The 72,089-nt window shown below is 46.0% G+C and overlaps 1 protein-coding gene across 1 annotated transcript; it reads right to left on the minus strand.

The window, feature by feature from the left end:
• Positions 1 to 7,903: 7,903 nt before the first annotated feature.
• LOC146351331 (uncharacterized) lies at positions 7,904 to 11,048 on the minus strand. Its single transcript, XM_084845686.1, is given in 3 exon segments — positions 7,904 to 8,593; positions 8,595 to 9,953; positions 10,293 to 11,048. Coding segments are annotated over 3 exon segments (2,805 nt in total).
• Between the last annotated feature and the right edge of the window lie 61,041 nt (positions 11,049 to 72,089).

The following is a 72,089-nucleotide window of genomic DNA, read 5'->3' on the forward strand; positions in this document are numbered from 1 at the left end:
GCCCTCATGAGGCATCTCCATCAGGAGCAATGCAAGTGGTATCGCCTCCCTTGATCCCGGGGACCCAGACACGGCTGCCCTGAATATGGGTGAGATGACTGCACCTCACCACAGTTGTTCAGACGGGTGACCCTTAGGGCTGTGGGGTTGCTGCCTTAGCTTACCTAACTGGGGGCGGTTGTCCCTCCCAATGTCATCTCCCTACATGACGCTCGGGCTGCCTGCAGCTCCGTCAGTCACACCCCAGTAACCCCAGCAGCTTAATGCATCATCTTACAGGGTTTTTTCCTGGATTAATTAGGATCCCTCGCCTGCCCCCGCCCGTTTTGGACATCCACGTAAGGGGCATATCAGATCCCTACGCTAATCTAGCGAGTTGTATTGTCACCAGGGCTACTCCTTCTCGTAATGTCTTTCACCCGAGGAGGGGTGTGAATGGCTTGTTGAGGCCTCTCACAGGAGGGCCACCATTGCCCTTCTCTGCGTAAGGACCTGTTTGACCAGGACCTTTCACTCCAATTTTGACTCCTTCCCAGCTGGGGTCGGCAACAGATCTGGCAGTGGCCACATTCACCAGGTGGTCTCCCGCACTGGCCCTCGGCCTATGGCGGGTCCGCTGCTTCAGCACTGCTATCTGTGCTGGGAGTAAAGCCCCAATGGGCACATGCTCCCAGGACACGTGCAGTTTTCATCGTGAAGGCTCCCTTGTAGCAGTCAGCACTCAGGCACCTCTTGTCCAATGCTCGGGGAGGGGAGGGTCCCCTTGGAAAAGCCGAGGCAGTAGGAAGCTGTGGATGGCCAATGCCTAGTAAGGTTGGCGCTGATACTCTGGCTTTAAGACACTACCCAACTGGGGGAACGCGTCTTAACTTGGAACACAGTTTATGCTAGGTTCTAGGACCCCCTAGCATTTTTTCTTTAGGTCAACATAGACCATCCCTACCTCGTAAGCAACATTTCTCCTCGCTAGGTGTTGACAGGTTCAGGAGAGGTTAACAATGCAGTACTGGCAGAAGGGTTTTAGCCCCTCCCCTTTTTTTCCACACCCCGTTAGCTATTCTAGGGATCTCCCTTCTCGAAATGGTGCCCAGGAAATCCTCTAGGGAGTTTATCCTGATTCGTAACCTCTCTTTCCTGAGGGCCAGTCAATTATCTCGAGATCCCTGATCATCTCTGCTCAGTGTGTCACACCTCTTCGATGAGGCAGCTGTCTTTGTCTGGGATCCTGGCCACGGGTCCCTGATGGGCATGTGCTACATGGAGTCCAAAGATGGTGGTCATTGTTCTGACCTAACACAAGTATTGCTTCCCCTTTTCTGTTACTTCGGTGCCCCTTAGCTCACAAAGGCTGAGGGCCTGTCTCCCACAGCAACATTCGGTGAAGCCAATCCGATACCCTTAGGTGTTATTCTCACCTCCCTCAGGACAATTTTCAGGTCCGTTAGGCACAGCTCCAATTAGTTATACATCAGGCATGGCTTCAACTTAGTAGGGCTTTAATGGCACCTCCTTTCGGAAGCGTGAGCCTCTCCTCAAAGCCGGACTGCGGACTCACATGGTTCTGCCCCTACCCCAAGGGGTTTCAGATTCTTAGGGCAGGTCCAATCGTGCAGTGGCCTGTAGAGTGGAGGCTGCCGCCCCCGCCAAGCACATTGAGGGGTAACCTTATAGCCAAGTCAGTAACCCCCCCCCCTTCGCTATGACAACATGACCACATTATTCATTCTCCGTCCTCCCGAAATTGGAGGGTCATGTCATGTGTCAGTGTGTTCGCGCTCCAGTGTCAGTATTACAACATCTGGTTCTGGGTCCACCATGTGCTGGGTTAGGCAAACCCAATTGTTGATGCCTTGTCATGAAATTAGGTCAACATCTTCCGGGCCTTAGCCCCGTGGGTGCTCCATTCCCAGATCCCATCCTTGCAGTACTATGGGAGATCGGGATACTGAAGCCAGGCATGCCAGCCTGCATTCCATGGCTCTCCGTACAGGAGCCACCTGCGACAGAGCAGGGTGTGTGTGCCGCGCATTAGGCAAAACCTCAGCGATAGGATTCATAGCCCTTATCTATAGATCATTGGCCACAATTTCATGCCTCTGTAAGAACAACAGACTATTTGTGACCATAAGTCGCAAGCTGGCCATTTAGCCTTCCAGCCCAGAAAGGTGGGTTTCACTGACTCCATGTCAGAATTTAGGTTTCGGCGTGCAAGATAGTGTTGGGCACAGATGTTTGCCTGCATTAGTAAATTAACCACCCTCTCTCTCCGGATACCCCTTTTGGGCTCCGGGGGTAATGGCCCTCCATTTGAGCTTTCCAATAAGACGTTTCCCTGTTCCACGTAGCAGCCCTAATGGAATGCAGGGTTGGTCTGGGCTCACAAGGCCGACTTGTCCCGGAGGGCCTTGATTTGCTGCAAGGTACAGGTCTGGCCCAAAGTAATCCATTTACATATTTGGTGATCAAATTGATCGGCATGGCAAGGGCACGGCAGTGGCCCACGGCCAAACGCAAGTCAACGGATTATGCTCTGGCGGCACCTTATGGGTTTTATGGCATGCCACGGGTCTGAGGAGGGGCCTCCTTTTTTTATCACTTCAACCGTTTGCTGTTGACTTAAGGGCAATTGTGTAGTTTCCCTTAATGTGCTTATTCCTGAGACCAGCAGACTCATTGTACACCGGTACGGGTGCTCTTACATGGGCATGTTTTGATGTCTGGAGCTGCATGAAGAGCTTGTATGTCTTCTTCAAAATTCAGCTTCTGTAACCCTGTCACATTAAGATCCAGTGGCTCCATACACGTGGCATATGGTGGGAGTCCCCTCCTCACTCTGTCCCACCAAGTTTGTCAGTCTTCCTCCGCAGGTCCAGGTGCTGCACATTGGAGGGAATGACTTTGGCTGTAAGCCAGGCGAGGACCTGATGGAACAGGCCTTGGTTGAGATGCAGGTGGTCCGGCATACCTGGCTGGAAGTAGCCTATTGCAGCCCTCACTGCTCCCATGGATCAATGGGAAGGAATGGAATGACGTTGCCAGTGGCAGGGCACGTTGGAAAGTGCACAGAGAAATGGCTTATTGCCAGGTGAATGAGGTGATGGATGCACCACCCGCCAGGGAATTCTGTGGACATGGAGCATTACAGGTAGGATGGTGTCTGCCTGTCTCATTTAGTGAATAACATATGTCTGTCTGATCTGCAAAGGGGCCTGCGGGAAGTTCTTCTGCGCAGGTGGGGGGAGTTTCACAAGCTCTAGGCTTGTGACTCCTGTGGCGGCTAGGACGGACAAAACAGAAAAGTAGGGATGGTGTGCATGCAGAGGCACCTTATGGTGACAGGTGATGCCTGAGGGCCCCCCAAACGGGTTGTGCGGCTCGACGGGGGGATAAGGGTTGCCTGGGAGACCAACCCTACTCACTCACCCAGGTGTTTCGCGGCACCGGGTTGGGGGTGACACCGGAAGGTCTACCTCCCCCAGAAGGGGCAGTCCGGAGGGATGGCGAGATCACCGCCACCCCTCAGGCTGGGTATGTTTTTGCCCAAGAAGTGCCAGCTAGCCGCTGACACAGTTAGATGCCCGTCCTAGTTACCCCTTTGCAGCTATTTCAATAAATGTGGCCCAATTTTCAACCCAAGCTTGTTGTCTGCGTCTTCTTTAACCCATCTCCGCTCGAAAGTTGTTCTTGTGGGCTTCTCATTGGAGCACCTAGTTTGTCACTGTGGAATCAGAATGCTGGACTAAGAATGGGAGAACTAGGGATGCTCGAGCTTCCTGAAATTCCCCTAACTTTACTCCAAAGCTCACTTCAGTTCAGTCCCATTCACATTTGTGACCCGTTTTTTGGTTTGTTCAAATGAAGTCGTGCATTTTTCAATTGTGCATTTTGTGAATGTGAACACAAGTTCAGGAATTTGCAATTGCAAGCAGAGATGGGTTAAAGAAGACACAGACAACTAGTTTGGGTTGAAAATCGGGCCACATTTATTGAAAATATCTGCAAAGGGGTAACTAGGAGGGGCATCTAACTGTGTCAGTGGCTAGCTGGCATTTCTTGGGCGAAAACACACCCAGCTTGAGGGGTGGCGGCGATCTCGCCTTCCCTCCGGACTGCCCCTTCTGGCCCCTATGACATCTCACCCCACCTGCCCGCAATGCTGGCACCACGGTTAGGGCACACATTTTCAGAGAACATGCACTCCCATTCGCATTTGGGATTGCAAACAGAGGATTTTTGAGTGATTTGCCAACTGAAATGAAATTCTCATATCTCCTTATGCTGGACTCAACAGGTCTTTGGTTTGACCCAGCATGGCTCTTGTTATTTATTTATTTTTTCATGTTCGTATGCCTCCCTTACATATGTGTTAAGTCAGCTTGCCAGCATTCAGTGACATCCAATGAGGAATTGTATAGGCATGGATTTGTTCTCCCAGCCTTTGCATAGGAGGAACCAGTCTGGATTTGCACACATAGAAAATCTGTCCAATGCATGGAAAGCCCTCTGGTGCAGGCACATCAGTAACTGGATCAGAGCATCATTGTGTAGCAGAAATCAAAGTCAGAGAGACCACGGAGTGAAGGAAAATGAGAGCTTCTTTATTTAACGCGCGGGCTTGAGGCTGGAATCTTTTCCAAAGAGCCAAAAGCCTTGAACTATGGTTACACATTTCTTTTATAGTAATGATGACATACATGCGACCCTTTCTCCCGTCCCCTCTTTCGTGGTTTTGCAGTTAGCACAGTTGTTTACAGTACAGGAAGTGGGCCACAGGATGTTCTATCTTAAGACATGGTTACAGCCTGCAGTAAGCAAAATGTTAAAGGCATGACTAGGTTGTGCAATCAAGCTTGCTGACAAAGGGCAGTTTCTTCATTGCTGATCTGTTGCTAAACTATACTAACGTTGCAGAAATATAAGACCACTCAGTCTGGCCTTAAATATGGCTACTACATTCCCCCCTTAAATGCATAATTTTCCTTACAATTATAGCATTTCTCAGCAACCTAGGTTATTTTATATCTTGCAGTGCTAACAGCGTATAGCGGGCAGCAGTCTTTGAGGTTAAGGCATTCAGCATATTTTTCAGGCAACGTATAAACCAGGGGATACAGAGACATAACAGTATTCCCATTAACACTACAGGCAGAATTAGAACAAATGCCGCCTTGAGCCAATTAAGATTTGGAATCCAAGAGGTCAGCCAGTCAAGCCAATCATTTTTCCCTATTGTGATATTGGCCACAATTTGGTGCAGTCTGTTGATTTGTTTATCTATAGCATTGCTATTGTCAGATAAATTGAAACAACAGAGGTTCTGATGGGTTTCACAACCTAAATGATGAAGGAGGTAGAGGTAATCTATACCAGCCCTGTTTTCTAGCACGGCACCTCTTAGGTCATGGAATTCTTTATTGAGCAAGGACAGAGCTTGTGAGGTGGCGTTTATACTTTTTGCCATGGCACAGGCCAACCGGTTAACCTCTAGACCATTTTCTAAGGCTAGCCCCCCTATCCCAACTAATGATACTGCTAATGCCAGCTTTTCTGAATCGGAGTAAAGTCGCAAATGGCTATTACAATCTTCAGTCAGCTTTAAAGCTCGACGTTGTCGGTGATGGGCTTTCTTTATCGGCCACGGGGGAAGAAAAGGGGCTAGGCGACTGAGGCAACATGGTTGGCTGTCGAACAAGTTGGCTGGAATAAATGACCACGTACGGGAACCACAGGTCCAAAACCATCCATCAGGTAAAAGTACATGTGCAAAATTAAAGGGAATATCCTGAACTGTTTTGCAATTTATGGATGGACCAGGGACAATTTTACATCTTTTTTTACAATTAATCATTCGTGCACACGTAGCATTTGTAGCGGCGACAATAGGGGTGTTTAAATAGAACTCTGCAGGGGGTAGAGTTTTTGAGACAGTACCCCATGAAGGATTATGAGAATAAGACAAATCTGTAGTATAACCCCTAATTTCTATTTTATCAGGTTGTCTACAGACAGGTATTAGACATGTGCTAATGAGCTTACTGGTGGGTAGGTTCTTTGGGAGGCAGAAGTGGGTGATTCCAGTGATGTTAGCTAAGTGTAGCCAATAGTTTTCAGCTAACTTTTGGGGCAGACCTTCTTCCTTAAAGACACCGCCTTGTGGGAATTTCTTTTTCTCTTTTATATCAGGCAAGAAATTTGGGACATCACCTTCTAGAACCTCTCTTTTACCTACGCCAGGTCCCCCTTTTCTACATGCTGTTAGAGAAACATAATTTACTACTACTAATATTACTAGCTTAGCAGCACACATACTTGATCTTCTTGGGATCTGACCGTACGCTGGGTGGACAGTCTCCCGGTGTGTCCACAGTAGGGTCTAGTCTGAATCTTCTTACTGTTTTTTCAAAGTGATTTTTAAAGAATTTTCAGGATTCCTGTTTATAGTCCATTCCCCCTCCCTTGCCCTCTTGACTCGCGTCCAGTGTATCCAGGGCTTAATTCCAGCTACTTTTACAGCTGTAGGGGTGGAAAGTATAACAGTATTTGGTCCTTTCCATTTGGGAATCAGAGGGTCATCTCTCCATTCTTTGATCCACACCTCATCCCCTGGTTGGAAGGGATGAATTTCTGTAATGGGAATTGGGGGTTGGTTCTCCAAGACAAACCGGCGTTGAGCTTGGAGAACTTTGCCCAGTGCTTGAATTTCCTGCCTTAGACTGACATTCGCTAGTTCTTGTAGGTCTCCTCTTAACCCAACTAATATTTGAGGAGGCCTGCCGTACATTAACTCAAAAGGGGACAAACCAGTAATTTTGTGAGGAGTACAGCGAATTCTAAACAGAGCTAAGGGCAACATTTCTGTCCATTTTCTCTTAGTTTCTTGACATAACTTGGCTAAGTGGGTCTTAAGGGTTCGATTCATCCTCTCTACCTGTCCAGAACTTTGCGGACGGTAAGCACAATGGAGTTTCCATTGAATGCCAAGTAACGAGTTAATTTCTTGCAATACTTTGTCAATAAAAGCAGGACCATTATCAGATCCAATGAATAGAGGTAGGCCATGTCTGGGGATAATGTCCCTCATTAAGGCCCTTATAACTTCTCTAGCTTTTTCAGTCCGGGTGGGATAGGCTTCTACCCATTTGGTATAAGTACATACAAAAACTAATAAGTGGCGATAATGTTCTGCCTTGGGCATGTCGGTGAAATCGACCAGTAGGGCTTCAAAAGGGAGAGAACCATATTGCTGAATTCCTGGTGGAGGCCCTTTTCCTTGTCTTGGATTATTTTTGGAACATTCTACACATCGCGCAGACGCTGAATTGGCAAGGCCGTGCATGCCATTGATGTAAACTTGCTTCTGTAGCAATGCTGCCAGGGCAGTTTTTCCTAGATGGGTAGCTTTGTGTGCCATTTGTACAATACTCCAAGCAAGCCGATGAGGTACATAGATTTGTCCATCTGGCAACTCCCACCACTTTTTGGCTGTTTTTTTAGCTTGGAGGGAATTAACAGCCATCTGATCTTCTTCTGGAGTATATGCTGGACACATATCCGCCAAGTTGACTTGGAACAGCGGAGTTGCTGTGACCGTTACTTCTTCTCTTTCTATATTTTGTCCCTTTTGGAGGGCAGCTTGTTTTGCTACTTGATCCGCCCATCTATTTCCTTTTGCTACATCGCTGGTCCCTTTTTGATGTCCGCGGCAATGCATTACCGCCACTTGTTTAGGGTGCCATACAGCATCTAATAAAGCAGATATTTCTGCAACGTTCTTGAGACCTTGGCCAACTGAATTTATTAATCCTTTTTCATGATACAATGCTCCATGGGCGTGGAGGGTAGTGAAGGCATACTTGGAGTCCATGTAAATATTGACGGTAAGTCTAGCGGCTAATGTTAGAGCTCAAATAAGAGCAATTAATTCTGCTCTTTGGGCTGAGGTTCCTACAGGCAAGGGATTGGCCTCAATGACTTTGTCGTTTGTTACTATTGCATAGCCGGCATATCTTTTTCCATTTTGGACAAAACTGCTTCCATCAGTAAAATAAGTGACATCTGGGTGTGGCCAAGGACTATCACGCAAGTCTGGACGGCTGGAGTAAACTTCATCCATAGTTTTGATGCAGTCATGTTCGGGCTGACTTCCTGGCGCTATTGGTAGTAACGTAGCTGGATTTAAGTTGGATGACACTTCTAACTTGATACGCGGGTTCTCACAGAGCATGGCTTGGTATTTGGTCATGCACTCATTGGTGAACCAATAATTCCCCTTGTATTCCATCAGGGTGAGTACTGCATGTGGAACTCGAACAGTTAATTCTTGTCCCATTGATAACTTATCTGCTTCTTGGACTAAGAGGGCTGTTGCTGCAATGGCCTTTAAACATGCTGGCCAGCCTTTTGCGACCGGGTCTAATTGCTTAGATAAATATGCAACAGGTCGCTGCCAGGAGCCTAGCTGCTGCGTTAGTACTCCTACAGCTACATTGTCTCGCTCGTGCACATACAGTAGAAAAGGCTTAGTCACATCAGGCAGTCCTAGAGCTGGCGCTTGGAGTAGTGCTGTTTTAATATTTTTGAAAGCTTTTTTTCTGGGACTCTTCCCACTGAAACGGTGCCGTCTCGGGGCCTTTAGTAGCTTCATACAAGGGCTTGCACATGACAGCGAAGTTAGGAATCCAAATTCTACAGAATCCAGCGGCCCCCAGAAACTCTCGCACTTGTTTTCTAGTGGCCGGCTCAGGCAAGGCACACACAGTCTCTTTTCGTTCGGGGCCCAATTCTCTCTGATGTTGAGACACTATAAACCCTAGATCCCACACCTGGGTTTTACATAGCTGCGCCTTTTTCCGGGACACTTTGTATCCGCGTTCCCACAGAAGGTGTAACAATTCTCGTGTCCCTTGCCAACACTCAAGTTCTGATGATGCTGCAAGAAGCAAATCATCTACGTACTGCAGCAGAACTCTTTTTCCCGGTTCCGAATGGAAATTTTGAAGGTCTTGACTTAGGGCGGTCCCAAACAGCGTAGGGGAGTTTTTAAAACCTTGTGGTAAACGACACCAAGTTAATTGGGTTTTTCTCCCTGTCAGTTGATCTTCCCACTGAAATGCAAAGATAGCTTGACTTGTGGGGGCCAGTCGGATGCAGAAGAAAGCATCTTTCAGGTCTAAAATAGTAAAATGAGTAGCTTCGGATGGAATTAATCCTAGCAAAACATAGGGATTTGGGACGACTGGATGTATTGTCACGGTTGCTTGGTTGACCATCATCAGGTCTTGCACTGGACGGTATTCTTCAGTGCCGGGCTTCTTCACTGGCAGAAGGGGTGTATTCCACAGTGACTGACATTCTTGGAGTATCCCATATTTTAGTAGACGATCTAGGTGCTTCTGTATTCCTAGTATCGCTTGGCGTGGCAGTGGATACTGTCGCACATGTACTGGTATTGCTCCTGGTTTTAACTCAACTACAACTGGAGGCACACATCTGGCCATTCTTGGAGGGTTATCTTCCGCCCATACTCCAGGCACCTGAAAGGCTTGCCATGGCTCTTCATCAAGAACTGGCATGGTCCAATGTAGTCTCCACTCTTCCTCTTGCGGATAAGTGAGTGTCAAAAGCTTGCCCTTCTGAGGCTGCCGAAAGGCTACAGCCGCTGTTCCGTCTTCTTCAAAGGATATTTGAGCCCTTAATTTTGATAACAAATCTCATCCTAATAATGGCATTGGACACTCGGGCAGATATAAAAACTGATGCTTTACTATATGGCTCCCAAGCTGACAAGTCCTTTGTTGTAACAAATGCCTTTCCTCTACTACTCCAGTCGCCCCTACTACTCGTACCTTTTGATGGGTGAGGGGTGCCACTGGGTAGGTTATTACAGAGGAGGCCGCTCCGGTGTCTATCATAAAATTAATATTTCGGCCCCCAACAGTGGCGGTGACAAAGGGCTCCCCGGGGCCAAGATGAAGGGGGCCCGGTCTGTCCTATTCGAGACTTTCTGTCGCGGCCATCCCCGTGAAAGGATTCATCTCATATCTCTCTGTGGACTCTCCTTGCCTCTGCCAATTATTAGGTTGCCAGCTTGGCTGCCCCCCTGCTCACCCTTGGTATTCTCCTTGATTCCCTTCTTGGTACATTGATGGTCCACCTTGACACTCACGCCACCAATGTCCATCTTTTCCACACTGTGCACACTGATTTCTCCTCAAAAGTTCTCTTCTTCCTCTTCCACGTCCTCTTTGCCCTCTGCCTCTTCCTCTGCCTCTTTCTCCAATTTGTGGCCCTACTAGTGCTGCAGCTAGTAGTTCTGCCTTTTTAACCATTCTCTTCTCTTTCTCTTTCTTTTCTTCTTGATCTCGATTCACATACACTTCCTGAGCAACTTCTAAGAGTTCTGTCAAATTTTTTCCTGCAAACCCAGTCAACTTTTGAAGCTTTTTCCGGATGTCTTTGTAACTTTGGGCTACGAAAGCCATGTTGACTACCTTCAGGTTATCTGGGGCTTCGGGGTCGAGGGGGGTATACTGGCGGTATGCATCTAAGAGGTGTTCTAGATACTCTCCAGGGGCTTCGGTTGCGCCTTGCAGCACTTCGGAGACTTTAGTCATATTTATAGACTTCTTCATACCCGCCCTCATAGCCTGCAACAGCAGGGTTTGATACTGGGTAAGACGCTCTAATCCCGCGGGGGTATTTGGTTCCCAATGGGGATTCTCTAAGGGCACTCTTTCTCTCATCCATCCTTGGGGGTTTACATGGTTTTCAGGAGCCCTTTCTAAGGCAATACGCTCTACCTGTTGATGGATTCGTCGCCTTTCTTCTGTGGTGAATAATGTCAATAGTAGCTGTTGGCAATCTTGCCAATTGGGCATATGTGAGGCCATAATACTAGAGCATAGCTCTACTAACTCATGAGGTTTTGTAGTATAGGAGGCATAATGGGTTTTCCAATTTAATAAGTCTGAGGTTGTAAAAGGCGCATAGGTATAAGTTTGAACTGGAATATAATGCGCCTCTGCCTCTGGGTCCGGGTTATGCACCATCTGGGTTACTTGCCTCAGGGGAAATAAATGTTGAGCCTTGTTTTCCGACTGACAAACAGTAGGTGAGCTCTCTTCGTCACTTTGTCGGAACAAACATCTTTTCTTAAGGGCATTTGCTGATTTTACTAAATCTGCAGCCCAATTCCTTAAACTTTCCAGTTCTTCAGTTTCCTTACTTAATGCTGTTTGAGGCGATAAAAGAGAACCTTCAGACCCTACAGAAATAGACGTCTCTGCAGGCATCATGGGGGAGTTGGGGGCAGTAGTTGAAAGCGGTGAATTATTGCCTGCTAGGCTTGAAGCCAATGGTGACAGTTCCAAATCGAAACGTGGGGCTATGGTACGGTTTCTGCGGGGAGGCCAGGGAGACGACATAGGCTCAGGAACTCCTGTGTTTTGGCGCGGTGGCCTCACGGTGACATGGGCCCGCAGTGGGAGTGGGGCATAGGCGGGTGGCAATGCCGTTAGCTCTGTTAAGTCTTCATTTGGGGCGTCTAACACTGGTTGCATTTTATTGGCTATCTTTTCCTTTCTAAGCACTAAAATTTGGCCTGGGTTTCTAAGCATTTCTTAAGCCAGGGGGGAGAGGTGCAGACCACAGAATCCCATGAATCAATGTAGGGAAATTGGTCTGGATGCCCAGGCTCCCCTACCACAATGGCATATACACGACTAATTGAGCTAAGATCTAAAGAGCCTTCAGTGGGCCATCCCACACCAAAAGACGGCCACTCTACTTCACACAAGGTTCGCAACCGTTGTGGAGTCATGGGGGGGTCACCATAATCTCCACTGAAACCCTTCTTAAAATTCTTTAACATACATCCCAAGGGGGTGCAAGGTTTGCTTCCCCCTCCACCCATAACCTCCCTCCTAAATTGAAGACAGACACAATTAGGGAATAGGGATTAGTCAGTGAGTAAGGGGTCTCATTGGCCGACACAAGAGGATTTTATACACCACGCACTTTGCTACTGGCCTGGGCACCCGGACGGTCAACGGTATGCTTCAGAAACCGCAGTAGCCACTCACACAGTCATCATTCTCTCCACTACATCCATATGTCCCTGCCACCCACTTTTCCCACTTTTTACCAGAGCGGAAAACGGCTTCCCCAGCTTCCTCAGCTTCCTACTGAGTACTGGCGTGCTGGGTACTGGCGCCCACTCGGGGGTGTGATCAGGCCCCCCTTCTACTCACAAGGAGTAGGTCCTTTTCGTATACGTATACTAACACTGACCTTCTTCACAAGGCGGGGCCCTCTTTTTTTCTGCCCAGTGGCCTTTCTCCCTAAAGGCAGGGCCCTCTTTTTCCATATACTTGCCTTTCTCCTGAAGGCTTCCAATGTGGGTTTCAACGCAATTTCACCTGCGATACAGGCAGGGCTCAAATTCCTTTCTCCGCTCGCAGGGGTTCCCTAGATGCTCACAGCCGTTCAGGAGATCCCGGCGCAAGCGGTCTCCCGTTCACCCGACAAAAAGGTCGGTGGCGCCAAGAAGGGAAAATGTGCGCCAAGGTCTCCCTCCTGGTGCGGCGAAAAAGAGCAGGCAAGTGCCACCTGTCTGGCTTAGAGCTGCCACATCCGAGTCACGGCACCATTTATGTAGCAGAAATCAAAGTCAGAGAGACCACGGAGTGAAGGAAAATGAGAGCTTCTTTATTTAACGCGCGGGCTTGAGGCTGGAATCTTTTCCAAAGAGCCAAAAGCCTTGAACTATGGTTACACATTTCTTTTATAGTAATGATGACATACATGCGACCCTTTCTCCCGTCCCCTCTTTCGTGGTTTTGCAGTTAGCACAGTTGTTTACAGTACAGGAAGTGGGCCACAGGATGTTCTATCTTAAGACATGATTACAGCCTGCAGTAAGCAAAATGTTAAAGGCATGACTAGGTTGTGCAATCAAGCTTGCTGACAAAGGGCAGTTTCTTCATTGCTGATCTGTTGCTAAACTGTACTAACGTTGCAGAAATATAAGACCACTCAGTCTGGCCTTAAATATGGCTACTACAATTGCTTAAACTGGGTTCAAAAAATCAGACTGTGGACCTCTTTAAAACCATGGAGCAAGTGTCTCCATGTACTTTACACAACTACATCCCCAGTGTTTTCAAGAGTTTTAATGAACTATTCATTTAGTAGATCATAGCACCACTTTTAAGTGGCTTCCATAATACCCTGATTAATTCTTTCATGAATTAATTAGTTATATTTAGTTGTAATTAGTTTTTAAAGAGCTTTGCAGCTGTAAAACATGAGGAACGTGACAGGTATTTTCATTATTATGAGCCTCTAAGGTTTTTAGTTTGTACACATATAAGATGGCCTGAGACCTCCATAGGAATAAAGAACTAGACAGTTAGCTGAACAAAGAAGTCACCCTTCTGCATGCTCAGCCATGTACAAGCAACACTTCTCTATTAGTGTCTATGATTTCTGTGAAGTGGTCCATATACAGATATGTACATTTTTACACTATGTATATGTTAGAAGAAAGAGGAACAGAGCACAAGCATGAATCATGATAAGGAATATTTAGGAAGCCCACAGCAAGATGGCGATCTGCTAAAGGAAGCAATTATTTGGATCCACATGCCAAGAAAAACACATACAGCAAAAAAATTGCCCTAGGCTGGCCCCATTAAGCCAATTTCAGATTTGTGAAAATACTTACAAACTGGTTCTTCTGTAAAATGTAAATATTCTTGTTTTTTTAATGTAAGTTTTAAGGTTATGTTATACAATATATTAAAGAGTTTACATTCATGTACAGTAGAATGATTATTGCAATGCAGTTACTAAAGGCCGTGTACTTGACTCTATGGCTCATTCCAGCCTCAGATGGCTTTTGAATCCATCTCTACAAGTGCATTAAGACAAGACTTTTTTCTGGGGAATAGCTAGTGCTGTTCACAACAAATCTTGGGTGGGAATTACTGCTCCAGGTGAATGCACTTTCTCTGCAGCACTGATGTCTGATGAGGCATCTAAAAAAATATTACCTTATCCTCACATCAGCAGCAGACTGGAAAATAAGGACAGCTGCTGCAACTTGATGCTTCAAAGCTATGGAAATAGCCTTCCTCAGCAAGAGAAACCAAGGGAAGACAAAGAAAGACACACTACGACCTTTTCTGAGAGCTTTGAAGTGGCCAAGGCGTCCTTGACCTCCATTGAACCTTTGGCCTTTCAGTGGGTTTACTTCACAGTAGGGGTGTACGGATTCCACACTGTTCTGGTGGGGAATCCAAGGGGGGGGGAGGCGATCTGTTCCTTCCCCCAGAATTCTCCAGAGTGGCTCTGCTCCACGAAGATTCCGGTGGGGGGGAACTGGCTTGGGGGCCGCTTACCTTCCCTCCTGCCAGCCAGAGCCATTCGCCTCCTCCCTGTCCCTGCCAATTGCCATGTCTTTACTTAAAAAAAAAAAAAGCAATCAGTAGGATGTGCACATAGACTTAGATGCAAATAGAGTGATGAATCTTGCATCTAAGTCTATGTGTTCATAGGCTTCTACGGAAGATTCACAGCTCTATTTTGCGTATAAGTCTATTTTGCGTATAAGTCTACATAGATTTATATGCAAGATTCACGGGTATATTTGCGTATAAGTCTATGGGCACATCCTGCCGATCGCCATTTTTTATTTTTAAAAAATTAAAAATGGCGATCAGCGGGATGTGCCCATAGACTTATACGCAAATAGACCCGTGAATCTTGTGTATAAGCCTATGGACACATAGACTTAGATGCAAGATTCATGACTCTATTTGCATCTAAGTCTATGGGCACATCCTGCCAATTGCCTTCTTTTTTTAAAGAAAAGACATGGCAATTGGCAGGGACAGGGAGGAGGCTAACGGCTCTGGCTGGCAAGAAGCAGCCGAGTGCTGTTCCGCCTCCAGTCCTCTTGGAGCAGAGGTAAATGGTCCCGATCCACTGTGGATTCCTGAGGCTGGATTCCAAAGAATCCGTCCTCATTTGAATCTGCAGCGGATTTCTTTGACATCCCTACTTTACAGTAAAACTCTCAGCAGTGCACTTATTCATAAGGAAAAATGGCACTGCTCTTTGTGCATGTATGTGCATACAGGGATGGCCAGACTCACCCGGCTTAGTCATGTGCTCGCCAAGCTGGTAGCACTGACCACACCTGCTTGCGGTGCTGCATGAGCTTCATCTTGGCCTGGCAAGCACTCAATGAAGTTGCAGGGCCGCCCATCCTCCTAGCAAGCCACCATTGTGCACAATAATGGTGGCTCGGGCACTTCCGGGTAGGGATGTATGGATTCCCCACCGTCTGTTCCAGTAGGGAATCCACCTGAGGGGGGAGGAGATCCATTCCTCCTCCCCATGGAAACCTCTGGAGTGGCTCCACTCCACGAGGATTCCATGGAGCTGCCTGGCTTGAGGGCCGCTTACCTGACCCATTCGCCTCCGCACCGATCGCCATGTTGCTTAAAAAAATGGCGATCGGCAGGATGTGCTCATTGTGCTCTACACAAAGTAGAGCCATGAATCTTGCATATAAGTCTATGTGTCCATAGACTTATACACAAGATCCATGGCTATATTTTGCATATAAGTCTATGGGGACAGAGTTCTGACAAAATGTGGTCCACTGGAGAAGGAAATGGCAACCCACTCCAGTATTCTTGCCAAGAAAACCCCATGGAACGTATCACAAGGCTAAAAGAGATGACGCCGGAAGATGAGCCCCTCAGCTTGGAAGGTGTCCAATATGCTACTGGGGAAGAGCAGAGGGTATTTCCAAGTAGCGCCAGAAAGAGTGAAGCGGCTGGGCCAAAGCCGAAAGGACACTCAGCTGTGGATGTGTCTGGTGGTGAAAAGAAAATCCGATGCTGTAAAGAACAATATTGTTTAGGAACCTGGAATGTCAGATCAATGAATCAAGGTAAGCTGGAGGTGGTCAAACATGAGATGGCAAGATTGAACATCGACATCTTGGGAATCAGCGAACTAAAATGGACAGGCATGGGCGAATTTAATTCAGGTGACCATCATATCTACTATTGTGGGCAAGAATCCCTTAGAAGAAATGGAGTAGCACTCATAGTCAACAAAAGGGTGGGAAAAGCAGTACTGGGGTACAATCTTAAAAATGATAGAATGATCTCAGTACGAATCCAAGGCAAACCATTCAACATCACAGTAATTCAAGTCTATGCCCCAACCACTGAGGCCGAAGAAGCTGAGGTTGATCGGTTCTATGAAGACCTACAACACCTTCTAGAACTAACACCCAAAAAAGATGTCCTCTTCATCATAGGGGATTGGAATGCTAAAGTAGGAAGTCAAGAAATCACCGGGATAACAGGCAGGCATGGCCTTGGTGTACAAAATGAAGCAGGACAAAAGCTAATAGAGTTTTGCCAAGAGAACATGCTGATCATAGCAAACACTCTTTTCCAACAGCACAAGAGGCGACTCTACACATGGACGTCACCAGATGGTCAATATTGAAATCAGATTGATTATGTCCTTTGCAGCCAAAGATGGAGAAGCTCCATACAGTCAGTAAAAACAAGACCTGGAGCTGACTGTGGCTCAGATCAAGAGCTACTTCTTGCAAAATTTCGGCTTAAATTGAAGAACGTCGGGAAAACCACTAAACCGTTCAGGTATGACCTAAATCATATCCCTGATGAATATACAGTGGAGGTGAGGAATAGATTTCAGGGATTAGACCTGATAGACAGAGTGCCTGAGGAACTATGGACGGAGGTCCGTAACATCGTTCAGGAGGCAGCAACGAAATCCATCCCAAAGAAAAAGAAATGCAAGAAAGCAAAGTGGCTGTCTGATGAGGCTTTACAAGTAGCTGAGGAAAGAAGAGAAGCGAAAAGCAAGGGAGAAAGGGGAAGATATACCCAACTGAATGCAGAGTTCCAGAGAATAGCAAGGAGAGACAAGACGGCCTTCTTAAATGAACAATGCAAAGAAATTGAGGAAAACAACAGAATGGGAAAGACTAGAGATCTCTTCAAGAAAATTGGAGATCTCAAGGGAACGTTTTGTGCAAAGACGGGCATGATAAAGGACAAAGAAGGCAGGGACCTAACAGAAGCAGATGAGATTAAGAAGAGGTGGCAAGAATACACAGAAGAACTATACAGGAAAGATCTGAATGTCCCTGAGAGCCATGATAGTGCGGTCACTGAACTTGAGCCGGACATCCTCGAGAGTGAAGTCAAGTGGGCCTTAGGAAGCATTAGTAACAACAAAGCTAGCGGAGATGACAGTATTCCAGCCGAGCTATTTAAAATCCTAAAAGATGATGCTGTTAAAGTGCTGCATTCAATATGCCAACAAATCTGGAACACTCAACAGTGGCCACAAGACTGGAAAAGGTCAGTTTACATTCCAATTCCAAAGAAGGGCAATGCCAAAGAGTGTTCAAACTACCGCACAATTGCGCTCATTTCACATGCCAGCAAGGTGATGCTCAAAATCTTACAAGCTAGGCTTCAACAGTATGCGAACCGAGAACTACCGGAAGTACAAGCTGGGTTTCGAAGAGGCAGAGGAACTAGAGATCAAATCGCCAACATTCGCTGCATCATGGAGAAAGCAAGAGAATTCCAGAAAAACGTCTATTTCTGCTTCATTGACTACGCTAAAGCCTTTGATTGTGTGGATCACAACAAACTGTGGCAAATTCTGAAAGTGATGGGAGTACCAGACCACCTTACCTGTCTCCTGAGAAACCTGTACGAGGGTCAAGAAGCAACAGTAAGAACCAGACATGGAACAACCGATTGGTTCAAAATCAGGAAAGGAGTACGACAAGGCTGCATATTGTCGCCCTGCTTATTTAACTTATATGCAGAGTACATCATGAGAAATGCCGGGTTGGATGAATCAGAGGTCGGAATTAAGATTGCTGTGAGAATTATCAACAACCTCCGATATGCAGACGATACCACCCTAATGGCAGAAAGCGAAGAGGATCTCAAGAGCCTCTTGTTGAGGGTGAAAGAGGAGAGTGCAAAAGCTGGTTTGAAACTCAACATTAAAAAAACGAAGATCATGGCATCTGGCCCCATCACTTCCTGGCATATAGAAGGGGAAGAAATGGAAGCAGTGACAGATTTTACTTTCTTGGGCTCCAAGATCACCGCAGACGGTGACTGTAGCCATGAAATTAAAAGACGCTTGCTCCTGGGGAGGAAAGCTATGGCCAACCTAGACAGCATAGTAAGAAGCAGAGACATCACCTTGCTGACAACGGTCCGTCTAATCAAAGCTATGGTTTTCCCAGTAGTAATGTATGGCTGTGAGAGCTGGACTATAAGGAAGGCTGAGCACTGAAGAATTGATGCTTTCGAACTATGGTGCTGGAGAAGACTCTTACGAGTGCCCTGGACTGCAAGGAGGTCAAATCAGTCCATCCTAAAGGAAATCAACCCTGAGTGCTCATTGGAAGGACAGATACTGAAGCTGAAGCTCCAATATTTTGGCCACCTAATGTGAAGAGAAAACTCTCTGGAAAAGACCCTGATGCTGGGAAAGACTGAAGACCAAAGGAGAAGGGGACGGCAGAGGATGAGATACATTACAGACTACTGTAATGCGCTCTACGTGGGGTTACCCTTGAAGACGGTTCGGAAACTGCAGCTGGTACAGAACGCGGCGGCTCGCCTGATTAAAGGCAGCCGCCGGCGAGATCACATCACTCCAGTGCTGAAGGAGTTGCACTGGTTACCAGTTGTTTTCCGGGCCAAATTCAAGGTGTTGGTTTTGACCTTTAAAACCCTATATGGTTCCGGCCCAGCCTATCTTAAGGAGCGCCTCCAGCAACACCAGACAAACTGCTTAACAAGATCAGCCTCGGATGGCCTTCTCTCTGTCCCATCAGCCAGGACAGCTAGACTGGTGGGGACGAGGGAGAGGGCCTTCTCTGTGGTGGCCCCCACTCTGTGGAACTCCCTCCCTAGGGAACTCCATCATGCCCCCTCTTTAATGAGCTTCCGTCGTGCATTAAAAACGTGGTTGTTCAGGCAGGCATTTGGGGTGGGTTAGGGTATTTTTTAAAAAAAAATTATGGTAAAATTTTATTGTTTTAAATTGTTTATGGTGGGTTGTACATCGCCCAGAGTGGCTGGGTGACCAGTCAGATGGGCGATTAATAAATTTAATAAATAAATAAATAAATAAATAAATGAGATGGCTAGATAGCATCACGGATGCAATGAATATGAACTTGAGCACGCTCCGGGAGAGAGCGCAGGACAGGAAGGCCTGGCGTGCTATGGTCCATGGGGTCACGAAGAGTCGGACACGACTGAACAACAACAACTATGGGAACATCCTGCTGATTGCCATTTTTTAAAAAAAAAATGGCGATGGGCGCAGAGGTGAACAGCTCTGGTTAAGCAAGCAGCCGAGAGTACATCATGGTCCTTTCCCTGCTGAAAATAGCTGGACCTATTGGATTGGGTAAGAATTTTATTGCAGTTTGGTTTTGATAAGAATTTACCAAAATTCAGAAAGTTCTACAGATTCAGGGGAGAAAGAACAAGAGATTAAAAAAAAGAAGGAAGAAAGGAAAACTGACAGATTCACCCATCCTGATGCTCCTGCAAAATCTAATTCACTTATTATTTGTTCATTTAGGCAGCAATCCTTTGGCCACTAGACACTGTCTAGAGGGTCATAGGATTTTTCAGTTTTAGGAACTGAGGCTGGAGCCAAAGCTCTGAACTTGATTCCCAGAAACTGCACTCCTTGCACCCTGCCCCGTCCCCTCGCTGCCCCCTTGTAGCTGGTGGGGTTCTCTCTGCTCCGGCTACATCTCTGTGCTTAGAAATGGAGCACAGAGATGGTGAAAAGGGTGTGGTCCTGAGGGCAGGGAGGGAAGGAGACCACAGAAGCCACATTATGCAGCTTTGTATGCACCACGCAGCCTCCCCCGTCCCCCTCCTGCTCCGATGCTCCCAGGCTAGACAGGAGAAATTGCCAGTCTAGCCAAAAATACAGGGTGGCTGGAGCATGGAGGCAAGGATCGCCTCCATGCTCCGGGCGCCAAGAATGGGATAGTAATCAGCCTCCAAGTTTGGAGGCTGATGACGTCTATATCCTTAGGACTGTGCCCTAAATCAATTTATAGACTGCTTGAATATATCTAAAAAGACATATCAAAGCAGTTTACAACATACAAATAAAAAATACAGAACATCCACAGTTAAAACATTTCAAAAGAAAAGATATAAAACATCTCAGTTAAAAACATTTATAATTGAAAAGATAAAATACTCAGTTAAAATATTTACAATCAGAGAAGTAATAACAAAAGTTTGCATGTCAAACCATAATAACATAACAATGGTAAATCTTAGCCCCCTTCAAGACCCCTTCCCTTGCCTGCTGCTTCTTTGCTTTAAATCCCTTTTCCTGAAAAAAAAGAAAAACAAAACACAAGACTATTTTTTTAACTACTTTTTGCAACAAAAACTGCATAAGTAGAATGTGTGTGTGATGTCATGGGCTGTATCTTATCTCATGAAATGGCTAACACTGGTGGTAACTGCACTGGTAGTTTTCCCATGGGCAAAATGAAGTTGCTGGGGAAGACAGAATGTCCCCCACCCACCCCCGGGCAGAGGCAGATGGAAGCGTATTTCCACCCAATTCTAAACTCTGGACCACCTCCAGTAATTAGGACTGTACTCTATGTTTTGTCCCCTCCCCTTACGTTTCAGTCTCCTGGGCTGATCTCTAAACAAAAAGCAATCATGTTTCAACTAAGATCCAAACAAAAAAATTGTGGAACAGTTTCATCATTTCACACTGTGCAAGCTTTTTCTGTACTGTCATTATTTAGTATGTTTATCTAGTATAGTATAGTTACTAGAACACTTTTCAATAGATGAAATGCCACTCAGTGAGTTTCATACTTAAAAACAAGGAGGGTTTTTTTGTTTTTTTGGCTTGTGTTGAAATATTCCACATCTTGAAGTCCCCTCCTCCACCTAGTGGCCAGGCTATGGGGGCTTAGAAAATGGCTTCCTAGTTTAAACAGCATGGTAACTTCTGAAATGGAAAACAGCCATGGAAGCTAACTAAGTAGCGCAAAAGTAGGAGATGTGCATGTAACCCCCCTCTCCCCGAAGCCTTTTGTATTTTATAAATAAAGCATCAAATGTTACTGTAAACACAATTTCCAGAGTTCCTCTCTTTATTCTCTTTATAATTCTAATGGATCAAATTTGTTACTTGAACTTTATTTTTTTCTCATTTCATTTTGTAAACATTTTAGCCACACAGGAATTTCTTTCTTGTTACCAGGATACTTGATCCTTAAATATGCCCAGAATCTACTTTCTTCTCTGCTTTTAATTAAAACATCTCAGCTTATTCATATAGCTCTTTCTTTGTTGGAGTTTTTAAAATAAGGAACATTAAATGATACATCTGCTAACATGATCACCTCTCCCAGTGTTCTGTTTATATACTACTGGAACCTGATTTCTGCATTACAGATGAGTTTCTTTCAGTTTTAAGTAATATCAGGTGCCATAAAGAATTCTGAAATATATATTGAGCAGGATTGTTTAGGTATAATCATTTTCACTCCCTCCCTAATCCTCAAGTGGGCAAGCTCAAAACCCACACATGCTCATTTCAATAAACTGAAACCAGAGCTTTGGCAATGATTTGCCCTTAAGGGGGAAATTTTGTCCTTAGGTAAGTTTTGACCCAATGCTTATTTCATGCACTTATACACAGTATACACTTTCACTGAAGCACTGAATCAGTCTCTATGGACCCCCTTCCGCCCAAAAAAGATCCAAGTTCTGCAAGTTGAGAAATGTGATCTGAGAGGGTATTTACTAGAGCTGTGCCAAAAATTTCTCCCACATTTTTATCAACCATTCTCATTCAGTTTGATAGAAAATGAATTCCTTTCAAAAAGGAATCCAAAGGAGAAGAAATTTCAGAGAATTCTCATGGGCTGGGTTTAGGGTTCTTGTCCTTACTTTACTTATGAGGTGGCCATGGAGTGTGCATAAGTGTCCTGTCTTTCATTGTACAATAATTTCTGTGGCAGCTTGTAGCCTCCTCAGCTTCCCACATTTCAGTTAAAGCTATCATGAGGAAGACATCATGAGGTAATGCCTCCAATGGGACTTTTTCAGTTCAGGAATGGCAGGTGGCCTTGGAGGTTGAAGAGCAATGGAAAGATGTGTAGTAGAGAAAATACACACAGCACCCTTGGCCACCTCACAGTGATTAGGTAAGCTCAAAAACCAAAATAAATTCAAAATTCTTCCTCAGAAAAGTGGAAGCTTCAACATAGTTAACGCTGTTGCCACCTACAGAAGCAGTGCAATAACCCAAAAACCCTTAGGAAAAAGAAAGAACCTGTGCAACAACCCCTGCCAATAGTGAGCCACCCATATCTGTGAGAAACTGCTGGGGAATTTCTCCTCCCCTAGGAAAAAATTGGTGAAATTGTCCTCCCAGTTTCTATGCCTACAAATAGGCTGGAGAATGTTGAGAGGCCATTTGCACACAGCTCTAGTTTTTACCAACGGTAGGGACCTCCTAGCATTGGAAAAAAAATAGTACAGAGCAGAATAAGAATGCTCACCATGAAGCTTCCTATTTGCGTCGATTCAGCATAGCTCCCCCACACCCATTGCTTCAGGGTTCTGAGGGAGAGTGAGTAAGCTTATACATGTGCGTTAAAAACAGAACTGATTTGGGGGGGCTGGAGCACGTGGGCGCAGGGGTTGAACACACCTGAGCTCATGTGAAACCTCCATGATTGCTTTGGGGCTGAAGTGTGGCTGAATAGAGTCAATGTCCTTTTTTCTCAAAGCCATGATGGGGGTTTGGTTATCTTGGTCCCAGAGGTACTCTTATTCTTTTTCTTTTTAAAACATATATTTGTATTATAGTTCTACAGATGAAGTACTGAAAAGACCGGAGAAAAATATTGCTTATCAAGTACATACACCAATGGATAGAGTGTACAATGCATTTCCATTCAGATATGTCATCATAGATATACACAATGGTGTTATATTGGCTTTCTCAAGATGTGGAAATCACTGTCTTATGGACTATTGGAAATTGTTGGGTTGACTAAATTTGGAGGGAATCTTTTAAATTGACTTCTTCATCCCTACAAAATGGTGTTTGTGCCTCTAGATTTAAATTATTTTTAAATTGATGCTGACTACTTCACCTGCCCACACATTTTGCCGTATTGTTGCAATTTAGTTCAAGTTTAATCCTCTCCTTTCTCTTTCCCATTCTTCTCACTTCAAGCAAATAGGAGATTATCACAATTTTTAATTTAGTCTGATAGACTAGATGAATGTTTTCTTCAATTCTTAAAAAAACAAAACAAACCAGCTTTCCTCCCTCTTGACCATTGGCACTGGAAGCTGTGGGGGTGGGGAATAAAAGAAAAATAGCAGTGTCATATGGACATTAGAATATAAATAGAAATATTGTGTCTGAGAGAAAGAGAAAAAGCAAGATAAAGAAAAAGGGAATGAGAATTCCTTAATGGGTTCTTGGCAAAAAAATTATTTAAGCACATGTGGAGAGTACATTTACTGCACAGTCTGACAGAGAAAAGATTATATAATACCTGCTTTATTGTGCTCATTTGGCAAGTTATTATAAATGGAATAAACAGAGTTAATGGACCAGGAACCAAATATTACATCAAGCCACAAGCAACATACTTTTCAAATGTCCTCATGTGAGAGACAGACAGCCCATCAGTACACAGAAAGCAGGTAGGTTTTTCTCCATTGCATGACCTCTACAATGTGTCACAATAGAGGACTTCTATATGCTAAAATTGTATCAGGTAGGTAGTCCTCATTACAGATGGGTGAGAATTTTGTTTCAGTTTGATTTTGATAAGAATTTACCAAAATTCGCCAACCCCCCCCCCAAAAAAAAACGTATTTGAGACAAAAAGAACTTGAGCGGTTAAAAAAAAAAAAAAGGCATGGAGGGGATCATCCCCTCCATGCTTCAGCCACCCTGAATTTGTGGCTAGACAGCTGATTTCAGCTGCCTAGCTGTAGGAAGTCGGGAGGGGGATGCCAGATGATGCATAGGAAGCATTGGAATGGCGCTTCTGCCCTCCCTACCCTGGCACGCCCCCAGGAATGCCCTGTTTTCGCCGCTCTGCACTCCTCTTACGAACGTGGGCACATGGTCATTCCATGCTGCCTATGTGGCAGTGCAGAGGGCGTGGAGGTCAGCGCCCTTAAGGTGTGATCCTATGCATGTTTAGATAGAAAAAGTCCTACAACGGGATAAGTAAAACCTGTCCTTTTTGTTTCTGTGGGTTATTTTTACCTACCCACATCCTGGCCTTGGGCATCTATGGATATCTGAGAGCAACAGTTTCAATATTCATACAGATTCTCCAAATGATCAAGGAGAGCCAGTGTGGTGTAATGGTTAAAGTGTTGGACTGGGAGTTGGGAGATCCAGGTTCTACTAGTCCCCACTTGGCCATAAAGCTCACTGGGTGACTTTGGCCCAATCACTGACTCTCAGCCTAACCTACCTCATGGGGTTGTTGTGGGGATACTATGGAGAGGAGAAGGACCATTTTAGCAGCCTTGGGCTCCTTGCAAGAGGAAAAAGGGCAGGAAATAAATGTAATAAATAAATAAAATAAAATAAATGAGGGACAATCCAAAGTCAGCAGCTAGACAGCCATAGGATATCTTGTTTTCCGTGAACTGACCTCGAGTCGTAGCCCATGCTCTGAGGTTGGTTCCCAGAGAACCAACCTTCCCCCCTTCTGTGCTGCCTCACAGGCAGCACAGAGAAGCCCCATGCTCTGCACTCACAAGAGGAGTGCGGAGTGGCCGAAATGGGGTGTTCTGGGGGGCATTCCAGGGTGGCTGTCTAGCCAAAATTGGCTGTCTAGCCAAAAACGCAGGGCAGGAGGAGCACGGAGGGAACGATCCCCTCCATGCTTCTCCTACCGTGCATTGGATAGATAGTCACCTCCGAGTTTGGAGGCAGCTGCCTATCTGCATAGCATTGCACCCTAAATTTGTGTTATGTAAGATTTATGTGTATATGTGTGTATACACACACTGATGACATGAACAATTCCTTATTGCCTTAAAGCAGCATCTTGCGTCTGTACTTCACTACAATTCCCATCATCCCTAACCAGTTGTAGGGCCATTTTGGCCAGGGATGATGGCAGTTGTAGCCTAGACCATCTGGAGGATGCCAGGTTGGGAAAGCTGTCTTAAACAATATAAACTCCATTGTGAACCACTAATTCATGATCTTGATTCTAGCTTAGGGCCACTTTATATGGCCTCTTGCATGTTATTATGATCTAAAATCCAGTACTGGCAAAACACAGAATATTTCTCTATCATCTCCCACCCCCTTGAGCTAGTGGATGCAATTACTAGGGAAGGCAGAGAATTCTGCCACGGATCTCGGTGAGGCTGAATGCCAGTGCATTCGGCCCCCCGAAATCTGTGGCGGAACGGCCTGCCCCCCAGCCCCCCTGTGGATCCCCCCCAGGACGAGACTTACTTGGGGCGGATCTTCCAGGTAGCGGCGGCTGCGGTGGCGGCTGCGGTGGCAGCGGCTGCGGTGGCTGGTCTTCCAACCACCTGCTGCCACCGCCATTTGCAGTCTTGTCGGGTTTTTTTTTTGTTGTTTTTTTTACAAGACATGATAGGCTACGTAAAGACTTATGTAGCCTATCACGTCTGGCTTAAAAAAAAAAACGCACATACACAAATGGCGGCTATGGCCGCCACCATTTGCATTCCTTATTTTTGGCCATCTTAGCCTATGTAAATATTTACATAGACTAAGACGGTGAAAATATGGAACGCAAATGGCGGCGGCCGTAACCGCCGCCATTTGCGTACGCGCGTTTGTTTTTTGTTTTTTAAGCCAGACGTGATAGGCTACATAAGTCTTTACGTAGCCTATCATGGCTAACTACAGGGACACAAACGGCAGTGGCTACGGCCGCTGCCATTTGCATCTCTGCTAGCCAGTGGCTGGATGTCTGGCTGCTGGCGGAGCTGGCCGGCAGCTCCGCAGAATACCCGCGGAGTGGAGCCGGCTGGCCAGGATTCCGGGGGGAGGGACAGAACGCCTCCCCCACCCAGCAGAACCCGGCGGAGGAAGGTAAGGGGAGTTTCATACATCCCTAGCAATTACTGCTTTTACCCAGGGAGGGGTGTTGCAACTCTTGTATCCTGAGGGCCAAATTCCATTTCAGTGTTGGCAGGACCCAAATACGAAAAATACTAGTATATTTTAGCTTAAAACTCTTACTACCAGTAACTGAGCCTTAGGACAGGCATTTCAACCATTTAGAATGGGGATCATTATTATTGTTAATAATAATAATAATAATAATAATAATAATAATAATAATAAACAATATATAGCTCAATATTAAACATTTCCAAGCAGTTTGCATATAAAGTTAAAAATCACATTTAAAATACTATTAAAAGCAATTTCAACTAAAACAAAATAAATATATTTTAAATAGCACTATTTAAAACACACACACTACAAAACAATACAAAAGCAGTAGATGGATCAGCATATGATCAATTGCAGTTATTTATGAGCCAGAGAAGGTCTCAGTGAACAAATGCGTCTTCAAGAGATATTTGAAATGTACCACATTTTCTGCCTCCAGAACTGCATGGGGGAGGGTTTTCAAGAGGGTGGATGCCATAGGGACGGCGGAGAATTCGGCCCCCCAAAACCCATGGTGGAACGGCCTCCCCCCCGCCCCCCCAAGGAATCCCCCCCACCCCCCTGTGGAATCCCCCCCAAGACAAAGCTTACCTGGGGCGGATGTTCCGGCTCCGGTGGCTCCGGTGGCGGCGGCAGCTGGTCTCTCGGCCAGCTGCTACAGACGCAAATTGCGGACACCATTTGCATAGCTGCCTTTGCCATGATAGGCTACGTAAATACTTACGTAGCCTATCACGGCAAGCTAAAAAAACAACAACTGCATATGCAAATGGCGGCGGCTGTGGCAGCCGCCATTTGCGTTCTCTTTTTCGCGCTGTTTTAGCCTACGTAAATATTTATGTAAGCTATTACTGCGAAAAAAGGGGGAATGCAAATAGCGTAGTGGGCGCTATTTGTGTTCCTTTTTTTGCCATTTTAGCCTAGGTAAATGTTTACATAGGCTAAAACAGCGAAAAAAAGGGAACGCAAATGGTGGCCGCCGTAGCCGTCACCATTTGTGTACATGTTTTTTTTTTTTCCGGAAGGCTGCCCAGCGGCTGGATATCCGGCTGCAGGTGGCCCCAGCCGACGGCTCTGTGGAATCTCTGCAGAGCGGAGCCGGCCGGATCAGGATTTCAGGGGGAGGTGTGGAGTCCCTCCCCCCCATTGCGAATCACCCTGTCGAAAAGGTAAGTGACTTTCGTACATCCCTAGATGCCACCACTGAGAAGACTTCCGAGATATAATATTACATGGCAGCATTCTGTTGGTCATGGAAGAAACTGCACAAAAGCCAGGAAACCATCAAGTGATCAGTGGAAAGGGGGTGGGGGCCAGGGACTGGGACCTTAAGGAGGCCGAACGTGGCCCTCGGGCAAGGGTTTCTACATCCCTGCTAAAATCTAGGGATGGACGAAAGGGACTTACCTTGTCCCACAGCTTGCTTTGCGGTGGAGGGGGGAGGTGCTTCGGTTCTCCCCCTGAAGTTCAGGCGAGGGGGGGGAGGCGCCCTGCCTCGCCCAGCCGAAATTCAGGCTGGGGGGGAGGTGCCCCATCCCTCACCGTCGAAATTCAGGCTGGATAGGAGTGTCAGGTCTACCCGGCAGCGAAAAAAAAAGTAACCCCCCCCCACACACACACATCCGTGATAGGCTGCGTAATGATTTACGTAGCCTATCACGGCTAGATTTCCAAAGTCAGCCATGATAGGCTATGTAAATCATCACGTAGCCTATCACGGGTGACTGAAAAAAAAAAGCGTGTACGCAAATGGCGGCTCCCATGGGGACCGCCATTTGTGTTCCTTATTTTGGCATGTCTAGTCTACGTAAAGATTTACGTAGACTACGGCGAAAATAAGGGCAACGCAAATAGCATTCCCTTATTTTCGCCGTAGTCTACGCAAATCTTTACGTAGACTAGATGTGCCAAAATAAGGAATGCAAATGGCGGCGCCCCATGGGCGCCGCCATTTGCGTAAGCGCTTTTTTTTTTCAAAGTCACCCGTGATAGGCTACGTGACTATTTACGTAGCCTATCACGGCTGACTTTGGAAATCTAGCCGTGATAGGCTACGTAAATCATCACGTAGCCTATCACGGGTGTGTGTTGTTGTTTTACTGTACTTTTTTATTTTGTAATGGCGGTGGCAGCAGACAGTCAGGAGACCGGCCGCTGCCCCCGCCGCCGCCGAACCACTGCTGGGACCCGCCGCCGAGAGGGACATTCGCCAAAGGTAAGTCCCATCCCGGGGGTGGGGGCGGGGGGCCGGCGGAGAATTTCCCCAACACTTTCAGGGGGCCGAATGCGTCGGCGCTCAGCCTCCCGAAGATTCGTGGAGAAATTCTCCACCAACCCTACTAAAATCTGTAGAGCCGTTGTGATATAGCAGTTGGCCTAGGACTGGGGAGACTCAGCTTCAAACGCTTACTCAGCCATGGAGCACACAAAGTGATCTTGGACCAGTCGCTTTCTTTCAGCCTAACCTACCTTGTCCTAACAGGGATGGAGAGAGAGCATGTAGACCATCCTGAATCCCTTGGGGAAAGGGTGGGATCCATTCATTATATTTCTATCCCACCTCTACTCCAAGGAGCTCAAGGTGGTATGCATGGTTCTCTCTCCCCCTTTATTCTCACAACAACCCTGCAGTGGTGCCACCAGGGCTGGATCACAGGGTACAGGTCTAGGGCCCCATGGTCTCAGTAGTGCCCTGAAACAATCCCTTGAGAGGAGGAGGGAGCGGCTCCTCCTGCAGTGGTGGCGGTGGCAGCAGCTTCTCTCCTCCTCCTCCTCTCAACTCATAGGTCAAAGGAAGCACTGTAGCAGCCAGCCACTCAAGGCCACAGCCCCATGGCACACCACCTTAAAGGAAAGTGTTTCCCACTTCTTAACTTGGGAGTAGTTGTGAGCTCAACCAATCAGACACTGCCTTTGTGGGGGACATGGCCAATGAAGCTACAGGGTGGTAAAAAGACTGCCCCTTTGCTGCTGTGCCCTCATTAGCCATTAGTCCTCCCCAAAGGCAGCTTCTGATTCAGCTCAAAGCTCCTCTCCAATTAAGGGGAATACATTTTCCTTTAACATGGCATTGCCATGGGGCTGCAGCCTCAGCCAGCGAGCTGCTGCAGCACTCCCTTTCACCAGTGAGCTGAGAGGAGGGGGAGCTGCAGCCACGCCATGCCACCCCCACTAAACAATAAAAGGAGGGTTGGCCGGGGGGGGGAGAGTGTGGGACAGGTGGGAACAGGAAAACAACTTCCCTGGGTACCTTGAAAACCTCGCAGTATCTCTGCAACCCTGCCAGGTAGGTTAGGCTGGGAAAGACTGACTCACCCAAGCTTTGTGGCTGTGTCAAGATTTGAATCTGGGGCTCCCCAGCCCTAATTCGACAGTCTAACCATTTCACCACACTGGAAATAACTAAACAACAGGTATGTGGTGCACTTAATGTTAAAGCTAATATATGATATTCATTGTGCTGGATTCTGCAAATTGTGAATATTGATCTTTTTCCTTACCCCAGAAAGCGCTGGAGTGTCTTTCTGTTTGGGTGTACTAGACACAGGGTGGTGACCAACAGTGGAAATCACATTAAACAATGAAGTTTGATGCAAAACCAATATCCCAATGTATTAGGATACCACCAGTGTCTCAGACTTGAACTATGAAACCTAATGTTATGAGAGAGAAGATTTTCACATTCAAGGTTATATATTTTTCCTTTGGGAATTCCAGCTCTGTGTTTTTTCATTGTGCCCTTCAATTTATTTCAAAAGTTAATTTCATAGATAGGTACCATGTCCTGCTGTGCATGCTTATTACACTAATATAATATACAGGGATCATGGAATTATATCCAAAACCCATGCACTCCTTGGTATCATTTCAAGGAAAATAAACAGAAAAGTCCTTCCTTTGCCTTTTTACTTATTCATCTGTCTGTCACTTAAAATATTGGATTTAATATTTCTTTCTACCTCATTAGAAGGTGAAATAATCCATGAAACAGCATGTATTAAAAGCCCATTCTCAAAATTAGAATGTTGTTTTTAAAGAAGCTTGCCAATGTAACTCTTACCTGCTAGCAAGGCCACATATGTGGGTTTACTGCCAAATTAATGGACGGCTACTCTGCAGTCTTAGAAAAAAGGCTGTTAAGATCTAATTAAAGGTAAAAATCAAGCCTGCCAGAGCTGTCTTTTACAAATTAAGTGTCCTCTTTTATGTGGTGCAGAGGTGTCAGCATTATTATAAAGAGTAATTAGAGCATTTTACAACATCCTTGTAACACAGAGGAAGTGATATTGTGAGTGGCGCTAAAAATTATTAAGCATCTTGAATACACAGGGCTACACTTTGAAAGATGCCTTCAGGACTCACCTGCTGTTGAGAAGAGATGTATTTTTGTGTCTTTTGAAGCAAGTAATTGAAGACTTTAAATGTCTACCCAGTAGAGAAACAATAGCCTCTTCAGCCAGCCACCAAACTGGCTCTTAGACAAATGCATGCTATTCCAATTTGTGGTGGTTCACCGAAACATAGTAGAACCTCTCTACTAGATTAAGTCCAAACAAAAAAGGGCAAATAGAATCCTTTTATTCAGCATGACTGGCTGGCAGACGGAGCAGTGTGGCTGAGATGCAGAATGGGAGCAGCCCCAAAAGCCAATCAGCAGCTGGGGTAGAGCCTTGGGGGTGGACTTTGGAGAGAAAGTTCCCTCTCTGGTCCTTTCCTGGGACATAAATAGGAGATCTCCACATCTGCCTCTTGTGGTGCTGCTAGAAGGATTGACTTGGATTCCTAAATCAGTGCCTGTTGGTAATGGACTGAATGACAACAAACAAATGGAAACTTAATCCAGGCAAGGCAGAGGTGTTGCTCGTCAATCAACAGGCAGATCAGGGAAGAGGGATTCAACCTGTGCTGGATAGGGTTACACTCCCCCTAAAGACTCAGGCTCACGGGTTGGCTGTACTATTGGATGGCCTAAAGCAGGATGCCCAGGTCTTGGTGGTAGCCAGGAGTGTGGTTGCACAGCTGAGGCTAGTGTGCTAACTACACCTGTTCCTAAAGATGTGTGATCTGACCACAGTCACACATGCCTTAGTTACATCACATTTGGATGACCCATTCTAAGTGGGGCTGCCTTTGAAAACTGTTCAAAAACTTCAGCTGGTTGAGAATGCTGTGGACAGACTGTTGACACATGTCTCCCTTGGTACAGCAGTGTCACTGGCTACTGGTCGATTTCTGGGCAGGATTCAAAGTGCAGGTTATGATGTATAGAACCCTATGCAGTTTGGGACCAGGCTAACTAAAAGACTGCCTTCTTCCATATAACCCTGCTGGTCCTTAAGGACTTCTGTAGAGGCCCTTCTTTGAAGACCACTACCATCAGAGGCATGTTTGGTGGTGACCAAGAGAGGGCCTTTTCAGTTACCACTCCTAGGCTGTGAAATGCCCTCCTGAGGGAGGCCAGGTTTACCCCCTCTCTGCTGTCCTTCCCCCAGTAGACAGACCACTTTATCAAAGAAGGCCTTTGGTCTGTAAGTGGATCTTTTGGGTTGGGTAATGTTTTCTATTTTTTCTTCTTTAATTGTTACATTTTTACTATATTTCAGCTTGAGGGCCAAATTCAATTTTGGAGAAGCTATTGAGAGGCCACATTCTAGTAGTGGATGGGACTGAAGCCAAAAGGGGCAAGGCCAAAATAATGAAAGTAAAGTACCCCCAATTTAGCTTCAAGCTCTCACTGCCATTAGCTAAGTCTTTGGAGAGGTGCTTCAACCTTTTAGAACAACAACAAAAAAGCATGCAAAAGCCAGGAACCAACAAACAATCACGGTTGGGGAAAGGGGCTGGGGCCAGGGGATGGAGGCATGGCCTTTGGGAACCCCAGAGGGTCAGATTGGGACCCCAGGCAGGCCAGATTTGGCCCACAGGTCAACACCCCTGAGTAAAGATCATACCTGTGTTCCTCCCTAATTAGTTTAATTGAAACAGCTTATCTACCCCATACCCCCTCTCCAGAAATCCTTGGAAACTAGTTCTATGAGTGGGTCTAGAGATTCAGCTGATCACAACCTGCAACATTTAAACCCACCCACTGACCCAAATAGTAATAATAAAAAATGAAATTCAGTGGGTTGGATCCAGACTAAGGTGGTCACACTTCAGTCCTATCAAAAGCAATGGTACTTAAGTTACTTGTGACTAAATTATCCCAGTGAAAGCAATGGGACTAAAGCGTGACCAATTTAGACTGGATCCAACCCAATGTAACTATACAGGAACCTGTAGGTTTCCTCCTGGGTAAGTTGCAGCTTCAAGGGAAGCAATTTAGACTGGGGGAAAAGCACAGGGAAGAACAACCAAATTGACCCTCTCGCAGTGCTGTAATCCAACTGGGACCACCACTCTACCCACTTCTAACATTATAAAGCAACAATATGGGAAATCTGACCATGGATCTTCTGATGATTCATCTAGTTTAGCCCTAATATAGTGTGGTTATAAATACTTTGTCCCTTAATTTTATCAATATCCCATTTCTGGGAAACCCTATTCCAAGCACCAAGCCTTCCAGGATTCAAGCAGAGTGTTCCTAGGGTTACAAGAACGGTAAGCATGAATTGCCATTTACAAAAACTTTGATGTTCTTCTTGAAATTCACTGATGTCTTTGTGCAAATTGTGAAATTGCATTATTTATGCTCACAGTGCATAGATGGGTAATTCAAATGTCCTAAGTGTGTTGCAAGCTTTTAAGATCTGTTTATAGATTAGATAACATGTTCCTAAAGTGATGGAGATCTTAATCTGCACCTGCTGTAAAGCTAATTTTAAGTGTTATTTAAAGTGGATTCCCCCCCTCCGCTCCGACTAACAGCCTCAGGAAGTTTCTTTTTCTTCATTTACTAATATAAGGGGGAAAAAACCTATTGAGACTATGTGATGCCTATGAATGTTAGCAGAAAATTGCATGACCAACTTTTTGGGAGTTTCTGTCCAAAGCTGGAAAAAAAGGCAAAGTGGGAGAAAATATTTCACTGGGAGGCTCAGGAGTTTGGAGTGCCAGCAGATCAATGATGGCCAGTAATTTGGGGTATCATCATATCAATAATACATGGCAAGGAGGTCTTCCAGGAGCTCTAATGAATTGTTGAGACTTACAGAAAGTGATTGAGGAAAATGGTTGGTGGTATGTGAGTCATCTGATATATGAACAGTTCCAGATGTTGCAGACTGTAGCTGTGAAGAAAATTAACTGTAGTTACCTATTCTCACTTCAGGTAAGTGGTACAAAAGTTTAATTCCTCTTAGTTTTATGGCGTAGGGGACTAGCACTTTGTCTCCAGGGACCAGAGTTCAAAAAACTTACAAGTTTAACACTGACCTCCTATGTTACATAAGATTTAATAGTTCAGTAGTTAGGGGTCAGTAGTTAGTAGTCATTTCTTTTGCCTTTTTTTAAATTAAAAACTTAACACACTTAGTTAATTTATTCATACCCAAACTGGAAAGAACTTGAGGGTTTTTTTTTTTTTAAGTGGTAGAAAACAAAACTGACAGAGTCATCATCAGCCCTAGGACTCTGAGGGCTTAGCTCTCAAAAGTCATGCTTTGAATCCCTGTGCATTTATGGTGTTGAATTAGGGTTGCCACCTCTATTTTCTGACAGGCTTCTCATCTTTAACAGCTATAAGGCAGATAGGTAAAAAATGGTCCTCTGATGCAGATGGTGAGAATTTTGTTTTGGTCCAATTTTATATGAATTTACCAAAATTCACAAACCTCTTCATATATAGGACAGAAAAAACTTGAGGTTTTTTTTTTTTTTAAATGAAATGTGAGAGAAAGCAAAACTGACATACTTGTCCATCTTTATCAGTAGTACAGTTAAATGGAGACACGGGTTCCTGTCCAAAGTGGGATGGCAAATCTCTCTCTCTCTCTCTCTCCCTGTGTTGTATTGTATTCAAAACAGAATAGTTTCTTACTGTGTTCATTGACTACTCAAAACAAATAGGACTATACTTAACATTAGGGCTGTGCAGGGGGACCCTGATCTGACTCGGAAGCCGCTTTGCAGCTAGAGATGTCAGAGAATTTCGCCACGAATCTCGGGGAGGCCAAATGCCAGCGCATTCGACCCCCCAAAATCAGTGGCGAAACGGTCTGCCCCCCCGGCCCCCTCGGGACGGGACTTACCTTGGGTGAATCTCCCTGGCAGCAGCGGCTCCGGCGGCAGTTTGGCGGCGGCGGCTGCCGGTCTTCCGACCAGCTGCCGCTGCCGCCATTTCCAAGTTAAAAACAACAACAACAAAAAAAGTGATAGGCTACGTAAAGATTTACATAGCCCATCACGGCTAGATTTTTAAAAAATACCGTGATAGGCTACATAAATGTTTACATAGCCTATCATGGCTGAGTTAAAAAACAAAAAAAACAAAAAAACAAAACCGTGCGTATGCAAATGGCGGCGCCCATGGGCGCCGCCATTTGCGTTCCTTATTTTGGCATGTCTAGTCTACATAAACATTTACGTAGACTACGGCGAAAATAAGGGGAACGCAAATAGCGTAGCATCTACACTATTTGCGTTCCCCTTATTTTCGCCATAGTCTACGTAAATGTTTACGTAGACTAGACGTGCCAAAATAAGGAACGCAAATGGTGGCGCCCATGGGTGCCGCCATTTGCGTACGCGCGTGTTTTTTTTAACTCAGCCCTGATAGGCTACGTAAACATTTAGGTAGCCTATCACGACTGACTGCAGGGATGCAAACGGAGGCGGCTACGGCCGCCGCCATTTGCAGTCCCGGCCGGCCAGGATTCGCGGCAGGAGGGACGGGGCATCTCCCCCCCGGCCAGAATTTTGGGGGGAGGGATGGGGTGCCTCCCCCCCAGCCAGAATTTCGGGGGGAGAGACGGAGCGCATCCCCCCCATCGCGAATCAAATTTCGTCACAGGTAAGTGACTTTTGTACATCCCTATTTGTAGCTTCTGAGGTGGGCCCAATCTGACTTGGGCAGATTCGGGGGGGCCCCAACCCGCCTCAGCCTTGAACCCAAACCGGGTTCCCCCCTGATGCCCCCATGCAGCTCCCCAGCTCCTTACCTGGGCCGCCTCCTCCTCTACCACTGCCACCTTCTCCGTTGCATCACCTTTGCTGCCATCACCTTCACCGCTGCCACTGCTTGCTGCTGCCATCTTCGCCACCTCCACCACCTCCTGAGGAACTTCCAGGAGGTTGCCATTTTAAAAATGGCGACTCCCTGCAAGAAGAGTCACCTCATGTCCAGGCCTCAGGAGGTGGTGGCAGAGGCGTGGCTGCAGTGGCAGAGGCAGCAGCACCAGTGCAGAGGCGGCAGCAGCGGCACAGTGGCAGCAAGGAGAAGGTGGCTCAGGTAAGGACCTGGAGATGCTGGCGGGGGGCTGGGCTAGAGGCTGAAGTGCACCAAGCCCCTGACTTGCTCCAGGCCTCTTCGTGCCCCCTCCGCTTTGCCTTGGAAGGGGCACAAAGTGGCCCAAAGCAGTCCACTTCGACTAGGGGGTTCGGGCCTCTGGCCGAAGTGATGCACAGCCCTACTTAACATGGATGGGTTACTCATTAAAACTCTTTAACTGTAGAATTGTACAAAATACAAAGTGGTTGCAAGCAAAACACATTTCAAAAAGCTTTCTATGTCTAGTTTCAGGAGCATTGCAAGCAAAACACATTTTAAAAGCTTTCGAAGAATCATCTTAGAAGCATTGCCTTTAGGGATGTATGAGCATTTTGTTTCTTCTCGCAAAACATGCAAGCATGCCCTGTTCGCAACTTTGAATGTGAGTATGAGCAGGAGAACACATTTTCCAAAAATATTTGAAAAAGATTCTCAAACAACCGTTCACATTCAAAAAAATATGCAAGAAAAAATATTGCAATTGCACAACTTTAAAAGCTGTCATGAACATGGACATCACTCGTTTGTACATCCCTAACTGCCTTTCATTGTAAAGATTAAAGTTTTTTACCCAATAACATTTCTGAGCTGAAGCAAAAAGAAGTGTAGAGAAGTCAATGAGGACTGATGTTCTGTCCTGAAGTTCCTGTTTGCCTTTCATATCTATATTATTTCTTATACATTGCTTCCTTGATTCATTTTGCAGAACAGAACTTCAACTTAGCATTTTAACAATGAATTACTTTTTTTTTTTTTCAAAATTCCCAGCTATGATTTGGAGTGATATACGTATTTACTTCATATTTTTGTCAGCTGATGAGCACACATTTCCATAAGTTCTCCAAACAGGATACCATCTCCGCAGGTTTATTGCATTGGACTATTTTGATCCTAGGATGTTTTTCAGTTCTATTTACTTCCCACAATATTTGATGTTCATTTATTTGCATCATAGGCTGAATATGTGAACAATAGTACAGTAGACAGTTGTCCTTTTCCCAACCTTCCTTGTCTTCCTGACTTTAGTTGGGAATCCTTGCTTTTCCTGAGTTTAGCTGGGAAATGGCTTTAGCTTGCTTGGTTTTTCCCTGTCAGCAAGCTTAGAGATCAGTGAGAAGTTACAGCATGTCAACACAAATGATTCTGTTAGAATGCCTTGCTAGAACCAAACTGATTCAAATTAACTATGCTAATATATCTTAATATATAATTTGTTTCTTTATAAAAGTTATGAACTTATGAGAGTTATAGTTTATAAGAGAGGGAGAGACCAACTTTTTTTAGAATACATATTTTTAAGGTAGCCCATTATGCAGATTGGTGCAGGAATCTTACTGCAATGTACTTTACGTGGGGCTGCCCTTAAAGACTGTTCAGAAACTGCAGGTTCTGCAATATGCAGCTGCCAGATTAATAACTTAGACCAGAAGGTCTAAGCATATAAGACCAATTCTGGCCCACTTGCATTGGCTGCCTATATGTTTCTGGGCCCGATTTAAGTTGCTTGTTTTCACCTATAAAGCCTTACATGGCTCAGGTCCACAATACCTGATGGAACACCTCTCCTGACCTGAACCTACCTGGACACTACTATCAACATCTGAGGCTTTCTCCAAGTGCCACCTCCAAGGGATGCTTGGAAGATGGCAACAAGGGAGAGGGCCTTCTCAGTGGTGGCCCCCCAGAATATGGAATGAGCTCTCCGCTGAGGTCTGCCTGGTGCCGACACTATCATCTTTTTGGTGCCAGGTAAACACAGGCCTCTACTCTTAGGCATTTAATGGTGTATCATGGGACATCTATGTGTGCTGTTTTTGAACAGGTCTGTTAGGGAAAATATTGTTTACTTAAAATGCTTTTAGCTGTTTGTGTTGCTTTAATTTTTCTGTGTTAACATTTCTAGACTGTTTTTATTATTTTGTAATGCTGGTATATTTTGTTGTAAACCTCCCAGAGAGGTTCAGCTATGGGGCAGTATAGAAATAAAATAAATGAAGTGAAATATTTGTCACACAATGCACACTGAAGAACCAGTTTATATAACCAGCAAGATGATGCAGTTAAGTTTTACTTGGACTATACCATTTCAGGATGTAGGTGGAGATCTGGAAAGTTTCCCCATGAGAAGGAAACACACACACACACACACACACACACACACACACACACACACACACAGAGATCATGGATGTAGAAAAATAGTATATCAGGACTTGGATTCCTGACTCGATGGTCTTATAGGCCCCTTCCAACCCTACTATTCTATGATTCTAGGAGGAATAGCTTCCAGATGGATAGGCATGTCAGTCTGTTGCAGCAAAAACAACAAGAAGGATTTGTAGCACCTTAAAGACTAAAACATTTTTTATTGCTGAAACCTCCCTGAAGTCCTAGTTTCCTATAGAGAAGAGAGTTTTCACTCCCCCCACCCATTTGGGGAATAGTCAAACATGCACCCCCCCCTCCCAACATGAAGTGTTATGTCACAGCCCAGGTCAGGAACATGATTCTCCATATTCAAAACTGTCCCTTAAGATTGGAATAGGAATTCTAAACTACATTCGGGACTGAGCATATAGGGAAGTGGAATAAAAGGAATGCCATGTTATTGTGTCATGCTGGTAGTCCAGCTTTCCCCAATTTTGTGCCCTCCAAATGTGTTGGACTGCAAGTCCCATAATCCCCAGACACATGCCCATTGTCCATTTTAGGACTTGGTTCACAAGATAATCAGTACTTTTGTAGCTGTGGCAGGTGAACTCCTTTGAAAATTCAGTTGCAGCTGCAACATCTCAGGCTCCCCCAACTTTACTAATGATGATGTGGTTCAGAGCATAAGAACGTAAGAAGAGCTGTGCTGGATCAGATCAAGGTCCATCTAGTCCAGCATTCTGTTCACACACAGTGGCAACCAGTTGCCCATGGGAAACCCACAAGCAGGACATGAGTGCAAAAAGACCCTCCTGACCATGTTCCCCAGCAACTGGTGTACATAGGCATACTGTCTCTGATACTGGAGGTAGCATATAGCCATCAGGACTAGTAACCACTGACAGCATCATCCTCCAATCCCCTTTTAAAGCCATCCAAATTGGTGTCCATCACTATGTCTTGTGGTAGTGAATTATATAGTTTAACTATGTGCTGTGTAAAGAAGTACTTCCTTTTATATGTCCTAAAGCTCCCACCAATCATCTTCATGGAATGACCCCAGGTTCTAGTATTATGAAAGAAGGAGAAAAAGGTCTCCCTATCCACTTTCTCCACACCATGCATAATTCTGTATGCCCCTATAATCATATCTCCCCTCACTCACCTTTTCTCTAAGCTAAACAGTTCCAAATGTTGTAACCTTTCCTCATAGGGGAGCTGCTCCAGCCCCTTGACCATTTTAGTTGTCCTTTTCTGCACTTTTTCCAACTTTACAATATCCTTTTCTAGGTGCAGTGACCTGAATTGTACCCAGTATTCCAAGTGTGATCACACTATAGATTTGTATAAGAGGAGTATGATCTTGACACTTATTTTCTATTCCTACCCAAATTATGTCTAACATGGAATTTGCCCTTTTCACAGCAGCCACACATTGGGGTTGACATTTTCATTGAACTATCCACCACATCCCCAAGATCCCTTTCTCCGTCAGGTACTGCTAGTTCAGAGAACCCATTAGCATATACATGCAGTTGGAATTTTTTGCCTCAACATGCATCAGTTGCTTATATTGAACCATATTTGCCATTTTGATGCCCATTCTCCCAGTCTGGCATAGCGGGGATGGAGGAATTCATTGTGGACTCAAATGAGGCTGGATTCCAAAGAAATTGACCTCTGGAGTCTGCAGCAGACTGGCCACACACACCTCCGCATCCACAAGAGTTTCTGCGGGGTGGTCCTCCAGTCTCCTAAAAAACGCAATATGCTAATGGCAGCTGCCATTAGCTTATCACAGGAAAATTAAAGCTGTAAATGGTGTATTGTACACCATTTGAAGCTGTAAAGCACTTACTTTTACATAAATACAACCAGAAACAGATGCAATTTATGTAAAAGTAAGTGCTTTATGGATGCAAATGGAGTAAAATACATTTACAGCTGTGATTTTCCTGTGATAGAGGGAATTTTCCCACCATTAGCCTATTGCGTCTTTTAGAAAGCTGGCCTGGAGAGCTGCTCTGCCATCACTGGCAAACCTGGCAGGGCTCTGGAGAAATCTGTGGGGTCCCAAGCAGCCTGAATTGCCCTGTGGCAGACACCCCACCCCCAGACTAGACATTGGGGGATTTGCCCATCCCTAGTTTGGGGAGATCCTTTTGGAGTTCTTCACAATCCCTTTTTGTTTTAACCACACTTAATAATTTGGTGTCTTTCACCAAATTTGGCTACCTCACTTCTCATTCCTAATTCTAGATCATTAATGAACAAGTTGAAAAGCATTGGTTCCAAATACAATTTGTCATGGTCATTGCATTAACTTTTTAAAAGTTCAAGGCAAGGAACACAACCATGCAAATTTCTGAACAAACAATATCCCTCCTATTCCCTCAATATATGGATTTAGTACATATATCCAGCCCAAGATAGCAGACTGGGGCCAAGGCTGTAACAAATATTCTTGCAGGATAGAAAACTAGAAAATGAGTCACTCACAAGGGATCTTCCACTTCAGAACATTTCAAAAATGTGCCTATTTATTTGTTGCTAGACTGTAGAACTAGTCTTGGGTAAGAGCCAAGAAATGGGATGCAGAACAAGTATGCATAACAGTAGGATAATATAGCCAAGTACAAATGCAGAGTTGAAGTCAATGTCTTTCTTCTTCCAGACATAGTCAGGGACCATTAAATCTGTTGGCATGACTAGACAGTATCACATCACCTCCTTATGTCCTTTTGAGATTATGAGAGGGGTCTCCAGTGAGTGGAGCTTCCATCTTGAGACAGGGTGAAACTCTTATTAGACTCTTTACACTATATCCTGATGTACACATCCAGAAACATCATGTAGTCATGGCTGTTCTATTTCAGAACAGGCAGGGGTAGGGGAATAACATGTTTCAATGTCACCCTGTGTCAGACGTCCAACCCAGGAGACAACCTAACATGTCTTGAAAAAGGTTTATAGCCTCTCCTCCTTCTTGCCATGGAAGTGTCCTATGAGTGGAAAGGTTTACCCGGGGGGGGGGGATTTCAAACATTTGATTATTCCATCTGTTTCCTGAAGTGATACAGTCCCCAAAGGGCTGTCCTTTGTGTTTTTCTGAATGGGTATATTGTCTCTCCATCCCAACTCCATCTCATTTTGCCATTCCAATAGTTTCCTCTAAAGTAATTTATTCCATGATGACTGAACTGATGTTAACCTTCATGTTTACTCAATACTAAGTAATTCCTGGTCCTGTGTCATGTAATAATAATGCCACAATCTTCTGTTGCATATTCCTGTTATTGCTTTTATTAGACATGGCCATTTTACTTTATGCATTTTACTTTAATTGCTGCGGAGACTAACAATTGCCAGTAAAGGCACCTTGCAATAATTAAAGCAAAGATCTTTTTACATATGAAATTAAAATTGGCACACAGATAAATAACACACTCCTGGTAAATCATTATTTATGTATAGTGCAATCAGAAGTAAGATCCATTGAGTTCAACTAGACTTACTCCCAGGTAAGTGTGTATAGGATTACAGACATAATTAGTGGGGAAATTCCATGGTTCTTCCTATATTGTCATAAGGAGTGATTCTGTAGAAAAACAATCAATTGTTTAATCTTCATATGTTAGAGCTAATGAAGACAGAGTACAGTCTTTTAAAGGTCAAAGGTTTCTGTTTGTTTCTGAGGTGTTTTGTTTTATTAAATAGATTCTGACTGTAGAACTTGGTATCCAAGATCCTTAAAAAGAAAAAAAAGAAAAAAAAGGTTTCCTGTAAATACAGCTCAGATTTCTGATCTATTTTAATTTATTGAGGCTAGGAAGAGACAATAATGGGTAGGTAGCAGTCCGGGAGACAAATAGTGCCATGATGTAATTCCTCTCTCCTTTCTGTTGTTGTTTATTATTATTGAAAAAAATAATAATAAAACATCTGATAAATTGCTGATTGAACAAAAAACAAGTCATTGATTCCAAAATATGCTGTTACAGCAACCCAGCAGACCTTTCCCCCTATTTTGGACTGACCTGCTGGCTCCAATATGTAGCCTAGAAAGAATTCTTCCTCTTATTCTTATGATTATTTTCTCCCTACAGATGCCTCCAAGGCAGCTTACAAGAATGAAAACACAGCTCAAAAACAGTTCCAATAATAACATACTATTTTGTCCACAGTATTCATTGATATTAGCCTCTAGTGATCTTCCCAGAGCATTCCACTGCCACATGAGGTTCCTCATGTGGAGTAATGGAAGGTATATTTTAAATACTTATTATAGAATTTCCTTTATAAAATACAACCATTTCTCTCTCTCTACTTGTTTGCCCTACAGTTTGTCTTTAGCCCCATTTTACAATTCATATCCATTCTCTTAGGTCTCCATGAATATGCTTCGAAATCCTATGTGAAATGTTATGAATTCTTATCCTGACCCCAAACACCCCACCCTCCGCTACACTCCAGCCCTCACTATAGGTTACTAATCCGCAGCATATCTAGTGAAGTTCCCATTTTAAAAATTGATGCAGTAGGCTAAATGGAAAAGTAGAGTACTCAGATAATTACAAATGTTGTTAGTATAGTTTGCATTCTCAATTGGTCATTATATGACAGATAGAGCAATCATGTCATGTCCACTGGTGAAATAAAATCACTCCAAAGAGCCCTCATTCCAGTAGAATGACACCTAACTTAGCAGATGTTCACACCGTTTATGCACAATGCACAACCAAGGTAGGGATGTGTGAACTCACCCCTGTCCATGTTCTCCGGACACCAGCCCAGCCCCTGCTCCTGCTCACCAGTCCCCAGACCACACTCGAGCTCCTCCGATGCTCAGTGAGCAGCCCACACTCACCCCAGCAGCCTCATCGAGCTCCATGGTTGCCTTTTTTTAAAAAAAAGAAAAGGAAAATGGCGATCGCAAAAATGCACATCTTTGTATGCGCAAAAATGTGCATTTTGCGAATGTGCATATTGTTATGTGTGAAATGTATATTTTTGTAGGGATGGGGGAGAATTTCTCCCCGAAACTTCAGGGGGCCGAGTGCTAACGCATTCGGCCCCCCAAAATCGGCAGTGAAATTCTCCGCCCCCTGCCCCCCCAGGATGGGACTTACCTTTGACAAATGTCTCTCCCAGCGGCGGGTCCCGGCGGCGGTTCGGCGGGTTTTCGTCGGGGGCGGGGGCGGCAGCCGGTCTTTTGACCGGCTGCTGCCACCACCATTACAAGTGAAGTAAAAAACAAACAAACCCCATGATAGGCTACGTAACGATTAACGCTTAAAAAAAAGCACATACGCAAATGGCGGCGCCCATGGGGCGCCGCCATTTGCGTTCCTTATTTGGTCCCTGTAGTCTACGTAAAGATTTACGTAGACTACGGTGAAAATAAGGGCAACGCAAATAGCATTGCCCTTATTTTCACCGTAGTCTAAGTAAATCTTTACGTAGACTACAGGGACCAAATAAGGAACGCAAATTTGCGTACGCGCTTTTCTTTTTTTTTCAAAGTCACCCGTGATAGGCTACGTAACGATTTACATAGCCTATCATGGCTGACTTTGTAAATCTAGCCGTCTCCCCGGCCTGAATTTCAGGCGGGCAAGGCGGGGTGCCTCCCCCCCGGCCTGAATTTCAGGGGAAGAAGCGAAGCACCTCCCCCCCACCACGAAGCAAAGCTGCGAAAAGGTAAGTGACTTTCATACATCCCTATATTTTTGTGAAGGTACATATTTCTCTGTGTGCAAAAATGCGTATTTGTTAAAAATGCACATTTTCACACACATGAAAATATGCGCATTCACAACATGTGCATTTTTGTGTGTGTGCAAACATGCACATGTTTGCGATCGCCATTTTATTTCTCAAAAAAATGGCAACCCTGAAGCTCGACAAGGCCACCAGGGTGAGTGCAGGCCATTTACCAAGTGCAGGCAAGGGGCAAGCAGGGGCAGGCCCTCAGCAAGGAGGGCTCGGGGTGTGGGCAGGGGTGGTTCCGCCAGATTCCCAGACTGAATCGGGCACCCACACCATCCCTAAACCAAGGCTTTCCAGGAGAAGGGTTCAAATCCCAACTTAGGAAATGTGCTGGCATTAGGGATGTCCATCATGGGGAAATCCAGCCCTTTGGGGGCCTGATGGATCCCTGCGATGCCCCTGGTTTGGCTCACATTTCTGAGTCAGGCCACGGGTTGGTACCCAAAATGCGGGAACTTTACAACTGCAGCTGCAAAATTGCAGCTGCAAATGGTGCAATTTGTACAAATTGTGAATGCAATTTGTGCAATTTGTGGCTGCATTGTTGCGCACATAGTTATTTGTGCAAATAAAAAACCCTGAAAAGTTTCTGGATTTTTGGGAACTAACCCGCAGATTAAAAAAAAAAAAAATACAAAAAAGCCACCAGCTGGCCTGACTCATTGCGCACCAAGTTGGGCCAGCTGGTGGAAGATGGAACAGAGTCCAGGGACCGAGGAGGTGAAAACATGCCAAGCTGCACCCCCCAGAACGGATTCCTCCAACATCACTACCTGGCATAGCAATACCCTTCCAGCAAGAATCTGCCAGTGTAACCCTAGGGGGAATGGTCTGAGTTGAGGGGCAAGGTAGTATAATCCTGTGCAGTTGTAGGTCTCATTCCTGACATCAGGACAATATTATTCTTATTGGAATCAATGGAGAGCACCAGATAACTACGTACTTTTCCTCACTGGATCAGGACAGGATTCTGAGTCAGCCAATCATCATGGCATGCTCCACAAGCATTTAAGACCCAACTAGAAAACACAGCATGGACTATATTGCTCTGCCCAGCAGTGAGGCTGTATGATGAAGGTAACAAGGTGTACAGGTGCAACAAATAGCAGATACTGACAGTAGGGATGGCGAAGAATTCCGCCCTGGATCTCAGTGAGGCTGAATGCCAGTGCATTCAGCCCCTCAAAATCCATGGCAGAACGAAGCCCCCCCACCCCCCACCCCACAAAAGGCATGCGAAACGGAGCACCTACCTGGTGCTGTCCGTGCTGCTTTGCGAATGGCAGCCGCGTCTGCGGCTGGCATTCGCTTCACAATTTTTCCCGTGATAGGCTACGTAAATATTTATGTAGCCTATCATGGCTGGTGATGGACTTGACCTTGGGGGAGCTGGGGGTGGCGAGGGCCGACAGGAAGCTCTGGCGTGGGCTGGTCCATGAAGTCACAAAGAGTCGGAAACGACTGACCGAATAAACAACAACAACAATCACAGGAAAAAAAAGGGAACCAAATGGCGGCTATGGATGTCGCTGCAGGCAGCCCTGGCCAGCGGCTCCACGGAGTTGCAGTGGAGCGGAGCTGGCTGGCGAGGATTTCGGGGGGAGGGACAGAGCGTCTCCCCCACACACTGCAGATGTCACGAAACGAAACAGGTAAGTCGTTTCGTGACATCCCTAACTGACAGTAACTGGGATGTGTGTGACTGGATGAGGTGAAGGGGTCATGGAAAAGGAAAGGTATCCTGGATCATGAACAGGTCATACAATTACCTGTCAGACAATGTTCTATGGCTTGTTACTTTGCATTATTTTAAGTTTGGGTGTGCGAGTCTTCCTAAGAGAAAAGTGTGGAAAATGATCCCTCCCCCAGGTACTGTGTGCAGGGACTTGTGTATGCTAGCCCCTTGCCTTTATGGTGGCCTATCTGTGGTTCCACCAAAGGTCCCTATGGTGCTGCCTGAAACCCTGGAGAGCCACTGCCAGTCCATGTAGTCAATACTGAGTTAGGTCGACGAATGGTCTGAGTCAGTATAAGGCAGCTTCCCATTATTTTCTTCAGGGTCAACAAATGCAGCTAATATCCTGTGTGTTACACTCCTTCTTCCATTAAAGAGATGTGTTTTATTTCATAACTCTGAGAATTATACATGTCTTCCTCTCTAAAATTTGGATTGGTCCCAAACTCAAGTTCCCACAGAAGTGCAACCCTCCCCTAAAATAAATCCTTAATAATAATACTTCATGCCTTCAATGGACCTATTTGTTTAAACTCTAGTATATAGTATAGTATATAGTACAGTAATACAGTATATTAGCCTTAGTCGGCCATCCTCCCTCACATGATTCCAGTTGTGTGAAGCAGGGAGTGGGGGAGTTGGCCCTGCCTCCTCTCTTGTATGTCTGTTGCTGGTCCCCACCATTTCCAATGCATTGGAGAGGGTGGAGCCTACTCTACATGTATAGACTCCTCGGCAATTTAGAGCCTGTATCGTCCTGCTTCAAATGCTGAATAATGTAGGTGTGAGCAGGTTTTTGGAGCTGCCTAGTAGCCCATTTTCAACCAGCCATGCTACTAATTTGGTAGCATCGATACCATTTATCCTACATTCAGTTCAAGAGTGCAAGTACTCAAATACTTCTTTTCATGCCTTAGAGAGAGTTGACAAATTGCACTTGTGTGCTGTCCTTGGGGGAGTGTAGCTTTTAATTGTTACTGGCCCTATACTATTAATAATAAGATTCATTGCACTGTTATCACCTAGTGTTGTTTACTTATTGGTTTTAAGAGGCCAGAGCTCTTTCCTTATTCACCTCTGCTTTTCACCCTATTGGTTTTCCACCTCTAATTATTTTACTAACATTGCCAACACTGCAGCAGGCCTATACCATTTTCTCAATTTGTGGGGAAGGCCAGATTTCAATTTGCAAACTAACTGAAAGGCCTTTGACAGGGCATCTCTACATCAGCCCAAAATCCTGCATTTAAAATGGGGCTTTCTGCTTCTGTTTTCAATGCAGGATCATGGCGACTCCCTTTTTCTCCTCCCTCCCTCGCTATTTGCGTTGCCCTTATTTTCACCCTAGTCTACGTAAATGTTTACGTAGACTACATGTGCCAAAATAAGGAACGCAAATGGCGGCGCCCATAGGTGCCACCATTTGCGTACGCACTTTTTTTTCTTCTTCAAAGTTAGCCGTGATAGGCTACGTAAACATTTACGTAGCCTATCACGGTGTTTTTTAAAAAATCTAGCCGTGATAGGCTACATAAATCTTTACATAGCCTATCACGTTTGTTTGTTTTTACTTGGAAATGGCGGCGGTGGCAGCCGGTCGGAAGACCGGCCACCGCCGCCACCGAACCGCCGCCGCCAGGGACATTCGAGCAAGGTAAGTCCCATCCTGGGGGGGGGCAGACCGTTTCTCCACCAATTTCGGGGGGCTGAATGCGCCGGCATTCGGCCTCTCCGAGATTCGTGGAGAAATTCTCTGACATCCCTAGTTCTTACATCTCTAGTTTGGTTGTTTGTGTGTGTGTGCTGTTTTGAATTACACCACCAAGTTTATCCAATTGAATCAGTGAATATGAAGCTACTATAAACTGTTGTTGTTGTTGTTATTAGTGTACCGCATGGATTCATGTCTCAAGTATTTATATATTTATTGTAAACAGCCTTGAATGAGAATGTTTTAAAGAAGATCTTCTGCATGCAAAGCATGTGACCTACCACAGAGCTATGGCTCCTCCCCAGGTAATCATCAGGCCAAGTGGCTAACATGGAAGGTAGCTTGAGGAAATGATGTTTGAGTGTCATCAAATGGTGGAGTCTCTATCCATGGAAGAGGTTGTTAGGCCAGGTGGGCAGAAAGTGGCAGACAGGGGCTGCAGAGGAAGCTAAGATAGAGGAACCTGGGAAGACAGAAGAGGAAAGAAGAGAGGATGGAGAATCCTAAAGAGCCCCAAAGGCAAAGGAAGTGTGGAGGGGGAGAAGAAAACTGGAAGAGGGTGCACCAGCATGTAGGCACCTGGAATGGGAGACACAGAGCCAGAAGAAGATGGAGCAGAAGAAGAGCTGGCAAGGGCAGAAAGCCTGAGTGGAGAGGAGGAGCTGGCTAGCCAAAGAGCACCTGAGCAATAAGGACCAACCTCCTTTCCTATCTACCTGAGTAGTTAGGCTTCCTTCTCTTCTCATCTGTGCTGGTAAAGGGAGAAGATGAGAATTAAGCCAAGCCACAGTGGAGACCAGGTCAGGGCATTGTTGGGAGATATGCAGGTTGTACCTAAGACTACTTAACCTGTTGAGGCCTCAGCCTGCTGTTTACCACCTAAAAGAGGGTGATGGTGTTTGTCAATGCCTTGAGACCATTTATGCAAATAGCCTTCCTCAGAATAGAGGGAAAGGCTCTGGAATGCCTTAGGCCTCCCAGTAAGGATGTCCATCGCTGGGAAATCTGGTTCTTTTTTTACTTGACACAGTTCCACGGGATGTATGACTCCATTTGCATTTCTGAGCCAAGCTGTGGGCTGTAATTTGCACAAATGGTTTATTAGTGATTGATTTGTTACTTCAGCATGCATTCAGAATTATTGACATCAATTCCCTTTTATGCATAGAACCCTACTTCTCATTTATCTTGCTATGATGACCTAAAAATATTTAGTCTTAGTCCAATTGTATTTATTTTAAAAGTGCCATCAAAGTTTGTTTTAAATAGCAAATGTTTTTTGTGGCTTTTTTATTTTTTGCAATTATGCACTAACACCTTTCCATGAGGAAATAGAAACTGCTTAAAAGAAATTCCCAACATTATAATCCTATTAATATAGTATTCCTTATTATCCATTTTGTCCCTTATTCTGAAAGTCTTAAATCCAAATATGGTTATTTTAATTAGGATTCTACTCTTGGTTTATTGTTTGATTTTTCATTTCTCTCAAACTTCACTGTTATGAAAATGATCACAGATTGAAACCCATTAAACTGCCAAATCACATGTACAGCATATTCATAGCAATCAGGGCATGATCCTTTAATTAAAACTGTGGTTGCTAAAACTTGATTCACTATTTATATTCTGTTGCCACATTTGCTTTGCATATTCCACAGATGACAGTGAGAATTACACAAAACCAGCATGTTAGGACTCAGGTCTGAAAGTCCAAGTCACAAGGGACTTGCTGCAGAGGTTGGCAGAGAGCCTAAGATCCTCCCCTCTTGCAGATAAATAAAGGGATGGGGATGGTGTTTAAGGGACTTGCAGGATGGGCTTTTGAGGATGGGAGGGGTGCTGGTTGGCATGGGGAGAGAGCAGCCATACACACTTCAACCCAGATATTGACCCAAGCTGGAAAAGAGTTGGGGGGGGGGGTTCTCAAAAGCTTGCCTATCTTTTGAGGTGGCCTTTTGTTATCCCAGAAGTGCATTTCTGAGACAGACAGACAGACTCAGGCAAACCTCACCAGCACCACTAGTATACACCTGAACCAGACGGTCATGTACGAAACACCTACCTGGCTCTGCACCGGGCAATCCGCGGTGGGGGGGAGGAGCTCCATCCCTCCCCACGGAATCCTCGACAGGGGGGAGGCGATCTGGTCCTCCTCCCTGGAATCCTGCCTGTCCAGCTCCGCTCCGCGGCCAAGCCGCAGAGCTGCCGGCCGGCTCCGGCTGCCCGCAGCTCGACATCTGGCCTCTGGGCAGCCCTGCAGGGATGCAAATGACGGCTGTCGTAGCCGCTGCCATTTGCGTCCCTGTATTGAGCCATGATAGGCTATGTAAATATTTACGTAGCCTATCACGGCAGGGGGAAAAAAACCCAGCGTACGCAAATGGTGGTAGCCGCTGCTATTTGCGTACGCTGGGTTCCCCCCCCCCCGCTGTGATAGGCTACATAAATACTTACGTAGCCTATCATGGCCCCCACAGGGATGCAAATGGTGTCCCTGTGTTAGCCATGATAGGCTACGTAAGTATTTACATAGCCTATCACGGCTATGAAGACGAAGCGAATGGCGGCCACAGGACGGCCGCAATTCACAAAGCAGCATGGACTGGAGCAGGTAAGTGCTCCGTTTCGCGTGCCTTTCCTGGGGTGGGGGTGGTGGGGACTTCATCCCGCATGCCTTTCATAGGTTGGGGGGGCGGGGGCTTCATTCCGCAATGGATTTCAGAGGGCCGAATGCACTGGCATTCAGCTTCACCGATATCCGTCGTGGAATTCTCTGACATCCCTATTCCAGTGATCCACCAGCCATCAGGCTGGCATCTTTGACTTTCCAGGAGGGTTTACCTTTGAACTTGTGAGTTGTTCCTCCATTTTTAATTGATTGCTGATTTCTTTGTTCCCTACTAGACAGGGTGCTATGTCAAATCAGACAACTGCATAGAAGAACCATAAATATAGCAATCTATGACATGCCATAATATATTCCCAGAATCATCTTTACAACATAAGTCGTACAGAAAACCACTGCGGTCATAGTGCTGGAGCTGTGTACAAGTGACCTCTCCACATTCTCCACCCTATTCATGAGCAAAGAAACTGGGAGGACAATTTCAGTTTCACTGAATTTCTCCCTGGGGAGGAGAAATTCTCCAGCAGTCTCACACAGGTAGGGCTCACCATTGGGCATTGGCAAGGGTTGTAGCACAGCTGGGGATGTCTATCGCTGCTAAATCTGGCCCCATTGGAGGCTGACAGACTCCCCCCCCCCCCCGCTCAGCTTGACTTTGCAAGCAAGGCCAGGGGTCTGTTCCCAAAACCTGGGAACGTCGGTGCTCCCACCACCACACCGTAAATCCCTCCTTAAACCCCATTTCCACACTTGTAATTTGTGGAAATGGGGTTTATGGAGCGGTTTATGGTGGTGGTGGGGAAATAACTTCATGCCCTTCCCTGAACTGCATAACCATCCCTATCTCCTGCCACCATCAGCCCCCAGTCTGGAGATCCCCCACATGTCAGAAAGGTAAGGTGATGGACAAGATGGAGGCTGATGGCACCAGGGAGAGAGGGACAGTTGCGGACCACTGCTGTGCCAGAAAGGGGTAGAGCTACTCCTGTGCCAAAATGTATCTTCCAATGAACATTTTCTTCCCCAGTGATAGAGGCTTCCATTTTTCTGCCTCATTCTTGGGGTGTTTTATAACGTATTGTTAATTTATTTTAGTGGTGTTTTTGAGCTTATCTAATTATTGGGAGGTGACTATGGTACAACACCAGGAATTCCAGAAAGTAGGGTTTCCATTAATTGTTGGAACAGTCTAGAGGCCACAGAAATTCTGAATTGCAGACGCTTTACTCAGAATGCCTCTTGCATCTGCTGTAGCATCATCAGTGACCAATTGTTGATATGCTTGGGCCAGGTCAAGTTTTGCAAAGACCTTTCCTCCACCAAGAACAGAGAGGAGTTGATTGACAGCAGGCACTGGGTATGGATGCTGCTTAAGTTCCTTATTCACAGTGCACTTGTAATCCCCACACAGTCTCACTTTCCCATTAGGCTTTAATACTAGGGATGTATGAAAGTCACTTACCTTTTCAACAAGGCAATTTGCGGTGGGGGGGAGGCGCTCCGCACCTCCCCCCGAAATCCTTCTTCGGCTGGCTCTGCTCTGTGGAGATTCCACGGAGCCACCGGCCAGGGCCGCCCACAGCTGGAAATCCGGCCGCTGGGCAACTTCCTTCCAGAAGAAAAAAAAACCCAAAACATCATACGCAAATGGCAGCGGCTACGGCGGCCGCCATTTGCGTTCCCTATTTTTCGCTGATTTATCTTACGTAAATATTTATGTAAGATAAAATGGCGAAAAAAAGGGGAACACAAATAGTGTAGTGGGTGCTATTTGCATTCCTTTATTTTTTGCCATTCCAGACTACGTAAATATTTATGTAAGATAAATCGGCGAAAAATAGGGAACGCAAATGGCGACCGCCATAGCTGCCACCATTTGCGTACGCTGTTTTTTTTTTATTATTATTGGCTTGCTGTGATAGGCTATGTAAATACTTACATAGCCTATCACAGCAAAGACCAGGACGACAATGGTGGCTGCGGCAGCTGGTCGAAAGACCAGTTGCCGCCGCCGGACCCGCCGCCAGAGCCGCCGCCGTCCGGAACATCCGCCCCAGGTAAGTCTCATCCTGGGGGGAATCCACGGGGGGGGGCAAGCCATTCCACCATGGATTTTGGGGGGCCGAAGGCCAGTGCATTCGGCCTCACTGAAATCCCTGGTGGAATTCTCTGCCATCCCTATTTAATACTGGCACAATGGGCATAGCCCACTGGGTCTGTGTAACTGGTTCTAGCACACTGTGCTTGATAAGATGCTCAAGCTCTTCTTCAGTTTTTTCCAGTAATGCAAGAAGCACATTCCTGGCTTTCATGCAAATTGGTGCAATAGATGGATCCAGATGGAGTGACAACAGCTTCCCTTTGTATTCTCCCAATTCTTCAGAAAATACCCTTGGAAATTTATTAACAATTGCAGCAATCTGACCTGTAGTAAGGGCGCAAATTTCTTCCACAATTATAAGTGGAAACCTCCCTTGGAAAGAGCCATACTGTACATCTGCAGTGCAGCATCCAACAATATTGACCTTCTTTGCATTGTAATCATTCAGAATGCATGATGGACTTGACAACTTTGGAGCAAGGGCCCCAGAAAATTAGGGATGTCCGAGAATTCCACCACGGATCTCGGGGAGGCCGAATGCCAGTGCATTTGGCCCCCCGAAATCTGTGGCGGAAAGGTCTGCCACCCCCCCGCACTCCCCGGGACGAGACTTACTTGGGGCGGATCTTCCTGGAGGCGGCTGCGGCGGCTGTGGCGGCTGCGGCGTCGGTTCGGCAGCGGCGGCTGCGGCGGCCGGTCTTCCGACCGGCTGCCGCCGCTGCCATTTCCAGTTTTTTTAAAAAAAACCCCACAAACACGTGGCTAGATTTTAAAAAAACACCGTGATAGGCTACGTAAACATTTACGTAGCCTATCACGGCTGAGTAAAAAAACAAACAAACGCGCGTATGCAAATGGCGGCGCCTATGGGCGCCGCCATTTGCGTTCCTTATTTTGGCACGTCTTAGTCTACGTAAACATTTACGTAGACTAAGATGGCGAAAATAAGGGGAACGTAAATAGTGTAGATGTACGCGCGTTGTTGTTGTTTTTTTACTCAGCTGTGATAGGCTACATAAACATTTACATAGCCTATCACGGCTGATTGCAGGGATGCAAATGGCGGTGGCTATGGCCGCCGCCATTTGCGTCCCTGCTAGCCAGCGGCCGGATGTCCGGCTGCTGGCGGAGCCGGCAGGCGTCTCCGCAGAATCACTGCGGAGCACAGCCAGCCAGCCAGGATTCCGGGGGGAGTGACGGAACGCCTCCCCCCCAACCATCAGCATAATCCCCGAAAGGTAAGTACCTTTCGTACATCCCTACAGAAAATATGTGCTTAAAGGTGCCTCTGTTAATTATGGATACCCCATACCCTGAATCAACTTCCTTTCCACTTCTGGCCATCAATTAATACTGTTGCATACAACACAGAATCATGAGGTTCCTTGCCACAGACCTTTTGAATGTGACAGAGTTTCATCACCCTGTGGATAATCAACCCCACAAGATGCTAGGTAGAGTAACTCTTTTCTATAGTTCCCTGGCCTTGTGCTGACAGATTTTGAATGGCAGACTCGCTCAAGGTCACCCTTCTTGCAAAACCTTGCACTCAGCATCCTTGAATCTGCACAGAGAGAGCTGATGTGGTCTTCCACAGTCTGAGCAGGAATACATACGCCGGGTCCTATCTGCAGATTTTATGGAGGGCACATTTCTTGTGTTCTCTTGACCTTGTTGCCCAGAATTCTCAGCCTGCTTGCTCCAGATGGTATTTACATCATCTGCAGCTCTCTTGAGTTCTGTGACATATAGTGATGCAGTCTCACTGGTGAATGCCTTTTCTTGAGCTATTGCAAATGTTAAGTTTGGCTCAGACAGGAGGCATTGCTGTAGTGCTTCATCATAAACCCCACAGACAAAGTGATCAAAATCCACACAGTTGCAGTGCTGAGAAAGATGACACAGTTCTGCAATATAAGTGGCAATGCCCTTTCCAGGTTGCTGCATTCATTTGTGAAATCGAAATCCCTGCACAATAACTGAAGGATCTGGTGAGCAACATATCTTCAATAATCCTAAAAGTTCATCATATGTCTTAGTTTTGGGTGAAGCATGAGCAGTGAGAGATCTTATTATGGAAAATGTCTGTGGCCCACAAAGAGTGAAGAGCACAGCTCATTTTTGTTCAGTATTGGCTATCTTATTTGCATCAAGATAGAATGAAAGCTGTTCTGCATAAGAATCCCAGAAAGCAGGTTGACTAACATCAAACTCTTCAATATGTCCCAAAGCAGCTATTTTGATTTTAATTCTCTGTTAAAAAAAACTAAAAACAAAACAGGAGTTGCTCAAGTTCTTAAGCGGGCCTAGCTGACTGCTTACCAGTTAGCTGTACTGATTCGATTCACAGTCCTTGCTGCCTATATTGTTGTTGTTGTTCAGTCATTCAGTCGTGTCCGACTCTTCGTGACCCCATGGACCATAGCACGCCAGGCCTTCCTGTCCTCCGCTCTCTCCCGGAGTGTGCTCAAGTTCATATTCATTGCATTGGTGATGCTATCTAGCCATCTCATCCTCTGCCGTCCCCTTCTCCTTTTGCCTTCAGTCTTTCCCAGGATCAGGGTCTTTTCCAGAGAGTTTTCTCTTCGCATTAGGTGGCCAAAATATTGGAGCTTCAGCTTCAGTATCTGTCCTTCCAATGAGCAGTCAGGGTTGATTTCCTTTAGGATGGACTGATTTGACCTCCTTGCAGTCCAGGGGACTCGTAAGAGTCTTCTCCAGCACCACAGTTCGAAAGCATCAATTCTTCGGTGCTCAGCCTTCCTTATAGTCCAGCTCTCACAGCCATACATTACTACTGGGAAAACCATAGATTTGATTAGACGGACCTTTGTCGGCAAGGTGATGTCTCTGCTTCTCACTATGCTGTCTAGGTTTGCCATAGCTTTCCTCCCAAGGAGCAAGCCTATATAGCTGTCAGTATCTCATCCTTGTCACCACTACTTCTTGTATTGGTAAAGTAGGGATGTCAGAGAATTCCGCGACGGATCTCGGTGAGGCCGAATGCCAGTGTATTTGGCCCTCTGAAATCCATCGCGGAACGAAGCCCCCGCCACGAAAGGCGTGCAGGATGAAGTCCCCGCCATCCCCACCCCATGAAAGGTGCGCGAAACGGAGCACTTACCTGCTCCCATCCATGCTGCTTTGTGAGTGGCGGCCATGCTGGCCGCCATTCACTTCCTCCTCTTCCTAGCCATGATAGGCTATGTAAATACTTACGTAGCCTATCACAGCTAATGCAGGGACGCCATTTGTGTCCCTGTGGGGGCTGTGATAGGCTACGTAACTATTTACGTAGCCTATCATGGCGGCGGGGGGGGTAAACCCCAGCGTATGCAAATGGCGGTGGCTACCGCCATTTGCGTACACTGGGGTTTTCCCCCCTGCAGTGATAGGCTACATAAATATTTACGTAGCCTATCATGGCTCAATACAGGGACGCAAATGGCGGTGGCTATGACAGCTGCCATTTGTGTCCCTGCAGGGTTGCTCAGCAGCCGGATGTTTGGCTGTGGGCGGCCGGAACCGGCCGGCGGCTCCGCGGCTTGGCCGCGGAGCGGAGCCGGCCGGGCAGGATTCCAGGGGGAGGGATGGAACACCTCCCCCCATTGAGGATTCCAGGGGGAGGGATGGAGCGCCTCCCCCCCACTGCGGATGCCCCTGCGTGGAGCCAGGTAAGGGATTTGTACATCCCTAAGGTAAAGGGAATGACTGTAAGTCTCAAACACAACTGTCCTTTATTTATCAGACACAGAACTGCAGAACATAGCAAAAGCTTCACCCACTGCTGCTACTCCCAACTCTACAGGAGCTGCCAAGGTTCAAAACAATAACTAACCCACAGTACCCCTCCCCCCCCGCCAAATACATAACATGAAGAAATGCTCATTTCTAGAACAGCTCAGGGTAGTGGAACTAGGGATGTAAGAAAGTCACTTACCTTTCACCAGATTATGTTGATGGTGGGGGAGGAGGTGTTCCGTCCCTCCCCCCGGAATCCTCAATGAGGGGGAGGTGATCCGTTCCTCCCCCCTGGAATCTTCCACGGCTGGCTGTGCTCCGCGGCAGCTCTGCGGAGCAGCCAGCCAGGCCAAGCCAGCCCAGAGACGTCAGCAGCCAGATTTCCAGCCGCGGAGGGCTCTGGGGAAAAACAACAACCCACGTATGCAAATGGTGGCAGCTATGCCCGCCGCCATTTGCATTCCTTATTTTTGGCCGTCTTAATCCACATAAATATTTACGTAGACTATGACGGCGAAAATAAAGGAGAACGCAAATAGCGTAGCGGGCAGTATTTGCGTCCCTTTTTGATTCGCCGTTTTAGCCTACGTAAATATTTACGTAGGCTAAAACGGCAAATCAAAAAGGGACGCAAATAGCGCCCGCTACGCTATTTGCATTCCCCTTTATTTTCGCCGTCATAGTCTACGTAAATATTTATGTGGATTAAGATGGCCAAAAATAAGGAATGCAAATGGCGGCGGCCGGAGCTGCCGGCATTTGCATACTAGGTGGGTTTTTTTTTTTGTTTTTTTGTTTACCTCAGCCATGATAGGCTACATAAATCTTTACGTAGCCTATGACGTCATTTTTTTGGGTATTTCTTTACAAGACAAATGGCGGCGGCAGCAGCTGGTTGGAAGACCAGACGCAGCCCGGAAGATCTGCCCCAGGTAAGTCTCGTCCCGGGGGGAGGATCCGCGGGGGGGCAGGGGGGGCAGGCCATTCCGCCCCAGATTTCGGGGGGCCGAATGCACTGGCATTCAGCCTCACCGAGATCCGTGGCGGAATTCTCTGCCATCCCTACGTGGAACTCACAGAAGGGAGCACCTCTGACCTGCCCCATTCTGGAAATGGAAATAAGTGGAACACTCCTTTCCAGGGTTGTTTCAGGTAGGGATGGCGGATAATTTCTCCCCGAAACTTTGGGGGGCCGAGCGCCAACGTGTTCGGTCCCCCGAACAAGTTTCGGGGAGAAATTCTCCGCACCCCCCTGCCCCCCGCACCCCCCCTCGGGACGGGACTTACCTTTGCCGAATGTCCCTCCCGGCGGCGGGTCCGTCCGGCGGTTCAGCGGGTGTTTGTGCGGGGCGGGAGCGGCACCCGGTCTTTCGACCGGCTGCCGCCGCCATTCCAATAAAAGAAAAAAAAACGCCCCCGTGATAGGCTACGTGACGATTAACGTAGCCTATCACGGCTAGATTTGCAAAGTCAGCCGTGATAGGCTACATAAATCGTCACATAGCCTATCACGGGTGACTTAAAAAAAGAAAAAAAAAGCGCGTACAGATAATGGCGGCCCCCATAGGGAGCCACCATTCCCGTTCCTTATTTGGTTGCTGTAGTCTATGTAAAGATTTACGTAGACTACGGCGAAAATAAAGGCAACGCTATTTGCGTTGCCCTTATTTTCGCCGTAGTCTACGTAAATCTTTACGTAGACTACAGCGACCAAATAAGGAACGCAAATGGTGGCTCCCTATGGGGGCCGCCATTAGCGTACGCACTTTATTATTTTTTTTTAAAGTCACCCGTGATAGTCTACGTGACGATTAACGTAGCCTATCATGGCTGACTTTGCAGATCTAGCCGTGATAGGCTACGTTAATCGTTACGTAGCCTATCACGGGGGCGTGTTTTTTTAAAAAAAAAAACTTCGGAGTTCGCGGCCGGGCGAGGCGGGAAGCCTCCTCCCCGGCCTGAATTTCGGCCGGGTGAGGCGAGAAGCCTCCCCCCCGGCCTGAGTTTCGGCCGGGCGAGGCAGGAAGCCTCCCCCCCCGGCCTGAACTTCGCGGGGGGAGCAGCGAAGCGCCTCCCCCCCACCGCAAACAAGCTTCGACGACAGGTAAGTGACTTTCATCCACCCCTAGTTTCAGGAAACTCTTCCTGTCGCACACGTGGCCAGTTCTGTTGGTGCAACCAAACTAGCAGAGGTTCAACAACAATGTAACATACTGCCCAATGAAAGAAATGATCATTTTGAATACTTAAAATGCTGTAATAATAAAAATAAACAGGTTAACAAATGTGAGTTTGGGTTAAATATAGTGCTACTCAGAAGTAAGTCCCATTGACTTTAATGGGGCTTACTCCCAGGTAAGTATATATAGAATTGTTGCTTTAGATTACAAGCATCTACAAGATTACAAGCATCCTAGTTGTTTGATATCATATGTGAAGTTGTTGGCCCATTATTACAAGCTCTCATTCAACTGCTCAGCCTGGAATGAACACTGTGTCTTTTATATTACAGCAGCACAGGATCGGGACAAGTGAGTGTAGCTCTTCCTCTTCGTTGTGTTGCTTTAAGATCACAGCATGGGGAGGCTGAAGTTGGCTCCTTTGGTCACCGCTGGGCTAAAAAGTGTTAAAATGAAGCCAATCTAATCTGCAGTGTTTTGAAAAGAGGAGGTAAAGGATTAAGGACAAAGATTAATTCCCTGCCTGTATTGATTTTTCAAGGCTGCTTGCTTGTATTTTTGTAACTTTTTCTTTCTTTCCTCTCTCTCACCTTGCTGTGGCGGGGTGGGGGTGGGGAGGCAGAGATCTGCAGAACTCTAGCTGAAGGGGGAACCCCACTGAGCTCATTGCAGCCAAGGGCAGGAAATGGAACACATGCCTTTCACCAAGTCAAATTTCTTTTTCTAATCAGATCAGCAGTCATGCAGGGAGAAGTGGCAGTGACAGAATGTCAAGAAATCAATCTGCCAGTGCACATGTGGCATCCAAATCTAACTGTGGATGGAAGTCTGACAGAGAGGAAATAGTCCCAGCCCAAACTCTGGTGTACATCATGATTAGAAATGGAAGGAACAGTTCATTTAGCCCCAATAGTGGCAAATTTTAGATTGCAGGAGCCCGACCCAAGGTTTCCATGGAAAGGTCGAAACTGAGCTTAAATCTCCTTTTTTCTGTGCCGTTATGTATTACGAACACACATAGTGCTGCGGCCTGGGAATTTGTTGTAATTCAGTTTATATTGTACATAAATCAATACGAATTTCCAAGTATTCAATATGTAATTGGAAACCAAACTATTTTCCCCTCTTTCAGCAGCCACAAGCATTTGCCGTTTCATCTACAGCAACTCACCTTCTTTAACTGCATGACATGAAAGTTTCTAAATGGTGATCTTGAATCAGTCATGTACTTTCATATTTTCCCAATTTCATTTTTTAAAACTATGTGAAAAAAGGCTTGGGTGGGTGGGAGCACAGAATCTTTGAAGGATTAGAAAATCCATAAGACAACATCTTATGTGGTTTTTACGCTCTGTTTGTATCTGTTGTAGCTATTAAATGTGAGATATTAATGGGTAAGCCACTGACAGGAGTCCAACATCATACTAATGCATCTGGGAACTGTTTGGCTGTTAGATGATGCCTATTACTATTTTTGTTTAAATCATCTGATAATATTATAGCAGAACTACTGTTCTAGATTAAGGATATAAATTGTATATGATACTTGAAATGTGACCAATATGAATGTAAAGGGCAAACCCCAATGCAGTAGATTCCCAAAGCTTTAGCCATTCATTTTTAGGACTTTTGATAAGGACTTGGGCTACCCTTTACCTGCCCACCCCGACTTCATAGTCAGGTTATTGCCACGATATAGAGGTTTTGTAGATACCCCCCCCCAATACCTCTCTCTCTCTCTCTCTCTCTCTCTCTCTCTCCAGGTTCAGGATGATCTTCTGGTCTTCAAGAGGAGTCAATGTAACATGGAACCTGTCTGCTGAAAATCTATTTGAGTTTCACACCATAATGAAGTCTCCAAGGATACTTTGCTTTACACATCTCAATCCTACGAAGTGCAAAAAGAAAAAGAAAAGTAAAAAAAGTCTGGATTGTGCAACTCATTCCTATAATTATCATACTACTTTCCATTTGTCTTTTTCTTCTTTTTTTGCACTGCCACTGCAAGGGGCAGCAGAATCATTCCAGGACATGAAGTGGGGTGGGGAGTGGGAAGGCAAAACCTATGTCAAAATGTAGAAGGCAGTTTGGGAAGATTTTGCAAAGTGGCCTTTATTTCTAGAAAAGAAAAATATCAGTACTTTTCTGAGAAAAAGCCCAGGTCTCCTACTCACCAGGGGATCTCAGTTTGCACTGCAGCACAGGGGCTGGCTGGGAAGGGATGTGGCTGGTGCGATGTGAAGGCTGCATGCCTATGACTCTGTAGAGAGGGACAGGCAATGGCTGCGCTGCTTAGGCCAAGGGCCCATGACCCAATCGGCCTCACTGACAGGCTCACAGGGGCAGGCCCAAGCAGAACGGGCTGGAAGGGAGAGTTATCCCTCCAGTCTGCTCCACAGCTAGATCAAGGGGCCATGGCCTGGGCCTCCCTCACTTTGCTGCCTCAAGTGTGCCCAACTGTTCCCCCCCCCCACCCTTTAGTTAAGTAAGATCACTTTGCTATGGGCTGCAGTCAGCTCCTGGTTGACAGGGCTGGGAAGGAATTTCAACTTGGGGACGTTTGACTTGTTTCACAAGGTTTTCATCTTCCTCATAGTAATGCAAATTGATTGAAAGGTTAATTCCTGACTATTCATCATCACATTTTTAGTGCAGATGGCATTGGGCTGGATCCAAGTCAAGGGGAAAAGGGGGTGTACACCCCACTCCCCAGCAGAATGGTGGAGTCCCTGTGAGTGGGGCCATAGTGTTCCAGCCTAGCTTAGGGGCTGGCATCCCAGTACCACTTCCAGGAAAGCATGGGGGAAGCATGTGAATTGCACATGCTGTGGCATGGACAACCCCATGCTCTGACCTAAACCCCCCTTTGGAGGCCACCCAGCACTCAGGCTGGGTTGTGAATCAGTCAGCAGGCTGACAGGATGATGAGGACGATCCAGCCCCATACCTCGTCAAACTTTACGCTGTAACCAATAAAGTTGTGGCCAGATTTATAACCCAGCACTGTCTCTGTGTGGTTAATGGTTTCCCTTACCAGGGTGGCCACCCAATAGCTGTTCCGGGAACAAATGCCTTTTGCAAAATTTTGGCTCAGCTCTAGTTGTCATTCTTTAGGGTTCAGCACCTTCCCCAGGATCTTCCAGATGTTAAATTTCTGAGAAGTGATTGTGGATACATCTTGTCTCTAATGCAGGTGCAAAGAAATGATTGTTCAATGAAAGATGCTTGTATGCACTCCTCAGCCACCTGCTAAGTAAGGTAAGCACAAGAACCCTGAACCCAACCCATGAGAATTTCTCCAGAATTTCTTCTCCTTTGAATTCCTTTTCAAAAGCCATTTCTTTTCTATCAAATGGAATGAAAATGGTCAAAAATAACATGGAAGAAATTTTTGGCACAGCCCTAATTCAAACATTGCATTCCCTGTCTGCAGTCTGAAGTGAGTGATACAATTAATCCTACCAGCTCTGACTTCATCATTCTGCTGTAGATGTAGACCAGGCCTTAAGGCTGGTTCAGTCATATGGTGACACCACCAAATGTCCTGTGTACTGTGTACACAAAGGTCTTTATGTTCACATGCTCTAATAGAGAAAGCAGTGCTTGGAAGTATGCACACTCTCAATGGCTTTTGGAACTACCAGATTTGCAGGAATCCCATATAACACATGTGTACTTAAATTCACACTGCAATCTTACTATTCTGATTATTCCCTATGAGCTGTAGGTCTATTATTCCAGGCTAATACAGGCACAATTCATTCATGTAAAAGACTTTAACTATCGATGATTAGGTGAAGGGGAGATTTTCCTGATCTACCAACCTTCCTAATAAGCAGTAGGAATGTATGAAAGTCACTTACCTTTTCATGGATTCTGTTCATTGTGGGGGGGAGGCATTCTGTCCCGCCCCCCGGAATCCTCGACAGCCGGCTGTACTCCGCGGTGGCTCCATGGAGCAGCCGGCCAGGCCCAGGCCAGGTCCGTCCGCAGCCAGATTTCCGGCCGCGGAGGGCTCTAGGTAAAAAACAAAACAAAAACCAACACGTACGCAAATGGCGGCGGCTATGGCCGCTGCCAATTGCATTCCTTATTTTTCGCCGTCTTAGTCTACGTAAATATTTACATAGACTAAGACGAAGAAAAGAAAGGGGAACGCAAATAATGTACTGGGTGCTATTTGCGTTCCCCTTTCTTGTCTTTGTCTTAGTCTATGTAAATATTTACGTAGACTAAGATGGCAAAAAATAAGGAACGCAAATGGCAGTGGCCATAGCCGCTGCCATTTGCGTATGTGTTTTTTTTTAACCCAGCCATGATAGGCTACTTAAGTCTTTATGTAGCCTATCACTGATGTAAAAAAAAAAAGACGAGACTGCAAATGGCGGCAGTGGCAGCCAGTCGGAAGACCAGTCGCTGCTGCTGCAGCCGCCGCTTCAGCCGCCGCCATCTGCAATATCCGCCTCGTCTTGTCCCGGGGGGATCCGCGGGGGGCGGGGGGTGGCAGGCCGTTCCACCATGGATTTCAGGGGGCCGAATGCACTGGCATTCGGCCTCACCGAGATCCGTGGCAGAATTCTCTGACATCCCTAATAAGCAGACAAGTCTAGGGCTGGATCTACACTTACCACTTTTTTTTCACTTCCAATTAGGTTTCACCGCCCACCTTTCACACTACGCAGTAGCCACCTCGAATTGGAACAGGAATTTCCCACTTCCATGCTCCTGCTTTCAATACCCTAATATCTAGGGATGGCGGAGAATTTATCCCCGAAACTTCAGGGGGACGAGCGCCAACGTGTTCAGCCCCCCGAACAAGTTTTGGGGAGAAATTCTCTGCACCCCCCCGCACCCCGCATCCCCCCGGGACGGGACTTACCTTTGCCGAATGTCCCTCCTGGCGGCGGGTCCGGCCGGCAGTTCGGCGGGTGTTGGTGCGGGGCGGGAGCGGCAGCCGGTCTTTCGACCGGCTGCCGCCGCAGCCATTCCAAGAAAAGAAAAAAAACAACAACGCCCCCATGATAGGCTACGTGACGATTAATGTAGCCTATCATGGCTAGATTTGCAAAGTCAGCCGTGATAGGCTACGTAAATCGTCACGTAGCCTATCACGGGTGACTTAAAAAAAAATAAAAATAAAGCGCTTACAGATAATGGCGGCCCACATAGGGAGCCACCATTCCCGTTCCTTATTTGGTTGCCGTAGTCTACATAAAGATTTACGTAGACTACAGCGACCAAATAAGGAACGCGAATGGCGGCTCCCTATGGGGGCCGCCATTATCCGTATGCGCTTTATTTTTTTTATTTTTTTTAAGTCACCTGTGATAGGCTACATGACAATTTACGTAGCCTATCACGGCTGACTTTGCAGATCTAGCCATGATAGGCTACGTTAATTGTCACGTAGCCTATCACAGGGGCGTTTGTTTTTTTTTTAAAAAAACTTTGGAGTTTGCGGTCGGGCGAGGCGGGAAGCCTCCCCCCCGGCCTGAATTTCGGCCGGGCGAGGCGGGAAGCCTCCCCCCCGGCCTGAACTTCACGGGGGGAGCAGTGAAGCGCCTCCCCCCCACCGTGAACAAGCTTCGACGACAGGTAGGTGACTTTCGTCCACCCCTACTAATATCCCGGTATTTCCCCTTAATGTGCTCTGATTTTCTGCCTTTGGTACCATATCCGGTCATAGTCCCCTCCCGCACCTGTCCATATACGGCAGTGTTTGTATTTCCCTCCTGTCCCATCACAGCTCTCGAGGGCCCCATGTCTTCTTCCGGCTACTGATCGCATAGCTTCCTCGGCAACCCCCGTTTCCTCAGCAACAAGCAAAGGGCTGGATGTGCACACGCTTGTCCGATTTCGGAAGCTAAGCGGGGTTGGCCCCGGTCAGTAGTTGGACGGGCGATCTCCTGGGAATCTAGTAGGGGTGGACGAAAGTCACTTACCTTTTCTCGCAGCTTGTTCGCGGTGGGGGGGAGCGCTTCGCTGCTCCCCCCGCGAAGTTCAGGCCGGGGGGGGAGGCTTCCCGCCTCGCCCGGCCGAAATTCAGGCAGGGGGGAGGCTTCCCGCCTCGCCCGGCCGAAATTCAGGCCAGGGAGGAGGCTTCCCGCCTCGCCCGGCCGCGAACACGAAAGTAAAAAAAAAAAAAAAAAGTCCCCTGATAGGCTACGTGACGATTCACGTAGCCTATCATGGCTAGATCTGGAAAGTCAGCCGTGATAGGCTACGTGAATCGTCACGTAGCCTATCACGGGTGACTTTAAAAAAAAAAAAAAAGTGTACGCGAATGGCGGCCCCCATAGGGAGCCGCCATTCGCGTTCCTTATTTAGTTGCTGTAGTCTACGTAAACCTTTACGTAGACTACGGCGAAAATAAGGGCAGCGCAAATAGCGTTGCCCTTATTTTCGCCGTAGTCTACATAAACATTTACGTAGACTACAGCCACCAAATAAGGAACGGGAATGGCGGCTCCCTATGGGGGCCGCCATTCGCGTACGCGCTTTTTTTTTTATTTTAAAGTCACCCGTGATAGGCTACGTGACGATTCACGTAGCCTATCACGGCTGACTTTGCAAATCTAGCCGTGATAGGCTACGTGAATCGTCACGTAGCCTATCAGGGACGTGTTTTTTTTTTTTTCTTTGATTGCAATGGCGGGGGCGGCAGCCGGTCGAAAGACTGGCTGCCGCTCCCGCCCCTCTCGAACACCGGACGAACCGCTAGCCGGACCCGCCGCCGGGAGGGACATTCAGGGAAGGTAAGTCCCGTCACGGGGGGGGGGTGCGGGGGGCGGGGTGTGTGTGGAGGATTTCTCCCCGAAACTTGTTCGGGGGGCCGAACATGTTGGCGCTCGGCCCCCCGAAGTTTCGGGGAGAAATTCTCCGCCATCCCTAGAATCTAGGGGTATACGAAAGCCCACTTACCTGGCTCCGCCGGGTTCCACAGGTGGGGGGAGGCGATCCGTTCCTCCCCCCAGAATCCTCGACAGGGAGGGAGGTGATATGTTCCTCCCACCCAGAATCCTGCCCAGCTGGCTCCGCTCTGCAGCCAGGCTGCAGAGCTGCCAGCTGGGCCAACCTGCAGTGGGGCCTCCAGCTGCTGCCGGGCTGGTGCAGATGCAAATGGTGTCCTGTGTAGGGGACGCCATTTGCATCCCTACTCTGGCCCGTGATAGGCTATGTAAATATTTACGTAGCCTATCATGGCTAAAGCAGGGATGCAAATGGTGTCCCCTACACCCTTTGCATTCCCTTTTTCACCATGATAGGCTACGTAAATATTTACGTAGCCTATCATGGTGAAAAAGGGAACAGAAATGGCGGCCACCGTAGCTGCCGCCATTTGCGTTCCCTTTTTTTGCCGTGATAGGCTACGTAAATACTTACGTAGCCTATCACAGCCTCCGCAGGGACGCAAATGGCCATTCCCCTACACAGGCCATTCCTACACAGGCCTACCACGGCCATTCCAAAGACACGAATGGCAGCTGCAGACGCAGACACCATTTGAGGAGCTTCGAAGCTTCAAAGATCATGCCTGAATTAGAAAAAACAAACATCGCGGAGAAGCCCCGATTCTGCGAGGATAACACCTTAATTAAAAAAAAAAACCACATCCTGAGTGGGGGATAGGAGGGGGTAAAACTTAATCTCATTTGAAGGGATAGAACAACCCCCTGCTCAGTGCAGGAAGCCTGATTCCCGGGCAGTCGCCCATCCAACTACAGACCGGGGCCGACCCTGGTTAGCATCCGAGATCAGACGCAGGAAAACAGCACAGCACTCAAGTGTGAACCGAGCTCGTGCATTTGATGAAGCACTGCAACGGGGGAAATGGGTGAGTGTGAATAATCATGTTTTAATGCGAGAGTGTTTAACTCGACGGGACACTGAATTCATTGCGATGGCGGGTGCAATGTAGATCGGCCCTAGGTGAAAAATGAAAGTGAGAGAGGTCTTCAAGACATTCTTCACCTTGAGGCATTTTTTATATAGCTAAGTTTTAAAATATATGGTGGGAGGGCATGGTGGAGGGATGGTAGTAATGCTGTATTGTGATCACTGTTAAATTTGTATATTTTATTGTAAGCCATCTTCAGGCCCTTGTTAGGATAGAAAGGTGGGGTATAATTTTGAAAACTGAATAATGAATATTAAAAATGGAAGTGCTGGCAATTCCTTAACCATGAGAGAGCATCTGAGCATTCATATAGCTCTCAGGTTTGTTGTTTACTTCTATTTTCATGGAGCTCTCTTCCCAACTTTAAAAGACAGAAGAAAAAGAAAGGAATTCTCCCACAAAGATAAGATAGAGTTGTTCCTTGCATTTATTTTTTGTTGGAAGTTTAATACTCAGTAGTCTTCCTTAAGGAGCTGAGGTCCTATTTCTATGCCCTGTGATTCTGTTAATGTGTCAGTTTTTCTCATTCCTTTTTCACTACAAAGTATTGCTTTTTTGACACCATTTATTAAAACTGCAGTGAGCTTTTTTATTATTATTTCAAGGCCCATCAATGAGCAGAATTTGCACTTATCCATTTGTTTACTGATACCAAATATCTGGTTCAAATTTCCTTCCCAGACAGCCTTCCCCACTAGGTGCTTCTGCTGTTTGTATGAATGGTAGTTCCTACATGATTGATGTCTTACAAATTCCAGGATCTGAATACAAACAGACAAAATCTGCATGGACTAAAATAAATGTCAAACTTCCATATGTCTTCAGTGGTGCATAATAACCCTCCTTCACACACACATGCATACACACACACATGCACACACTCACACACAAAATGGCCAACTCTGTCCATTGCAGTTTCTCTCTGTTTCTCTAATCTTAAATTCAGTTCATCCTGATTATATTTTTTTAAAATAAAGTTTGCATAATTTTGTGTGTGCATATTTCTCTGAATACATACAGTCTTGTAGGGAATTTTGCTTAATATGCTCATTTTTGGCAAGCCATTTTCCTAATATATTTGAATGTTATTTTCACTCATATCTGCAAGTCAACTTGGCAACCCTATCTGGGCTGAAAGGTGACTCATAAATTTACAAATAAAGTAAACAAAAATAATATATGCATTTTAATGCCTTTTTTGAGTGGAATTTTCCATTGCAAAATTCAGAAATATCCACATTTCAAATGATAACTGAGTTTCCGTTCATGTATTGGTTCCAAAATGCAAAATCAGTTAAGTTCCCATTAAAATGTGGATCAAATTTTTTTCTCACCCATCCTTACCTCACACACATGCAGACACTCTCACCCCCTGCCAAGGCCCACCAAAAATTCATGATGGTGGACATGGTGCATGCTATGGGACTCTCTTTAGAGGGGGCAAGCTGAGCAGAGAGATTGGAATGTTTAATGAAAATGCACATGTTTTGTCAATGTTGTAAAAATAGTGAGTTGAATGTGATGCAGCTCAAGCACAAATGGATCCATACAAAGGGAATTCCCTGCCCCTTTGTTTCCTCTGCACCCTCTGAAGAGTGTATCCTGGTGATTTGGGTACCTGCAGGAAAAGTCAGCAATGTGGAATGGGAATGGAGTGGGGGAAATCGGATGGTAGCTCTATGTACAAACTCTCTGATTTTCCCAGAAGCCCCTCTTCTGCCAGTTCAGTTGCCACCTCACACCCCAGACCTTTCCTAAGAAGATCTTTTCAGTTGGTACAGTTGGCTGTAGTGGGGAGAACGGGTGGGGAATTTCCCTTGCATAAGTATCTTTGTTCTCATACCACACTGCATTGCATGCAGCCCAGCATGTTTCATGCAAAAACTCTCTTCCTCTAGTGAAAGAAAATTTCCTCTGACAGAAGATATGCTTATATTTATGTATTGTAAGTATGAGTTGTGTGTGTCTGTCTTTTCTCTCTCTCATCTTATACACTGTATGTTTTATTTACATTTAAAGAAAACAGACACACAAATAGATAGATTTCTCAACTAATTATGTCCTAAATCCTCGAGTTTAATAGAGTTACTAAATCTGTAAATAATACTTAGCTTTTGCTGCAACAACTGGCAGAAATCTGGGTTTAGACCCTCATAGCTTTAAGGTAACTAGTTGCATAGCTATGGCCTTAGAAGCAAAGGCTTCTGTCAGGTTTGGGGTTCAGAAACATCTGCCACATCTATTTGCTTTCCAAAGAACTTGCTTTGTTGTTTCAAAATCAGCAGAGCAAATATTCCTGGCATGCTGTACAGCTTTGTTACCACTGTTCTGCTGTGTGGTTGTGGAATGATAGCAATTGTAGCAGGATGAGAATTTCTCTTGTATGTATCCCATCCCTGCTCCCTTGGCAGTCAACTGAAGAAGTCATCTAAAATCATTATGCTGGTAAGTAAAATGCTACATAAAATGACATGGGATGTTAGAACTTATTCTGATAAGATGAACAGTACACAAAATATATATTGTCCCTGTGAAAAATATATATTGTCCCTTTTTCACTATGAAAAAGCATAGTGTGTGTGTGTGAAGGCAGATGTCCAAGGGAACTCTCAGTGGTTGCATTCTTTGTTCAAGGGAGCACAAATTCATAAGCATTTGTGAAATGATGTATTAAATATTGATTTATGAACACCTAAAATGGAGTTATTTGGAAACACTCTCATATTCTTCTCAGTGCTCTGCACTTCTCTGAAGACATGCTGTTAGAGATGCATCCCTCCCATCCCATGCTGCAAAAGTTCCAAGATGGCTGCCAATAAGCCGCTTCTGCTTCCATGGTCCAGTGTCTCAGCAGTTGCTCCATCAACAGAGTCAAGATCTTGGCTGGAGACAGTTGAGCTGGGTGGGGATAGTAGTAGTTGTTGTTCAGTCATTCAGTCGTGTCCGACTCTTCATGACCCCATGGACCATAGCACGCCAGGCCTTCCTGTCCTGCGCTCTCTCCCGGAGCATGCTCAAGTTCATATTCATTGCATCGGTGATGCTATCTAGCCATCTCATCCTCTGCCGACCCCTTCTCCTTTTGCCTTCAATCTTTCCCAGCATCAGGGTCTTTTCCAGGGAGTTTTCTCTTCGCATTAGGTGGCCAAAATATTGGAGCTTCAGCTTCAGTATCTGTCCTTCCAATGAGCACTCAGGGTTGCTTTCCTTTAGGATGGACTGATTTGACCTCCTTGCAGTCCAGGGGACTCGTAAGAGTCTTCTCCTGCACCACAGTTCAAAAGCATCGATTCTTCGGCGCTCAGCCTTCCTTATAGTCCAGCTCTCACAGCCATACGTTGCTACTGGGAAAACCATAGCTTTGATTATATGGACCTTTGTCAGCAAGATGATGTCTCTGCTTCTTACTATGCTGTCTAGGTTTGCCATAGCTTTCCTCCCAAGGAGCAAGCGTCTTTTAATTTCATGGCTACAGTCATTGTCTGCGGTGATCTTGGAGCCCAAGAAAATAAAATCTGTCACTGCTTCCATTTCTTCCCCTTCTATATGCCAGGAAGTGATGGGGCCAGATGCTATGATTTTAGTTTTTTAATGTTGAGTTTCAAGCCAGCTTTTTCACTCTCCACTTTCACCCTCAACAAGAGGCTCTTTAGATCCTCTTCACTTTCTGCCATTAGGGTGGTATTGTCTGTGTATCTGAGGTTGTTGATAATTCTCCTGGCAATCTTAATTCCAACCTGTGATTCATCCAACCCGGCATTTCTCATGATGTACTATGCATATAAATTAAATAAGCAGGGCAACAATGTACAGCCTTGTTGTATTCCTTTCCCAATTTTGAACCAATCAGTTGTTCCATGTCCGGTTCTTACTGTTGCTTCTTGACCCTCGTACAGGTTTCTCAGGAGACAGGTAAGGTGGTCTGGTACTCCCATCTCTTTAAGAATTTGCCACAGTTTGTTTTGATCCACACAATCAAAGGCTTTAGTGTAGTCGATGAAGCAGAAATAGACGTTTTTCTGGAATTCTCTTGCTTTCTCCATGATCCAGCGAATGTTGGCGATTTGATCTCTACTTCCTCTGCCTCTTCGAAACCCAGCTTGTACTTCCGGTAGTTCTCAGTTCACATACTGCTGAAGCCTAGCTTGTAGGATTTTGAGCATCACCTTGCTGGCATGTCAAATGAGCGCAATTGTACGGTAGTTTGAACACTCTTTGGCATTGCCCTACTTTGGAATTGGAATGTAAACTGACCTTTTCCAGTCTTGTGGCCACTGTTGAGTGTTCCAGATTTGTTGGCATATTGAGTGCAGCACTTTAACAGCATCATATTTTAGGATCTTAAATAGCTCAGCTGGAATACTGTCATCTCTGCCAGCTTTGTTGTTGGTAATGGTAAGGCTTCCTAAGGCCCACTTGACTTCACTCTCGAGGATGTCCTGCTCAAGTTCAGTGACCACACTATCATGGCTATCAGGGACAATAAGATCTTTCCTGTAGAGTTCTTCTGTGTATTCTTGCCACCTCTTCTTAATCTCATCTGCTTCTGTTAGGTCCCTGCCTTCTTTGTCCTTTATCATGCCCGTCTTTGTACAAAACGTTCCCTTGATATCTACGTTTTCTTGAAGAGATCTCTAGTATTTCCCATTCTATTGTTTTCTTCGATTTCTTTGCATTGTTCATTTAAGAAGGCCTTCTTGTCTCTCTAGGGATGTACGAAAGTCACTTACCTTTTCGCGGATTCTGTTCATGGGGGGGAGGCGTTCCATCCCTCCCCCCGGAATTCTCGATGGGGGGGAGGCTCTTTACAGCATCGGACTTCCTTTTAACCACCAGTCACATCCACAGCTGAGTGTTCTTTTGGCTTTGGCCCAGCCACTTCACTCTTTCTGGCGCTACTTGGAAATACCCTCTGCTCTTCCCCAGTACTTAATTGGACACCTTCCGACCTGAGGGGCTTATCTTCCGGTGTCATCTCTTTTAGCCTTGTGATACTTCCATGGGGTTTTCTTGGCAAGAATACTGGAGTGGGTTGCCATTTCCTTCTCCAGTGGACCACATTTTGTCAGAACTCTCCACCATGACCTGTCCGTCTTGGGTGGCCCTGCACTGCATAGCTTATGGCTTCACTGAGTTACGCAAGCCCCTTCGTCACAACAAGGCAGTGATCCATGAAGGGGATAGTTGGGCAGGAGCAAATCCATTGTTAGGACAATGTGGATGTTGCCTCTGGCAATCCAGGCCCCAGATGTCACTTAGGCATCTCTTCCAAGAGAGGGGGGCAGGACCCTTGTCAAGGCTATGGGAATGTCTTTCAAATCAGGTTGTTGTACACTAAATGTATCCTTAAGGGGCCTATAATGGAATAGTCCATTTTCCCCTCAAATACTTGCCTAGCGTATTCCAATTCCACTGGGTGTGGCTGTGTTTCTGATCCATCTCCATGTGTATGTTGAAACATGTGAAAGTCTGCATAAGTGGCTTTGGTTTGCTACAAGAAAGTTATGTTCCCATAAAGTATGTCATCCTACTTGGGTCTCATGAGTGCTGATCTGACAGCAGAACCTGTTGGAGCGTGGAAGCCGGAATAAGTACTCCACCTCTGGCACCCACGGGCAAAGAGAAAATATTATACAGACAGGCTACAGTCCATAAAGGATTACACCATTTCTCTCCAGGCAGGCACCCAGGAAGGATAAGGAGAAAGGAGAAGAACTTGAGTGATGAAAACCTTTCCCTGTTAGATCTGAGGTCATGGGGGAAGAGTTGGGCAACAGTAAGGAGAGTGACAGAGGATCCAACTGGCCATACCTGACCATTCTTACCCTTTGTTCTTTTAAATATTCAACGTCGGGGTGTATACACTGGAAACAGCAGCATAAAGTAAAGAAATTATGGGCAGAAGGCGCAATCCAACAGTCAAAGCAAACTGAATCCCTTTTGGTACATCCATGCCACAAGTATAAGTATATTGGCTTTATAGTAGTTAACTTCCACTAAATAATTGCTTTGTGTAGAGATGTGTGAGCCTCCTTCTCCCCCATCTCATTCAAAAAATTATCTAGGCTTTTTAAGCATTCCTGTGGAACACTCATGGGGCAGAATCCCATGGGACACTTACTCCCTGCAAATTCTCTTCCATCCCACCAATTCTGTTGCACAAGTGGCCCCCACTGCTTTTGCACTGTCAATTTTGCACTTCTGGGGCAACCCCAAAAAAGCAGAAATGCTTGTTTTGGGAAGGAGGCAGCTTGGTGGAGCTCACGTAATGGGAAGCACTAAATCTCTCCCTAGGAAGCACTAAATCTCCCTTGCATAAGTGGTGGGTCGTGCTTGCACAATGGAATCAGTGGGGCCAAGTACTTGTTGTGTGGAAGGGAATTATAAGCAACATATCTCTGGCAATACATAAATGGTGCCCTGCTGAGGTCAATGTAC

The sequence above is a fragment of the Heloderma suspectum genome, chromosome 3, assembly GCF_057233095.1.
Source record: "Heloderma suspectum isolate Gila_16-S chromosome 3, 16-S_ref, whole genome shotgun sequence".
NCBI lineage: Eukaryota > Metazoa > Chordata > Lepidosauria > Squamata > Helodermatidae > Heloderma > Heloderma suspectum.